We start from the raw sequence: 72,089 nt of genomic DNA, 5'->3' as shown, positions 1-72,089 counted from the left end.
AAAATAAACCTAGTATCAGCATGTATTCTTACTTTCCCTAAAGGTTCCTTTGGCAGTGGCATGTATTTTAGCATGTTGTAAGGTATGAGGAAGCTAGAGTGGTCTCTTTTTGGTAGGGAGATCACATGGAGGAGGATCCAAGGGGTTAATAGGTTCCATGGGATCATCAACAACATATACCTTGGGTTCAAGCACAGAAGGACCTTCTAGTAGGTCCATGTCATCATCCTTCTTTTAAACATGAGGAGGAGGAGGAATGTCCATTTCTTTCCCAAGGGAAACAAATTCATCGAAAGTTACATCCCTACCAAACTCACTAGTCCTTTGATGAGGCACATATATTCTAAAAGCTTTAGATTTTTCACGATAACCAACAAATGTACCTTTCATTCTTGTGGCTTCCAGCTTTTTCCTATTGTCCTTTGATAGATGAAAGTGATGGGGCTCATCAACAAGTATATCCTAAGGGTCAAAATGCCATCCTCTCGCTTATTAAATTATCCTTTTTCTCAAATTTAACTACAAATTTCGTTATATTATGCTTAGTGTAAGGGTAAAATATGCATTGTTATGTCATGTGATCTAATGTGTGTTAAATGCAGGAATTGGAGCAATTTTGAGATAATTTGAGTGCAGGAACTCAGAGTAGACAACAAAGAGATATTATAGGAGGTTGTCCACCTCCTTAACTTCTCAAATCAGCAAAATATCACCACTCTATCTCTCATCATCTCGTGGTCATTGGTAGCCAAGCAGGCTGAGATCATTGGCAACTAAGCCAATGCAATTCAAGGAAGATCTAGATCCACCTATTCTTGAGTTAGGGAGATAAACATCCCTATTTTCTAGGGATTTGTTGGTAGCTACCATTTTGTATAAATAAAAATGCTAACAAACTCATTAGGATTCGAAGTTTTATTATAGCTAAGAGGCCATTGAGTTGAAGCATTTGTGACTGTTATTTGATGATGTATTTGAAATTTCTGTAATGATAATGAGAAGTTCTATTTTGATACAACACTAAGCTAGTTCATAGGGTTGAATCTCTTGGGTTTCAGCCCAACCCCAATAGCCTAAGTCCCTCTCATGTATTTATATTTCTCTTAGCCTAGAATTTTGATTAGTTGTTGTAGTTCAGTAGAGTTTAATTCCATAAAAATTATGTGACTATGATCCCTATCTCATCTCTCTCATGGGAGCATGATTAGAGGACTCCACCATCACAACCCAAAAATAGTATGTGATTTCTTGTCTATGATTTATTGAAAAGTTTACATTTGGTATCTTGCTTCACATGTGATTATTGTAGTTTAGAAGGTAATTCATTACATACATCAAGTTCTTAGCATTAGTTAGAGAATTTGTTTATGATTTCTTGGAAAGGCTTACATTTGGTATCTTGCTTCACATATGATTGTTGTAGCTTAGGAGGTATTTCATTGCATAGATCAAGTTCTTAGCATTATTTATATAGTTTCCAAATTCAATTCATTGTTTCCACCATCAATTGTAATATTTTGCAAATGAAAAGCAAAATAGGTGCATGTGATGTTGTAGGGTTATTAGATCTATAGGAAAGGAATCATTTCACCAATTCCATCTAGAACTTCTCCACCCTCTTTTAATGCATGCCAACCCATGTTCTTGATCTCCGTTTTTGGTCACTGTGACCAACCTTCTTAGCCTAAATCTAGCCTTCCTGAAGTTTTGGGCTTGGCTAGGGGTGTTGATCACCTTCCCTACATTCCCCACTACTTTCATCCATCTTGCCATCACTTCATCCAATCATTCTTACCCTCCAAACCCCCTAGGCCAACTTCTTGTAGAATTTCAAGACTTCTTGTAGCATTACAAGAATCCTGTAGCAACATCTTCTAGCACACCTGTAACATCCTTTTTTGACCCTGTTTTGACCTGCAATGATATCATATCTTATTTTAGGAGTAGGTTGACCCCTCAGCTTGGAATCTATGACTAGAGGTACCACCTAAGCCATTCTCTTCATTCCTTTCTCTTTCTTGCAAGAGTGAATAACATTGTTCTTTCACTCTGAATTTGGAAATTAGGACCTTACTTAATATGAAAGTGTGAATTAGTTAAATAATGCATGCACTCTTGACTTGTGAATTGGTAGGATGATCTTATGTTTTCAAGAAAACTTGATAGCTAGATGATTGATTGCGAATTAGAGTAGTTTCCTTTTTGTAGTTAGCATAATTCTTGTGTTCTTTCATGAATGGAATAATTAGCATTTACAAGTTGACAACATTTACAAGTTTGAGTTGAAAATAATTTGCTTTCTCTACGCTATGATTAGCTTTAACATTCTACCTTTAATAGTTAATCTCCTTTCAGTTCAATAGAGGAATGGTCTTGGACCCTTAATGATCAAGTGACCTAGATGAGTGTGGAATGAGTAGAATTCATCTACTGTGTATATAGCACTGTCACCTCGAAGTTTGTATGAAACCTTGAGTTGATTAGTAGAGTTGAAGAGCCTCTGGAAGTTGCAACACTCTTGTTGCAATACCAAGGCTCACCACTTTTTGTCATCGTTGCTGGGGAGGTTTCTAGGTAGATGTTATTTCTGCTTTTCTTTCTATTTTGCATTCAGTAGGTTGATGCTATTTCTGCTTTTCTTTCTGTTTTTCATTCAGTTTTGAAAAAATGATATAAAAGGAAAAAAAAATCTTTCATTCTTCATAGGAGTAGTGATACTCTAGGAATATTCTTTCCAAATACCCTCGCAGCATCAAATTATCAACCTTCACTCTTCTTCGATGACTGTCAACTTCCCTCTCTAACTATAGGGGGTTAGAAGACCCCTTAGGTAAACAACCTAAGATATTTGAAGAACCTATTAGGGAAGAAGAAGAATTCATTCCACATACCCACACCATGGTTGAAACAAGAATAAGGAAGTTTTTCCCATCATAGAAACCAATGGAGATGCTAAGATGAAGAATATAAGCACTTCTGCCCTTCCTCGGTTCCATGGTGTGACCTTTGAGGACCTTGATACTTTAACATTTAAGTTTTCTATTGTATGTAGGACTTATGAATATACCCCTGATGACCAGAAGTTGAAGTTGTTCCCATCCACTCGTAAGGATGCAGCCTTGCGCTGGTTCATGGGTCTACCTGGCGATAACATCACTACCTAGGCTCAAATTTAGAAATCCTTTAACAACAAGTACAGGGACTATTGTAGGTCCAAATACACCAAAAATGAAATCCTTAGAATGAATCTTGGACCTGGTGAATCCCTGAAAGACTATGAGGAAAGGTTCTGGCTCAGTTATAGGAGGGCCAGATGCACCCTTGATCCTGAATCACTCAAGTTAGTCCTGCTCAGAGGAATCAGGGAGGACATACTAGAAACCCTTAACATGTTGTCTGGGGGAGACATATATCAACTACCCTCTAAAGACATCAAAACAATATTCAAAAACCATTCTAGGGCTCCTAGGAAGAAGGGTAAGTCTAGTAGAGCTTTGGTTAGTTCTTCTCCCTCCACAACATCCATCAAGAATGAAATTGGAAACATGTTAGAGGAATTTAAAAGTGAAATGTTTCATACCTTTCTCTACAAATTGACACCATGCAAATCAAGAGGATATAAAAGGAAGTAGAGAGAGTCTTAGCTATCTTTTGCCCTAAATGCACTAGAAGGCACCCTATAAATGAATGTCCATTAAATGCTATAGAGGTCTGCTCAGTCTGTGAGGAAAACCATGCCACAAATAAGTTTCCTTATTTGCCTGGATTGAAAGTTCTATACCAAGGGGCAGAAGGTGGGGTTGAACAACTCTATTTCAGCAATCAAAGTAGGCCTTAAGGACCTTTGCCAAACCAATAGGGCATGCAACGTGCATGCTACTCTTATTACCTTCCCAACTAGAATGCAACCCTACCACCTTGGTACTCTTCCACTCATCCATCATGGTCCACAAATTATCCTTGGCCTTATGCATCCCAGTATCCTCCCCAACATGTCAATCAAACATTTTATCCATATGCTTCTACACATCCTTAGCAGAATAACCCATCGCAAGAGTGGAGGACTCAACTCAACCAACCTCCTTATTCACTACCTCCGCCTCCATCTCAACCATATCTCATTCATCCTACTCCACCAAATCCGAACCTAAATAACAAACAGGCAGAACAGGTCTATAGTGGAGAGACATCTTACCTTGCCTATGTTGTGGATTCAAGAAATCAACCTCAGGTCTGGAAGAGTTCTCCTAGATAACCAATGTCCATGTCCACCTGAGGAGCTTGAAGAGGAAAAGGAAGAGAGTAACCCTCAAGTAAATCCATCTCTTTTTCCTGAAAGATTGATCCATCCTAACTAGCACACCCCAGAAGAGACTGAACTTCTAGGAGAATTGAAGAACACGTGTGTTAAAATTCCCCACCTCCAAGCTATCAAGGGTGTTCCCATCTACAATAAGCTTATAAAAGGGAAATGTATCAAATGTCTTGGGAGGAGAAAGAAAGACACCCCCACCATCAATGTTATTGGTCACTTATCCGATCTAATGTTGGGGAGGGTGATTTTCCCAAAGTATCTAGATCCTAGAAGTCCTGTGGTAGATGTTCACATTGATGGCATCATTGTCCTTCACACCTTGATTAATCTTGAGGTTGCCATCAATGTGATAACTAAAGAAACCATGCTAAAGATAAACCTCCAAGGATCCTTGAGAAAGATCACCACAGTGTTGTAACTTGTAGATAGGTCCATAGTGGCCCCTGAGGAAGTTGTTGAGGATGTAATGGTATCTATTGACTCCCGGGAGTATCCTACTAACTTCCTAATTCTCCAGCCCAAGACCAAATTCAATGGTTATCATCTCATCCTCGGAATAACATGAATAGACATTGTTTAGGATTGCCATAGGTTACAGAGCTCGGAACATGACCATTAAGAATGGGCATTTTCCCAAATAGTTGGTATTGTACCCTCCTACTCAACCATCCATTAATCATGACTTACCCCTATGGTTGGAAGAGGATGAGGAAGATGAAGCGTATCATACAACATCCTAGTCAATTTGTACCCCAGATGTTGTTATAGGTGGGGGGGAACCTAATTAAGATGACCTCATTGACCAAATCCTCCAGAACCATCCCCTAAACACCATGCCTCTTGATGAGCTTGTGAAGGAATCCGAGGGTAATCCTTGGACTGTGTTATGCCTAGTGGACCCAAGTCTTGCACATGTCAAAATGCTAGAATTTGGTCCATTTATAACCTTGAAGATCAACCCCTCTCTCTCAGCGAACCAAGAAGAGAAGTTGTGCAAAATGTTGAGAGAACACTTACATGCCTTTGCTTAGAGTTATAAAGAAATGAAAGGGGTGCATCCTTCAATGTGTACTCATCACATATACATCAAAGAGGGAGGTAAACCTGTTCACCAACCTCAGAGGAGAATGAAACCAGACCTCAAAGACATAGTAAAGGAAGAGTTGCAAAAGTTTTTGGATGCAGGGTTCATATACCCCATCTCAGACAATGAGTGGGATTCCCCTCTAGTTTTGGTCCCAAAGAATAATGGAAAGTGGAGGATCTATGTGGATTACAGAGATATGAACAAATCCACTAAGAAATACCATTTCCCTTTACCTTTCACTAATCAAGTTTTATATGGTCTTGCAGGGAAGAAGTTCTTATGTTTCCTGGATGGATTCAGTGGTTACAGTTAGATCCAGATCAGACTAGAGGACCAAGATAAAACTACATTCACTTGTTCTTGTGGTACCTTTTCTTATAGGATCTGTTAGCCTTGGAGGCAAATGGCCCAAAAATGGATCCAAATATGCCACAAAGTCTCCACTTATGCTTGAAAATCATGCCAATGGATCCATTAATGCTCTTGAAATATTCAGCATCTGCTCAAAAACCATCCATGGGTCAAAATCGGCGCAAGAGGAGAACCCTTGGATGGGCAGAAACACACTATCGGGATGATAAAATAGTCAAAAACCAACTATTACATGCCTGAGCATGGAAATGCACAGCAACCGTTAGATCTGGCCAATCAATGGCCCAGATCTAACTAGCTAATTGCAATTGGTGAAGCAGAAGGGACAGTTTAAAGGTGGGCACATGACCCACCGATCAGCGATTGCCAATCATCAGATCGATGGGTCGCATTGGTAGTCGCAGTGGGGAGCTATGTTATATATATATATATATATATATATATAGGGGCCCAGACATTTAGCAAGCAGCGATTGTGATCGGATCGCATCGTTGTATCCCATCGGCATAATACCATGTGGCGATGCCTCTGCACATACATAGGGGCGACCCGAAGAGCTGGACCCGATGACATTATAGCTGGGAATCTATATATTTTGAGATCCGCACTTAAGCCATTTCAAATGAATTTTGGTATAGTTTCGTTATATAATGAAAATTACAAAGGGAGCCTAGTACCATTGATTGCAATGAATCCCAGACCCGAAAGGGTCCGAGAAGCAAAGTATATAATATTTCAAGTCTGCCTAAGGCCAATTTCACATATTTTTTAGTGTTTTCACAGATTTCCAAATAAAGGGAAAACACACACAGAGCAGGCTTATGCAACTTGCGATGGTGACCAGGGCGGACCTGAGAGACTAATAAGCCGCATCTAATGATTTTTAAAGTCCGAAAGGGATAGGAATGGGTGGGATTTTCACAAGGTTGTTGTGTTTTTCTGTGTGTAACAGAAAGAACAGTCATTCTAAATATCTAAAAGGAAAATAGAGGCCCAATAGCTTTTCCTTCACAGCATAGCCCACCCTAATAGCAACAGTCATGGAGCACACGCAGCTAGCCCTAAACAGAATCGATCAAGGAACAGACAGCGCGACACAGCCAAATCAGAACAGAAAGGGTCACAAAGCAGACAATGCAGCTCATCAAACAACATCATGGAGCATCTCAGGCATGAGAGAAATCCCAGACAGCACAAAAAATAGCCAAAATATCTTAAAGTTGTTATTCCTCTGCCAGAAGGAGGAAAAACTGCAAGCCATGCTTGCCTAGAGGGCATCAAATCAGTTGAACAATACAGATCATGTAGATTAAGACTCCGAGCCTTCTAGAGAGCTTAGGAGCATTGTAAACATGCTATAAATAGCTGTTAGTAAGATGTAATAAGGGTTCAACTTTTGGAGATTATTCCTCCTCTGTTCCTTCAAGCTTCTCATCTTCATTCTAGAAATACAAGCCTCTTTTGCCATTATATGTTCAACATCCATTCTCTTTGTTGTTCTATGCTTGCACTTGAATAGTTTGTTCATGTTTCCTTTGTGTCTAAGGCCAGATAACTGTCATCTTATCTCTGCTTTGATAACTTAGATTTGCAAGCTTCTTTGTTGCCTGTAGCTAACCATTCATATGTGGTCATATATGCATCTGCCAGTACAGTCAGTATTCTCTTTTGCTGCCTGTAGCTAGTCATTCATTTATGTTTATATATGCAATCTGCTGATACAGTTAGTATTCTCCATCTATCCATTAAATCTATAAACTATTGAGCATTAGTGGTTTAAAGCCTTGTGTTGTTGAGAGTGTTCATGCATGCCTTGAGTGGAAATAGAGCTGAAATGGTCATCTAACTTGATCCAAACCATCATTAATTCCAATAGTTCTGAGAACAATATTGAAGATTATATGTTACCAGGCATCTCTGAGCTGCAACCTAGGAGAGTTTCCTGGAGTGTTAACAGGTTCATTCCAAACTTTGCAAAGCTAGTAAAGAATATCACTTCCATGCTGAAGAAATGATCATAAATAAAATGGACAGCTGCTTCAAGAAGCTCTTTTGAAGCCATCAAGCAAGATATCATGGAAGCTCCCACTCTAATTAGCCTAGATTAAATTAATGGGTTTTGCATCTTCTCTTTTGCCTCTTATGATACAATTGTAGCAGTTCTGTTGCAGGAAAATGATGAAAGCGTAGAGCACCCCATGGCCTTTTTCAGCAAAACTCTACGGGATGATGAATTAAGGTATGACCTCATTGAAAAACAAGCTTATGCTCTCATTAAATCTTTGAAAGCATTCAAAATTTATATTCTGCATTCCAAAGTAATTTCTTATGTACCTTCAGCCTCAGTAAAATATATCTTAACTCAGGCAGATATTGATGGAAAGAGGGCAAAATGGATTGCAAAATTCATAGAATTTGACATAGAGGTGAAGCCCATTAATCTTTTCAAAGGCCAAGGCTTGGATAAGCTTATGGCTAAAGAAAATTGCAGCTTGTTAGATATAAGTTGCATAGGTCTAAATTCAGATAATGAACAAACAGAGGGAACAGCAGAAGAGCAAAAGAAAAATCAGTCTTTGGCTAAAAATCTAGGCACATGTGAATGGTATTACATCATAGTTCATTTTTTGCAAAAGCTAGAAGTCCCTCCAGGGCTTAGCTCAAATCAAGCTCGTGCCATTAAACTTAGATCAACAAAATTCTGCATTGATAAGAATATGCTTTATTGGAAAGACCCATCAGGAATCCTCTTGAGGTGTCTTTATGAAGAACAATCCATGGAGGTCATACACCAGTTCCATTCTGGCATTTGTGGGGGGCATCATTATTGGAAAAACACAACTCACAAAATCTTGAGGGCTGGATATTATTGGCCTACTCTATTCTCTAATGTGTTTTATTTTGTAAAAACTTGTGACAAGTGTCAGAGGTTTGCAGAAAGACAGCAGCTAAAATCTCTGCCCCTGAAGCCAGTACATGTCAATGGTCCCTTCCAGCAGTGGGGCTTAGACTTTATAGGTGAAATCAACCCACATTATAGTGGCCAATACAAATGGATTTTAGTATCCACTAATTATTTCACCAAGTGGATTGAGGCTATACTCACTAAGAATGCCAATCATCAGGTTGTCATAAAATTCTTGAGTGAGAATATTTTCACTAGATTTGGTTTCCCAACCATACTAGTCACTGATAATGCAACGGATTTCAAGGCAAAAGAATCGATGGATGTGACTGAATCGATGGGCATTCAAGTGGTGCATTCTACCTCATATTATCCTCAAGGCAATGGCCTAGCAGAGTCATCTAACAAAAGTCTGGTAAGGGTAATCAAAAAGCTGTTAGAGGACAACAAAAAGAGCTAGGATTCCAAGTTGAAATTTGCACTATGGGCTGACAGAGTTACCATCAAAAATTCCATAGGGAATTCTCCATTCAAACTGGTTTATGGCGTTGATGTTGTTTTCCCCATCCAACTCATTCTCCCTGTGGCTAATCTCTTGCAAGAAGAACAAGATGAAGAGAATGATATGGTAAGAAGAATGAATAACCTGGTTGAACTACATCGGATAAGAGAGTAGCTGGTTGAGAGATCAAAGGCTCATTAGAAGGCAATCAAAGAAACTTTTGATACGAAGGCAAAAGAGGACAATTTCCAAGTTGGTGATTGGGTGCTTAAATGGGTTGCATTTAAGGAAAAGAGAGGTAATCATGGCAAGTTTGACTCCTTGTGGATAGGTCCTTTTGTCATCGCTCAAGTTTAGCACAACAATACATTCATCCTGCACAATTTGGAAGGAGGAAATACTTTTGGTAGCCCAGTAAATGGGCAGTTCTTGAAACTCTATTTCATTTAAGGCCTTAAAGCCTTGGTATTGTAAATATGTTTTTCTTTCAGTTTTTATGTTTATGCTAAAAAGACTCCATGCCCAATGGAACACTAGAAGGACGATTTAATTTTTGTTTTACAAGAAAGGCATTGATCTGAGATCCTTGAAACCTCATAGGGAGGATTTCATCCCCAGAAGGAGCCAATGTTAGTCTTGGAGGCAAATGGCCCAAAAATGGATCCACGTATGCCCCAAAGTCTCCACTTATGCTTGAAAATCATGCCAATGGATCCATTAACACTCTTGAAATTTTCAGCATCTGCTCAAAAACCATTCATGGATCAAAATCGGCGCAAGAGGAGAACCCTTGGATGGGCGGAAATACACTATCGAGATGATAAAACACCTTAAAACAGTCAAAAACCAACTATTGCAAGACTGAGCATGGAAATGCACAATAGCCGTTAGATCTGGCCGATCAATGGCCTAGATCTAACTGGCTAATCGCAATCGGCCTAGCAAAAGGGACAGTTTAAAGGCGGGCACATGACCCCGTCGATCAGCGATCGCCGATGATCGGATCGGTGGGTCGCATCGACAGTCGCAGCGGGGATCTATGTTATATATATAAAGGGACCCGAACATTGAGTGATCAGCGGTTGCGATCAGATCGCATCGATGTATTTCATTGGCATAATACCATGTGGTGAGGCCTCCGCACATGCATAGGGGCAACCCAAAGAGCCGAACCTGATGGCATTATAGTTGGGAATCTATATATTTTGAGATCCACACTTAAGCCATTTCAAATGCATTTTGGTATAGTTTCGTTATATAACGAAAATTACAAAGGGAGCCTGGTACTGTCGATTGCGATGAAGCTCGGACCCGAAAGGGTCCGGGAAGCAAAGTATATAATATTTCAAGTCCGCCTAAGGCCAATTTCACATATTTTTTAGTGTTTTCGCAGATTTCCAAATAAAGGGAAAACACACATGGAGCAAGTTTATGCGACTTGCGATGGCGACCAGGGCAGACCTCAGAGACTGATAAGCTGCATCTGATGATTTTTAAGTTTGAAAGGGACAGGAATGGACGGGATTTTCACAAGCTACAGAAAGAACAGTCATTCTAAATATCTAAAAGGAAAACAGAGGCCCAATAGCTTTTCCTTCACAACATAGCCCGCCCTAATAGCAACAGTCATGGAGCACGTGCAACTAGCCCTAAACAAAATCGATCAGGGAACAGACAACGCGACACAGCCAAATCAAAACAGAAAGGGTCGTGAAGTAGACAGCGCAGCTCATCAAACAACATCATGGAGCATCTCGGGCATGAGAGAACTCCCAGACAGCACAACAAACAACCAAAATATCTTAAAGTTGTTATTCCTCTGTCAGAAGGAGGAAAAACCGCCAAGCCATGCTTTCCTAAATGTCATCAAATCAATTGAGCCATACAAATCATGTAGATTAAGTCTCCGAGCCTTCTAGAGAGCTCAGGAGCATTGTAAACATGTTATATATAGCTGTTAGTAAGATGTAATAAGGGTTCAACTTTTGGAGATTATTCCTCCTCTGTTCCTTCAAGCTTCTCATCTCCATTCTAGAAATACGAGCCTCTTTTGCAATTATATGTTCAACATCCATTCTCTTTGCTATTCTATGCTTGCACTTGAACAGTTTGTTCATGTTTCCTTTGTGTCTAAGGCCAAATAATTGTCATCTCATCTCTACTTTGATAACTTAAATTTGCAAGCTTCTTTGCTACCTATAGCTAACCATTCATATGTGGTCATATATGCATCTTCCAGTACAGTCAGTATTCTCTTTTTCTGCCTATATCTAGTCATTCATTTATGTTTATATATGTAATCTGTTGATACAGTTAGTATTCTCCATCTATCCATTAAAACTATAAACTATTGAGCATTAGTGGTTTAAAGCCTTGTGTTGTTGAGAGTGTTCATGCATGCCTTGAGTGGAAATAGATCTGAAATGGTCATCTAACTTGATCCAAACCATCATTCATTCCAATAGTTCTGAGAACAATATTGAAGATTATATGTTACCAGGCATCTCTGAGCTGCAACCTAGGAGAGTTTCCTGGAGTGTTAACAGGGTCCTTCCTTTCTGATTTTGCAATGCCCCAGCCACTTTTAAAAGGGAAATTCTGAGCATCTTTGCTAAGCTAGTCCATGACTCTGTGAAGATCTACATGGATGATTTCACTCCCTATGGGCATGACTTCCTGGAGACTCTCTCTAACCTAGGGAAATTCTAGAAGAAGTGCATTGAAATGAACCTCTTGCCTAGTCCTAAGAAGTGTGAATTCTTGATGAATGTAGGCCATTCAATATCATGGGAGGGAATACAAGTGGACATAAACAAAATTTCCATCATTAAAAGGGTCCCTACTCCTCAAAAGCATAGGGATGTTAGGATCTTATTGGGCTTAGCTAGATATTATAGGAGGTTTATCAAAGAATTCAGAAAATTATCCTCACCATTGTTTGGATCATTGGGCAAGTACTCAAAATTCTGTTGATCACATAGCTACCAAGAGGCCCTAGAGATATTGAAAGAAAAATTAACCATTGCACCCATACTTAAAGGCCCAAATTGATATATTCCCTTTCATATCCATGATTATGCGTGGCATAAAGTTGTAGGAGTAGCTTTATTCCATATAGATGATAAATAACATTATTTCATTTACGTCATTAGTAAATATTTGTCTAAGGCTTAATTGAAGTACATTGTAACTGAGAAAGAATTTATAGCTATTGTACACTCTTTGAGAAAGTTCAAACACTACATCAACATATACCAAACTTTTGTGCATACTGACCATGTCTCTATAAAGTACTTAATGAACAAGCCTGGTGTGAATTCTAGAAGTATTAGATGGTTGCTACTATTACACTAGTTTGATTTAACTATCATTGATAAGTCAGGAAAAGAAAATGTAGCTGTAGATTTTTTGTATAGACTTGCCTTGCTTGCAAGTGATGAAGGGATGGTTGATGATCAACTTCCAGATGAGCACTTATTTTCTATCTCAGTTATCTCTCCATGATTTGTTGACATTGTCAACTACCTAGTTGCTGTAAAATTCCCTCCAAATCTGTCATCGCAAGAGAACAACAAAATTGTAAGGAAGAGTGCCCCTTTCACCTGGATTGGGGGGAATCTCTTCAAGCTGGGACCAAATCAAATGTTGAGGAGATGTGTCAGGGAAGAGTAAGTATTTGAATTCCTCTCAGCTTGTCATGATGGGCCCTATGGAGTTCACTTTGCTTCCAAGAGGACAACTTTCAAGGCTTTACAAGATGGCTACTATTGGCCCACTCTCCACCAAGATGCAATAAGATACACCAATTGATGTGATCAATGCCAGAGGATGGGGAAACCTACCCCAAAGGATGAAATTCCCTTACAACCTCAAGTGGATTTCGAGTCATTTGACAAGTGGTGAATGGATTTCATTGGGCTAATTGATCCACCATCAGGGCAGAAAAAGTACATCATTGTGTGCACTGATTATTTGACAAAGTGGGCTGAGACAAAAGATGTCAAGGCAACAAAAGAGGAGAAGGTGGTTGAGTTCTTAATGGAGAATGTGTTAAGGCAACATCATATCAAGCACATAAAATCTATTTCCTATCACCCTAAGGAAAATGGACAAGTAGAGGTCACAGATAAGGCATTAGAAGGAATCCTCTCTAAGGTTGTGAGCAGTAGTAGAAAGGATTGGGTAGATAGATTAGTGGAGGTCACTTGGGCCTATAATACAACTTGGAATACAACTACTGGATTTACCCCTTATGATTTGGTCTATTGAAAGAAAGATCTGCTCTCTATTGAGTTTTGTACAATACTTTGAGAATGACAACCCAATTGGATATAGATGTCACCAAAGCACAACAAGAGAGGTTTCTCTAGTTAAATGGCTTGGATGAATTCAGGATGCAGGCCCTCCCACACACCGAAGTTATCCAATTGTAGAGGAAGGTCTAGCATGATAGGAATACCAAGGAAAAAAAAATTCAAGAAGGGGATTGGGCCTTGCTATATGAATCTTGGTTCAAGGACTTCAAAGGAAAATTAATGACAATATGGTTAGGCCCATACGTGATAGAGGAATGCCATGAAAATCAATTTTCTCAAATTAAGACCATTAATGAGGAATGGATTCCCTTTCTTGTCAATGGCTATAGATTGAAGGTATACAAAAATCCTATGTCCAAGGAAGAATTCATCAACACCATCAGTAGAGAGGTGATAGTGATTGGAAATGTCATAGCTTCCAAGTCACAACATTCCTAGATACTATTTTTTTATTGTCAGAAAAAAAGAAAAGAAAAGAAACAAACAATAAGAGGCCTGGATTAAAACCTTCATGAGGCATCTGAAGCTAACTGGGTTGAAAAGCTCCCCGAGGTAGCTCAGGGGTTAAGAAAAAAGAAAAAATAAAGGATCCCTGGGTGAAAACCTCCCTTGATGTGCTCAAGGTAGGCATATAGGCTGAAAACCTCTCATGAGGCAGCCTGTGTGTCCCTAAAAAAAAAAAACAAAGGAGAATTTCATGACATGGATCCACAACCTGTCTATTAATAATTTTTGTCATTTTGCCAGTTTTAAGGACACTGGTGAATTTCAGAGCTACAGGGCCAACATCCTCAAGTTTCCATCCACTTCTCCCTCCATCCACTCCATATCCTCCATGAAAACCCATTTCCTCACCACTCTCCACCATCCTAGTGGCTCAAAAATCTAATTTCAAGCCCTCTCTAGATTGCTACAGGAAGACTGTAGTTGCTACAAGAAGATCCTATAGCACTACAGGAAGGTCACGAAAATCTACAATAAAGAGATTTGAATGAGAAAATCACCAAGCATGACCTTTTCAAAGCTAAATGAGGTTCTCCCACCTTGATCCACCATTCACCATCCTTCATACATCCTTGTTCAAAACAAAGTCAACATCTTTCAAAACTAACCATAAACTCTGTCTCATCCTGAAAATTTCTTGAAAAAGACACGGAGAACATTCCCTCCATTTCCACAACCCTACACTACTCAATTAGGGCCCTAACATAATCCTCCAAGACATATACACTCTTTCTCATCACTCTCCTAAAGTTAAAAGACCTTGGAAGAGAAGAAAATGGCTACTATAAGATTATCCTATAGCAGTATGTGCAACTATTATAGAAAATCCAGAAGTCTAGTTTTTTTTCCTTCCCATTAAGTTGAGGGGATGATACCATCTCATGAGGCACTCTGTCATTCCAATTAGGACTCTCCAATAGTAGCAACAACACCTAATATATCAACAAAGGACTTGCACACATAACAACAACAACAATCAAATACACAGAAGCAAAGAAAATATATAGAGGAGAAGAAAATACAACAATACAAATACCTAGGTAGCAGTACAAAGGTCCAACACTCTAGCATGAACACCCCTGCATCGATCGAACACAAGGTAAGCACAGGTATGGCAACCTCTCAGCTCCTCCCTATGTGTAAAATAATGAAAAATGTATGAATGTCAAGGTAAGGTATTTTTATAAGCTGGAGGTGGCCAGTTCACTTGGACACCCTTGGTTAGTTAAAAAAATGATTTATGAGTCATCATGCAATGTGGGAGTATCCAATCCATCAATATTAGATAACAGAGAGTGGTTGTTGATTATGAGGGACGAGGGAATGATTACTCTAGGAGGGACAACTATCCAAATGAGGAAACCGCGCGCCTCTACCAAGTAATCACAATGCTCCAAGCCCTGGCCAAAAATAACATATAAGATATTGTGGCTCAAATTATCTTGCATCTATTCTCATTCCGAAAATAGTTAAGGTAAGGATAAGCTTGGAAATCCATCGAGGAGAGTCAAACCTTACTCTGTCATTTCTACAGGAGGAAGCTATAGGAAGCTACAGGAAGTTACAAGAAGCTATAGGAAGTCCGAGAACTTGCTACAGGAAGCCTCTAAGGGTGAAAGAACGTTGCCAAGGGTCAATTTGGTGTCCAATTATCCTTATCCCAGGAGATGTGGTGAAAATTAAGTGGCCGCTCTAATTCATCTTTGCATAATTTACATGTTGGTGGACCATAACTTCTACAAGTATAGTAGTCATTTTGTGAATTCAAAGAATTTTTCTGGCTATAGATTAGAGGGAATATACCTAATTGTCATCAACTAGAGAACACCAACACTCTTCCCCCATTCAATTACACATCAGAGCTATTACAGGAAGCAACCCTCCTACACTTAGTTGAAAACAAAGGAGAAGATGGGAGGGGGATTCAATAGGAGAGAGCCCACAGACACTCAAAGAATTCACCTTCACCCTCCCATATTAGGCATTTTCAAAAGGTATCAGTGGTTAGGTTTCTTTGAGCTACTAAAGGGATATGATGATGAAATCACATATGAATTTTCCATGGCCCTAAACTCTCAGAAAAAAGTCAGTGCCACCACTATGGTGAGGGGATTATCCCGTTTTATCAATCTTGAGCTAATTAGCAGGGTGAAAACCTTGCCCCTAAGGATCCAATGGAGAAGAGAAGACAAGTCCAGCGGTGCCATTGCAAAGAATAACTTATTCACTACTAATGAGAAACGTATTGAAGATAAAAATGGACTCAGGAGGAGATGAGGTGGCCTACCATATCCTAAAGTTCATCTCCTGTGAAGGAAGATTGAGTGTAGTATATGACTTCCATTTCATACTGTTGCATGAACTAAGGTTTCAAGCAGAATTGTCCCTAGCCCAAAGACTCATTGCGCCTTATTTCCCCCTACAGTCCATCAAGGACATGAGACAAAATGTGAGAGAGGGAAAGCACCAACACCTAGGCCACCATGGCCTCATCAAACTAATAGTGGAAGATGCTTTGAATAAACTAAGGATTATTTTCCTTTGGTCGAACTTTAGGTATATGGACAGAGAAGCCTTAATTGACACTCAAACCCTCACACCAAGTAGGACCCCAACCTCTAGTGCTAGAGGAAGAGAAGGGAAAGAAGAAGAAGAGGCAGAGGCCGAGGAAATAGAGAAATACCCAAAGCAAGAGGAAGAATTAGAGAAAGAGAAAAATCAAGAAGAAGAGGAGGAGCAATAGGAAGACCAAGCCTTGAGAAAACCATTGCATCTAGAGAAGAATAGGTATCCTGAGAGAAAACAATTTTGTATCTAGGGCCCACTGAAAATAGGGTAGATGCCATCTTAGTTGCCTTTAGTTGCCTTGAGCACACTAATCAAACATAAAAGAAAAAGGAAAAGGAAAAATCCCCTCTACCTCAAAACCAGGAAAAGCACCAGGATTAAACAGGGGAGGCCACAAACTCCCACAAAGGGCCCTATTACAATTGAAGAATCCCTAAGTAAAAAAAAGGAACTAGGACCCATTGAAAGGAAATTTGAGGAGATCACCTCTCCTGAAACCAAATACATGACCCCCATAGCATATGTAAGGAGGCTTAACACTATATCAACCTCCTCTAAACAACCAAAGGCTACAAGAAAAACAAACCATGTTATAAGAAAAACAGACCATGTTATAAGAAAGACAAAGCATGCTACAGGAAGAACAAAAAATGCTCCAGGAAGAGCAGAAGGAGAAACAGTAAAGGAAAAAGGAAACACACTAGTTATAGGAGGGGGAAAGTTCCCAAAGAAAATTTGAGAAATACTTCCCAGAGCTACAGGAGCCTAGTCCACAACCTAGTTTGAGCTCCTATTATAAGTTCATTGAAGGAGGGAGAGTGATCCCACAAAATTTTGCAGTCCCACTTTTCTTTGAACTTGAAGTAGAAAGAGGAAGAACCCCTAGATGGATGAAGATTTCCAAATCCAAGAAGGTGGAAGATGTGGGCCTCATGGAAGAGAAGGTCCTTGAAATGGCCAAGGAGTTAACTGAGTTGAGGGAAAAAGAGTTCATAATGAGAGAACAACTATAGGAAGAAAATAGATGGTTGAGGAAGAAATTGCAAGAGAAGGAAACTCAATTGGCCATAATGGCAAGCTTGTCCATGGAGGCACTATAGTGTAGACTTCCATCCAAGTGTTATGCACTCTTCCTAAAAGACAAATGGATACAGTTCCAAATAAAGACATTAGCACAACAAGGATCCATTCCATTTCAGGACTATAAGCAATTCATTGAGTTGTGCGACCAAAGTATCATTGAATATAGAGCCAAATTAGCTAAGTTCTACCTACACAACCTCATCTTCACTGATATGAATGTTTTGGATCCCAATGGAAAGTTTGGATACTTGCAGCTGATGGCCCTTGCATCTTGGATGACTCATGAGGAGACCAAAGATGAGCAGGTGAAGAAAGTGATGGCAAAGGAATAAAAAGAACCCCTCTATATCAAGGCAGAGTAGATAAGTCCCATGGTTTTAATCAACAATCACAACATCATATCCAATGATGCTAAGATAGCACCTAGATACCTTTCTACCCAAGAGTAGGCCATCTCACATTTTGAAGACACTCTCGAGTTGTTAGGGATAGAGAGCCAACAAGCATGTCAAAGAAGATGGAATGCTTGCCACACAGTCGCTAGATCAGGGAGTATCACTCTCATGAAAGGTTGAGGAATGCATTGGAAATAACACCTATATACAAAAGGGTCATGCAAAGATTCAAGGTCAACTGGATTAGACTCAAGCTCAGACTACCTTTGTTGTTGGGTTTACAAGAAGGAAGGAATGAAGAATATGAAATTAAGCAGTGGGAAGACATAGAGAGGAATGCATGCTTCTATCCTCAAGAATGCACACCATCTACAGAACCTTGGGATGTTAGAGAGGCCACCGGGGCCATGAAAGACATGGACATAGATGACTGAGTTGCTCAAAGGATGAGAAATATTTTCAGTAGGGGGTGATGATGAGACTCATCAATAGGTATATCATAAGGGTCATAATTCCATCCTCTTGCTTATTAAATTATCTTTTTCTCACATGTATCTACAAATTTTGTTATATTATGCTTAGTGTGAGGGTAAAAGATGTGTTGCTATGTCATGTGGCCTAATGTGTGTTAAATGCAGGAATTGGAGAAATTTTGAGATAATTTGAGTGTAGGAACTCATAGTAGACAACAAAGAGAGATTCTAGGAGGTTTTCCACCTCCTTAACTCCTCAAATCAACAAAATATCACCACTCTATCTCTCATCAACTTGAGGTTATTGGTAGCCAAGTAGGCTGAGATCATTGGCAGCCAAGCTAGTGAAGTTCAAGGAAGATCTAGATTCACCTATTCTTGAATTAGGGAGATAAGCATCCTTATTTTCTAGGGATTTGTTGGTAGCTACCATTTTGTATACATTAACATGCTAAGGAACTCATTAGGATTTGAAGTTTTATTGTAGATAAGAGGCTATTGAGTTGAAGCATTTGTGATTATCATTTTGATGATGTATTTGATATTTCTAGAATGATAATGAGAAGTTCTATTTTGATCCAACACTGAGCTAGTTCATAGGGTTGAAGCTCTTGGGTTTGGGCCAAATCCTAGTAGCCTAAGTCCCTCTCATGTTTTTATATTTCTCTTAGCCTAGAATGTTGATTAGTTGTTGTAGTTCGGTAGAGTTTAATTCCTTCAAACATATGTGATTGTTGTCCCTATCTCATCTCTCTCATGGGATCATGATTAGAGGACTCCGCCATCACAACCCAAAAATGGTCTGTGATTTCTTGTATATGATTCCTTGGAAAAGTTTACATTTGGTATCTTGATTCACATGTGATTGTTGTAGCTTAGAAGGTAATTCATTGCATAGATCAAGTTCTTAGCATTAGTTAGATAGTTTGTTTATGATTTCTTGGAAATGTCTACATTTGGTATCTTGCTTCACATATGATTGGTGTAGATTAGAAGGTAGTTCATTGCATAGATAAAGTTCTTAGCATTAGTTATATAGTTTCCAAATTCAATTAATCTTTTCCACCATTAATTGTAATAATTTGAAAATGAAAAGAGGAACAAGGGAATTTTATTTTGCAGGGTTGTTCGATATATAGGCAAGGAATTATTTCACCAACTCCATCTAGGACTTCTCCACCCTCTTTTGATTAATGCCAACCCATGTTCTTGATCTTTGTTTTTGTTCACTGTGAGCATCCCTCTTAGCCAAAATCTGGCCTTCCTGAATTGTTGGACTTGGCTAGGGGTGTTGATCACCTTCCCTACACTCCCCACAACCTTCATCCATATTTCCATCACTTCATGCCATCATTCTTAGCCTCCAAACCCTCTCGGCCAACTTCTTGTAGCAATTCTGGACTTCCTGTAGCATTACAAGAATCTTGTACCAACATCATGTAGCACACCTGTAGCAGCCTGTTTTGACTTGCAATTGTAGCATAGCTCAGTTTAGTGGTAGGTTGACACCTCAAGGTGGAATCCATGACCACAGGTACCACCTATTCCATTCTCTTCATTTTTTTCTTTCCTGCAAGAGTGAATAGAATTAGTTCTTTCATTCTGAATATGGAAATTAGGACCTTACTTAATATGCAAGTATGAATTAGTTAAATAATGCATGCATTCTTGAGTTGTGAATTGGTAGGATGATATTTTGTTTTCAAGCAAACCTAATAGCTAGATGATCGATTACAAATTAGAGTAGTTTCCTTTATGCAGTTAGCATAATTCTTATGTTCTTTCGTGAATGGAATCATTAACATTTATAAGTTGACAACATTTACAATTTTGAGTTGAAAATAATTTACTTTCTCTGCACTAGGACTAGCTTTTACATTCTGATTTCAGTAGTTAATCTCCTTTCACTTCAGTACAGGAATGGTCTTGGAGCCCTAATGATCAAGTGACCTAGTTGAGGGTGGCATGAGTAGAATTCATCTACTGTGTATATAGCATTGTCACCTCAAAGTTTGTACGAAACTTCGGGTTGATAAGTAAAGTTGAAGAGCCGATGGAAGTTGCAGCACTCTTGCTGCAATACCAGGGCTCACCAGAAAATACACAAGGCAACCAAATATCGTCAAATGTCCAACATCAGGCAGCTTCACACATGTGAAAAATTCTTCGGGGGTCTTATCACCCAACCCTTGATGAGGGGTTCTCTTTAGAACATAGACCACAGTGTTTGCAACTTCACCCCACAAAAACTTAGACAAATTTTTATCATGTAACATGGCTCATGTAACTTCCATGATGGTCACGTTATTCCTTCAGAAAATCCGTTTTTTTAGGGTTGTAAGGTACAATAGTCTCCATCTTGATCCAAACCTTCTTGCAAAAGTAGATGAACTCATTCGAAGTGAATTCTCCACCATTAGTAGACTTGAAGACCTTGATTTTCATCCGTGTTCAATTCTCTATTAGAGACTTGAAGTCCTTGAACATCTCAAATTAATTGTCCTTATGTTTCAAAAATAATATCCATGTCTTTCTTTATAAAACATCGACACGGGCTATATAGCATAGATAGCCACCAAGAGATTTCATCGACATGGGTCCATAAAAATTAAAATCTATGAGTTGTAGAATGTCATTGGTCCTACATTTTCTATAAGGGAATGGACCCTTCAATTTCTTTACACTTTCACATCCTGGGCATACCTTATCATGATCATCTTGAACTTCAGTCATTCCAAAAACCATCCTCCATACTTTTGGTAGGGCTTCATAGTGAAGATGAAAAAACCTTTGCTGCTAGAGCTCACTCTGATGATTTCTATCATGTACCAGTTCTCATATTAGTCTTCCATTGATTTTATAGAGTACTTCAATTCTTGATCCCAAGGTGAATGCATCATTCATGCGATATTCCATAGGTCAAGTGAGGAAATTTTGTCTTATGAAGGAAACTTTCATCCCTTTGTCTTCCAAGGAAAATATGGATGCAAAGTTATTATTCAATCCTGACATGTTCATAACATCATGTAGATGTACGATTTCACCATAATCCAAATGAAATGTAATAGAACTAAAACCCTTCATAGGATAAGTAGATTTTTCCCCAAGAATGATCTTCAAATACACTACCTCACCCCACTATCTACCAATCAACTGTCAAATGCATATGGAAGAGAGGAACTAGAAAGAGAAGAAATAAGAAAATATTCATATTGAGTAGCAACTACATTATTTCCATACCTTGAGTTCCTTGATCACTTTTGAAGATGGTGGTCTTCCTCACAATCATCAGGAGCATGTCTCCTTCTTCTATCATTGAAATCTTCTCTTATTCTTCTATCATTGAACATGTTATTGTTGAACCCATGATTTATGTTTAAGGATATAGGAGCATTTCCACTTTCCAGATCATCTTTGGCAAAGTGATAATACTTGTGGAATTTCAAAAATTCATCCTTGTGCTTTCTAAATCTTCTTTGAGAATCCCCCGATGCTAGAGTAGGCTTTCTAGAATTTCATGGCCTTCCTCTTCCTTTCCTCTTCTTGACATGTGCACCAAATGCATAGGGCTCTCCTCCTTCATTATTTTGAATCCTTCCCCTAGATATCATGAAAATATCTTGTTGAGTTCACTTACCAACGAGCTTATCAAACGTTGGGTATTTTTTATTGTTACTAATATTTATAATGAATGTATCCCAAATTGGAGGAGGACCTAGAATTTTAATGAGTACCATCTCTCTATCAGACATATATTCTCCAACAATTAAGAATTGATCCCTGAATTGTGATAACCTCATAAAAAATGATTGCATAGACTCTCCCTTATTCACCTTGATGTCCTTGATCTGACTTTTCAATGATAGAATATGATTCATTTATTGACCTCATACATCCCAACCATCTTATCATATATATCCTTGACTTCTTCAAATTAGAAATACAAGTAAGAAAATGATCTCTCAAAGAATCAACAATCATTTTCTTGGATTTGATCTCACCTTTCTTGTACTTGGCCTCGACACAATAGGATAATTTTATCAAGGCTCAGGTACCTTTCCTTCCACATATTCTAAGACATCATTATCATTCAAGGTCACTTCGAACATAATTTTCCAAGCCACAAAATTTGATGAGTCATTCAACTTCTCTCTGTCCTTGAAGTATGAGATATAAATCTTGCCCATGTAAAATAGGCTTCTTCAAATTTGTTCAAAGGTGATTGCTTGTCTCTTGTCTCCTTGGGCTTGTCTTCACCTTAGATCCCATACCATGTTAATCTTCAAGTGTTCTTTGCTTATCAAAATCACTTACAACAATTATTATTCAATTAGCAATCAATACATACAATAATAGTAAATAAATAAAATAGTATAAAATAAACTATATTTCTTAATAAATATATATTTAAAATTAGACTATAAAAATTATAAGAATAAGTAAAGTTAACAAAAAGTAAAAAGGAATAAGATAAGAAAGAGTTAAATTAAAATATTGAATTAACTAAAAATTAAAAAAAAGAAATAGAAGTTGGCATGTTGACACATGGATTGTGTGCATATGGATCTCTTTCCAATCTAGGGGGGTGAGATTATTCATTATTCAGGAGAAGAGTGTTGAGATGCAAAAGAGCCATTGGTAGTAGTATGCTCATTCAGGGCTCAGGGAGAGACCAATTGAAGAAATCTTATGTGCATTTGAGCCTATGTTTGGGTAGAGAGTCATCCCAAAAATTTTGTTACAGTGATCGGGGTTCAAATAACGTTCAACATTGAAATCATAAGTAAGTAATATCATTGATACATGTAAGTCATCTTTGCTCGGGTTTTGGAAATTCTATGCTAATTAGTTCAATAGTTGTATGTTGAATATTAATCACATAAATTGCTGTAGTTAGTTGTATGTTTTAATTTAGGTTGTCACATATGGTTACAATCATGAGGCATGTTACTCTTGAAATATAGTTTTAGTTAAGATCTATATTCAAAGAAAATTATTAACCTTGTTAAATATCTCTATAATTTTTATTTTATTGATTAGATAAATTATAACCAACATTCTTCCCTTATTAAATGAAAAAAAGGAAAAGAAAAAATATATTTTTTGAAGTTATATTTTTATTTTATAAAATAATAATAAAAAGAATATATAGAAAATGTGTGACCTCTAGGTATATGTTTGAGAAAAATACTTAATTAGATTTATCAATGATTTTTGCTTCCAATGACAAAGAGAAATTTAGTCAAAATAGATTTAAAAAATAAATACAAAACACTTTTTTTTAATATATATATGTGTTTTATAAAATCAAATGCTTTTAAATTAAATATTATTATATAAATTATTAAATAAATACAATACTATCTCCTTTGAGAAAATAAACAAACTATCTTTATTTGAATTATTAAATATGAAATTGGGAGGCTTCTTATTTGTACCTATACATACTCAACAATATACTAACATGCATACTCTAAATACATCATTATAATTTTTTTTATTTAAAAATAAATAAATGAGGCACAATCCCATCCCATCCCATCCATGATGGAAGAGAATTGAACGGTACCATAAAATAACATTTATCTCCACTCAAATTCGGCCAATCCTGTTTGTTGGCAGTGCCATGCTAAGTTGTTCTTCTGCTTCCAATTTTGGGATACCCAAAAAAAAAAATTGGCTCATACGATTATTCTACTTTCATATTCTGACTCTTCAATCACATCTAAACTAGAAAGAAACATAGGGTCCCCCCTCCCCTCTTCAATCACATCTAAACTAGAAATAAACATAGGGTCCTCCCTCCACTCCCCTCCCCTGCTAAAAAAATCCCAAACTTCCTCATCTAACTCATGATCATCGATGATGCATTCATCACCAAGCCCCCTCCTACCTTCTTTTAGGTGATGATCTCTATCATCATGGTATCAATACGATTCTACATCATTGTCTTGCTCATGCTAAAGTTGAAATAATGTTTAATACTTACCATAGTGGTGCTTGTGGCAATCAACTCTCCAAAATGGTGAATGCCCAAAAAAACATGCAAACCAAATACTTTAGTCCCTGTATCTTTAGTGACTACATTGAGGTAGTTAGACATTGCCCCAACTACCAAATTTTTACCCCTAAGGAAATGACTCCACTTGCCCAATTGCACTCATGATTGCAGCTGGTACATTATGAAAATGGGCATATTTATGGAGTGTAAACCCACCTCATCCCATTTTCATAAGTACATTACTGTGGCCATTGACTAATTCACCAAATGTGTTAAGGCCATGCCCACCTTCAATAACATTGTGAAAACTATGGCTTGTTTCTTCTTTAATCATGTCATTGCTCAATTTGTGGCTTTGAAACAATTGGTCTCCCATCGTGGATGACACTTTGAAGATGAATTTTGGCACGAGCTAGCTTCAGTTTTAGGTATTGAACACCAATATTCATCATCTTATTACCCACAAGGGAAGGGATAATTTGAAGACGTTAACAAGATCTTCAAGAAAATGCTTCAATGGATGGTAAATAAGCACAAAACTAATTGGAATTTAATGCTCTTCCATGCATTATGGGCCTATAGAACTTATGTTAAGTCTACAATGATGTTCACTCCTTTCCATCTCAGCCATGGAGAGGAGGTAGTATTACCAATCGAACGCCAAATTTCTTCCCTTCACCTTGCCATCAAACTTCTCCTAGACACTTTTCCCTTAGAAAAGAGGCTCATTACGTAGGGACATGCCAACAAAGAACATAGAGTTTCTTTGAAAACCACTAAAGTAGCTAAGAAGTGCACCATAGCCCTGTATGTCTGCAAGGTCCACCTTCGTGTCTATCATGGAGGTGATTTAATCCTTGTCTATGATTAAGCCCCTGATATATTGGGACATGGAAAGTTTGAACATTTATGACGAAGCCCTTACATTTTCAAAAAATGTTTAGGTAAGGGGCATACATCCTTGAGGGCCCCTAAGGAGAGATCATCCCCAAACCTTGTAATGCATTCTACCTCAAGAAATTTTACACTTAGGAGTTTCCCTAAAATGCATTTTTTTTTGTTTCTTTTTGCATTGTAATGCCCCATAATAATAATAATAATAATATAAGTAAATAAATAATAAATAATAAAGAAAATATAATAATAGTAAATAAATAAAATAGTATATAATAAACTAGATTTCTTAATAAATATATATTTAAAATTAAACTATAAAAATAGTAAGAATAAGTAAAGTTAACAAAAAGTAAAAAGGAATAAGATAAGAAAGAGTTAAATTAAGATATTGAATTAATTAAAAATTAAAACAAAGAAATAAAAGTTGGAATGTTGACACATGGATTGTGTGCATATGGATCTCTTACCAATCCATTTCCATTTTTGGCATTGTTTGTTCTATTTAATGGAAGAAGAGGGGAATGAGATGATTCATTCTTCAGGAGAAGAGTGTTGAGAGGCAAAAGAACCATTGGAGTGGGCAATTGTATAAAGCTTATGTGCACTTGAGCCTATGTTTGGGTAGAGTCATCCCAAAAATTTTGTTACAGTGAGCGGGGTTCAAATAACATTCAACATTTAAATCATAAGTAATATCATCGCTACATGTAAGTCATGTTTGCTCGAGTTTTGGAAATTCCATGCTAATTAGTTCAATAGTTGTATGTTGACTATTAATCGCATAAATTGATGTAGTTAGTTGTATATTTTAACTTAGGTTGTGAGATATGATTACAATCTTGAGGCCTATTAATCTTGACATACAGTGTTAGTTAAGATCTATATGCAAAGCAAATTGCAAATTATTAACTTTGTTAAAGATCTCTATAATTTTTATTTGATTGATTAGATAAATTATAATCAACTTTCTTCCCTTATTAAATGAAAAAAGAAAAAAATATATATATATATATTTTTGAAGTTATATTTTTATTTTATAAAAATAATAATAATAATAAATCTTAATACATTATTATAATTTTTTTTATTTAAAAATAAATAAATGAGGCACAATCCCATCCCATCCATGATGGAAGAGCGTTGAGCGGTACCATAAAATAACATTTATCTCCACTCAAATTCGGCCAATCCTGTTTGTCGTCAGTGCCATGCTAAGTTGTTCTTCCGCTTCCAATTTTGTGATACCCACAAAAAAAAAGAGTTGTGGCTCGTACGATTATTCTACTGTCATATTCTGACTCTTCAATCGCATCTAAACTAGAAACATAGGGTCCCCCACCCCTGCTAAAAAAATCCCAAACTGCACAGCCATCGACTTGAAGAAAAGAAAGGGTGTCAGGTAGGTGAATGATGGTGGGTGATAGAACGTTGGGAGGGTTCTGCTAGATCTCAACTGTTTTCGCGTCAGGGTTCCAAGATGTATTTCAAAGCTGAAGACCCTATTCCTATACTAAATCCACTGATATTTATTACTTCTAAAAATCTAAATTGGTGTGCACAAACTCGTTATTGATAATGGAAGCTTAAAACTAGAACTATCAATAAATTGATTATTATAATATTATACCACTACATTTAATAAGGCATATGAATGATATATTTATACCACTACATTTAATAAGGCATATGAATGATATATTTTAATTTGGATAAGTGTATACTATATATATGGGGTATTAGAATATATATATATATATATATGATACTATTCATATTTATTTTGAGTATTATATATTATTGGGTATAATATATGAAGTAATTAAGATAATTTAACCCATATCAATTAACATGAGGTTATGAAAACTCGGGTTTAAACATAGATATCTTAAATATATTTCTAATAAATATAGAAAATGAAATAAAAATTTATAAATATAGGGTTAATCGAGTTTTATATATATATATATATATGAATTATGATAGAAAATAAAAATGGTTGAGTTTGAGTATATTTTTATAAAAGGTGGTTTGTAATGTTTAGTTTTGGGAAAATAAATAGTAAATATAGTTTTTAGGATAAACAATAAACATAGTGCTAAGTGAACTATTCAAAAATCATGAGAAATTAGTCACTTTACGACTACCTCTCATGGAAATGGTCATACTTTGAATGACTTACTTAACGCAGTTGAATCCCAAAAATGATATCTAATAAACATAGTGTAAAGATGGTTTAGATAAACAAAAATAATTTTTCATAGTAACAATATAACTTGAAAAGATATTGATAAGAAAGAATTAGAAGTAACTTATGATTAGTGGATGTGGGATGATGACATTCTTTAATACATTCTTTTTTATAGCAAGTTAGTGTTAGTCAAACATGGTGATATTGTGAATGACAACAATATGAAATGTTAGGATTGAAGTAGATAATTAAAGTTCATATAATTCTTTGAGGTGGATAACATTAAAGTGGGAAGGGAACTATGGAAATGTAATAACGTCAAGGATAATTTATGTGATAATACTAAAGGGGCTCTCTCTCATGTGGAAAGCTCTCTTAAGGATATTGATGAGAGGATTGAACAACATGATTGTAATGATTATAGTGATGGCTTATATAATTTTAAAAGGGAAGAATGGGAAGTGATCAACCAAAACACTCATATAGGAGTAAGTTTACAAGTGATAGACTAAGAAAATGTTAAAAGGTAAATATTAATATAATTGTCGACAATTGACAAAGAAGACATGACATTTTTGTGGTAAGTTAAGCCTTCAAAACTAATGAGAAAACAATTAATGTGAAGAGTAAGAAGCTTTCATGTTATTGATGAGTCATGTAATTGGACATAATTCTAATGAGAGGATAATTATGCACACGTGGTTCTTATTTATTTATTTCGTTATGATAATGATGCTGTATGACCATGCTGGATATGATATGCATAATGTCGCAAAGGGATTATAATATTATGATATGAGGTTATATTGATATGTGGATAGTTTATTATGTGATGCCATGATATATCTTTGACGCAAATATGTTGATGTTATAACTTATGATGGTGTTTCATAAGGAAAAGCATGCGGCAATTTCATGCATATTTTATGACATGCATGAGCATGAAGTTATTTACTATCCAAAATGTGGTGATTAAAAATGATATTATGTTATCGTGACATGCAAGAGTTGGCATGTGGATTATTTTCTATGATACTATGATTATAAGTAATGCATTGGTTGCATGTCGAGATGTGGTGATTGGAAGGAAATCCACGAGTGGGCTGAGAGGGCCTGTTTATTTGATGATATCGTGGGAGCCCATACCTATGCAGGAGAATATGTAACACCATATGGGTTGGAGATAGACTCAATCAACACTAAATATGCCAGTGGATCCTTTGTCTTGTATAACTCTTGATGGATAGCTCTTGAAGGGCTATGGAACCCTCTTAAGGAGGTAGAGTGTCTAATATTCGATTGGGATGCCAAATTCTAGTGGAGGTGTAAGGACTTTGATGCCTAGGGTTGTGCACCTTAGTGAGTGTGGAGGAAGTGAGTCAACCTTTCCATATGCCTAGAATCATTGAGTACTAGGACCAAATACATGCCTTGGGGCGGATGAGTCCTAAGCCTTGACACGAGCCTTGGGGCTAACCTTAGGCTATGGTATAGACTGATGACGCTTTATGCCTAGTTCCGAAAGTTTGGGAAAAGGACAGAGATTCCTTAGGATTTTCCCATTGATGTATAAACATTTGATTCCTATTGGTATACTAGTTCAGCAAAGAGTGTAGGGAAACTGTGAAGTAATAAATAAATAATAAAATAAAATAAAAGTTAAATGATTCAACTTAACTTTCGAACGAAGTTGCTTAAAGAGGGGGAGTATGTAATGCCCTGTAATAATAATAATAGTAGTATATAAGTAAATAATAAATCATAAATAAACGATAATAATAGTAAATAAATAATAAAGAAAAGACAACAATAGTAAATAAATAATAAATAATGAGGAAAATATAATAATATTAAATAATAAAATAGAGTTGTGTGTGTGTGTGTGTGTCTGTGTGTCTGTGTGTCTGTGTGTCTGTGTGTGTGTGTGGCATGTTGACACATGGATTGTGTCGATGTAGATGTCTTTCCAATCCTTTTCCATTCTTGGAACCATTTGTTCTATTTAATGGAATAAGAGGGGAGTGAGATGATTCATTCTTCAGTAGAAGAGCGTTGAAAGGCAAAGAAAACATTGGTAGTAATATATTGAATATTGAGGGTTTGAGGGGTGGCCAGGTATAGAAATCTTATGTGCAGCTGAGCCTACAACTGGGTGGAGAGTTGTCCCCAATTTTGTTTTTTTAGTTAGCGGGGTTCAAATAGTGTTCAACTCCAAAATCACAAGTAACTAGAGGCATGTCGTATTTGTTCATGTTTTGGAAATTCTATGTTAATTGGTTGAATAGTTGTGTGTTAACTATTAATCAAATGAATAGATGTAATTAGTTTTATGTTTTAATGTAGGTACACTTTCATTCTTCATCATCATATTGGTTGTCTTGTTGTGCATTTCAGATGGATCCATCATCCACACCATAAATTAGTTATGCCAATGGTGCAAGTTATTATTCATAGAATCTAGCCGCAGTAGCCTGGGCCATATTTACCCTTTTGCATTTCACAGTCCACTCAAGTGGCGTATGCATTGGATGTTCCACCAATAATCAAGTCAAATATGATGTTTTGATAGGTTTGTTAGTCGATGACCTTGATCATCTCATCCTTCACATTCATTTTTTTCTCAATTTCCAAGTCCTATTCATGCAAATGAACAACATTTATCATGTGCATAACCCGATCGTTTTTAGAAAATATATGAGAGTTAATATTTTGAATGATCATTTAAATCCAATTAATTCAATCATGTTTCTAGAAAACAAAATAATTATGTAGATACCATTCCTAATAACAATCTAGATTAGCATTTATCACATGCATCCATAAGAACATCTAGAATAATCCTTACAAGAGTTCAGATTCCACTATAAATACATCTGGCATGCCCATAGCATGTTATAATCATAAGTACAAAACTTGGGGACACCCTTTCCCCCTATCCCTAATTGTCCTCTATTGGATGGTTTCATGCCAGAGGCATCACACCATCAACACATAGATCCCTAATAGCATGACCAACCATGGCTGCTCACCTCATAATGGCTCACCACTCAGAAGGTAGAATCACACATGTATCTGTCTATTAGTTCTCCAACTCGTGCCACCCACGCTCTATGACATTGGTAGGAACTATACCAAATCTCCTAAGGAGATCCTACAAAAATTCATTAGTCTCTCATCTCCCCTGAGAAGAAGATGCTCCATGGTCCTACCCCATGTGCCATTGCATGTGTTACATGTCGCATTAGCCTCATTGGTGCAATATTTTCATATCACAGGTTTGAATGTTAGTACCACATAAAAAATCATTCTAACCTATGATATTCACAACATAGCCATCTCATCACTTACCATATGGACCCCATGTTTAACGTGGTGGAAGTAGTAACTCTGGATCATCCTAAAATTTCACCCATGAGTAAGGGCATTCTTCTATGTGTAAGGGGAGATGGTCCCATTGTGTAAAAACAATATAGTTGGAACACTATCTTAACCCCTCCTCCTCCTCCTCATAACAATTGAACACAACACCACATCCTTGGCTCTTATTGTCCCCCGTCTTGGATAAAGATACGAGGAAGAGTGTAGGAAACTTCTCAAGAAGTATGAGAAAAGAACTATACCAAAGGCACTGTTACCCATTGTCACTATTCAACATGAAGGCGATTGGTGCTTGAGCATCATCAACAACATTTGGACCCACCCATAGTAGGTTCCCTTGAGTACAATCTCCACTAGGACCATCTTCCCTCCACATAATTTGTGAAGAGCATGGTTATTCAAAATGTGGATCACCATTCCCACTGTAGCTCGTGTCTCAAGTCTCTCTATGTCAGATATCTAGATGACTAATCCCCTCACTTGGGCACCATGTACATAGTGTCGATCAATAAACTCATTCACATACCTCCCATGAGTCGATATTGGATGTAACCCCCCTACCACCCATATGGTTGGTAAATTGGTCAAGACATATATGTCTTGGATGGTAATAAGAATCTAATAGTCCTGAATTACAAAAAATTTAATGTTTGGATCCCAATAGCCTACAATGTTGGTCAAAAGTGGCTTGACAGATTTCGTCAGTGAGTTTTCAAAGAACTTAAGTAACCCATATCTAGCAATATCCCCTCTCACAACTTGGTTCCCATGAACTTGAGTATGAAGTTCCTCAAACTCCCATTCTCAATAGAAAAAATGAACTCTGCCATGCCTGCACAAAACCATGAATTTTTTAGCATAAAAAACTTATCTAACAACCAAAAAATCACCTAGACATAAGACTTTACAAAGGTTAACAACCACACTCAAATCGTGTACCTGTTGTCCCAGGTCAACAACACAATATTCCCCTTGAATATTATGTTGAACAATGCACTCTAGGCCTCATTTAATGCAAGCCCATTGTAGGTACAAACCCTAGAAATTGAGAAAAGGTCCCCCGGGGACCAAAAAAGCCAATCTACAAAAATAATAAGTATAAAATGACAAATAAGTATAGGGAACCTCCTTGAAAGTCACAAATCCAAATTCCACTAGTCAGTTTGGCCATAATGAGCTCACTAATATTTTGGGCCTTCTCCTCCTCTCCAAGATCTCCACAAGCCAACACACCAATGACTTGGAATTGGAAGGAAAAGGCCTTATACAAAAAAATTCACCACTTTTCACTAAGCCATTATGGGCTCGTCCTCACTCCATTTGATGAACCATCAACACTATTGGAAATATCTTTCCAATATCTAAAATGTGTCTCTAGGCTTTTTATGATTTATACTTAATATGGAAGCCATTTTTCCATGAGGTGTCAAGTCCCCCTTTGTTTAAATTGACTTTTTCCATATTTGTCACTCATTCTTTGCCACCACATTGTCTTTGCACTTGTTGGCTCATGTGTGGAATTTTGTGGTGAGTAACCACTTTTCACTTATGTTCATAAGGTTTCATTTGGACCCATTTCTTGTGGAATTTTTAATATAAACAACATCACTGCATTCATTACATTTTCCTATCCTTTAGTGGATATCCCCCCAGGGACCCCCACACTTTGATAGGTGGACCAACCCATCTATCTCCTGCTTTTTCCATCTATCAAGTGTTATATCCTTCCTCAGATGGGAACTCCAACATTGTTACCTCCCATTACCTCACCATTATGTTCCTTGAAGTCTTTTCATAACCACAGTCAATCCTGTTACAATATTTTATCAACTTTGTATTTCACATCTATCATGTATTGCCAAGATTTGACCTCCTGATGTCTTAATCTATCTTTGAAAAATTTATGTTTGAGTAATTGACCATCCCTTGTGGATAATTTTCAATTTCTTTTAGGTCAACCTTACATGTTATGCTCTAACAAGGGAAATTGTAATCCCACCCATCAAACCACTCTATTCCCCCCCTTTGGTGTCAATCTCTATAAGTCACATTATTCTATGCACCTCATGCCTTTGTTGAGGACTCACTATTGCCTCAGCCTTGGTGGGTGCTCCACTACCAACTTTAGCACATGAATTCCAGGAGAGTGGCCTAGAGGATGGTGTACATTGGATCTAGTTTCTTCATTGATTATTTCCTTAGATCAAGCAAAGAGAGACATAAATGGCCTTTGACTTGGTTGTTTCTTGTGTGCTTAACTGAATCTCATTCTCAGATGATCAATAATCATACACTTGATGTTTTTTTGCTTAAAGAGATTATAGAAACATTCAATAAACATGTTTGATATGTTTCCAAACCTCAGGACATGATTTCACTTTAGGTAGTCCCCCTCATGCTTAGACCTTAGCATTTCATGCTCCAGCCTCAGATGTAATTCAATATATTTGACTAGACTGGTTTGTTTTCTTTGCATATCCTACCACATGTGTCCCCCTTCAGTTGGATATTCTATATATTCATATTTCCTTCGTGTTTAGAAGGACTTATCCAATTGGGATCTCCCCCTCTCATCAACATGGGGGCAGTTAGTCCTATGTACCAATCTCAACAACAATCATTATATCAATCCTTACCCTTTTGTTCCAGGCACATGTATATGGGACTATGTATTTCATTGTATCATTTCCCCAGTCATTGATGCACACACATTAATGTACTATATATTGCCTTTCATAAAACCACTTTGCAGGCCACATGATTATTCATTGTACTCAGTTATCTCGATGGGCATGAGTATGTCTCCACCACCTCATTGAGATAATGTACACCCACTTGGAGAATCTTGATTTATGAGTGGCAACACCTCGTTCTCCTATGGTTTGGGTCCTTAAAACAATGAATCTCTCTCACTCTCTCTCCCTCTTGTTAATTTTTCTGAATGTTCAATGTTGTATTAGTTACTTTAGCGCAATTTATCTTTTCATTAACAATGTATCCAATTATTAGTAGTATAATCAATCATAAATGTAATTGAAGAAATAAAAATATATGCAGGAATAGGAAAGACAACAACATCACCATAAGAGGCAGTAGATTGGTCTAAGACCAGGGAAAAACCCCACAAGGGGGAAACCCTTTCAAATCTTCTTCTTTAGTAGATCGTCAAAAAAAAAATTCTGTAGTGAGTACAATCGACCCAATACATATGATTTTGTAGCGAATAATAGTAAATCAGATCTACAGATCTATAGATCTGTATAGAATAAGAGAGAAACCTAGATCTACCAGATCATTGAAGCCAAGATGTCAAACCCTAGCTCAAAACCTATTCGCTCTCATCGAACTATCTTTGTGCGACTGAAAACTCCTTGGTTGCTCTCTCTATCACTATATGTGAGCGACTGTGACTGTAGGGTAACTCTCATGAGGTCTTGATGTGAGCGACTGTGGCACTGTACTGCTAAAACCCAAAGTTGCACCCTTGTCGAGCTATGTGAGAGACCAACAAACCAAAGTCACACCCTTACCGAGCTATGCGAGCGTCCGACAAACCAAAGTTGCACCCTTGCCAAGCTATGCGAGAGACCAATATGATAGGGTCACTCCTAGGACTACCTTGTGTGACCGACAGGGGATCGGAACCTTCCAATTTGCCTTTGAACCCAGAGTCACTCTCACTAAACTGTCTCAAAGTGACCAAAGAGCCAGAGTCACTCTCTTTCCCACTTTATGCCTATGACTGAGGACAAGAAACTTATATTCTATGCCAACGACCGAGATCCAGAAAACCCTAACCCAGAGTGAACCTTTCACCTATAATTTCAGACCATGTGCGAACTTCTACCGACAAACTTATGTGAGCCAAAACAACATAGAAGAATAGAAACATTTCTTGATCAAGTCTGTTAAAATGAGCTTGATATCGCTTCCTTTTATAGGCTTTCTTGAGGATTTACTTGGGGTTAGGGTTGACCCATTCCATAATGAATAAACAAATACAATAATTCAAAACTTAACTTCCACTTAACCAAATCGAGTAACCTTTAGGTCAATTTTGGTCCTCTTGAAAAGAGGAATTTAATGCAATCATCATCTTGGTCATTTGAGCTATCCACTATGGAATTTGACCCTATTTGCAAAATTAACAATCCCTCTCAACTAGGAAGAATTCCACTTGTCAATATATTTCAGTTGATCTTTACATTGTCTTATCAAGTTATTGTAATGCTTTGACTATCTCTGCTCAACTCTAACTACTGAAACTTTATCGAAGCTAGAAGAATAAGAATCAGGGAGAAATAGATTCCACCCATACAGAGAAATATGATTATATACCATGCAAGGGAGCACATCTCCAACCCAATCCTATTGCCTACTGATATTCCCAACAATGACCCTCTGTAGTCATGTGGTATAACACCTCCATCATAACTGACTTGGATTTTACACCCCAAGTACACTCTCAACTCGTTGGCCAAAATGAGGAATGGTATTACCATCGAGTTGGCCTACTTGAGGGCATGATTCCAACTTGGGTATACTCTGCAAAGACTAAGACGGGAGAAACATTCTCCAAACCTATAAAGATATGAGAGCAACATTCTTCTACCCTGGGTAACATATAGGTGTAGGAATCTACAGGGTAAGTTCCTCAGATAGAACACCAAAGGACACCACTCACAAACAAATCACAGATCAATACACCAGTATTGTTGACGTGGTTAAAACCCTCAAAGAGGGAAATAGTCCATGGCCTGAGCCAACGCGGCCACTTCAGGAAATTTATTAATAAAAGAATGAAAATTTACATAAGCTTCTCTCATGAACGGTTACCCTACAAATGACCCTCCATGCTCTTTAAATAGATATCATGGACCAATCAGGTGTTAAGCCATGGATCAAGTGTCAGTAATACCGAGGAGAGAATGAACCATCGGATCACTACATATCATGACCGTCGGATTGTAAGTTACAAAAAGTACATAGTAAAGAAACACACTTTACCTAAATCTACACTAGACCAAGTTATACTTAACTATTTCCTATGTGTCGAAATATCCTAACATCCCCCTTAAGAACAACTTGGGATAGGATTGAAGGATTTACAAATATGACACAATAGGAGAAGGAAGGAGGCACTAGAGCCTATCCCCCCTTAGTGACAACTTCCTAAACTCCAACCATAAATCGAAGTTTAGTAAACTTCGCCTCTGTGAGATCCTTTGTAAAGATGTCTGCAACTTGATCATCTGTTGAACAATATTGCACTTCAAGAACATGGTCATGAATGAGCTTTCTGATGAAGTGCATGTGCAGTTCAATGTGTTTGCTACGCTGATTTTGGACTGGATCTTTGCATAGTTGAATGGCACTTTGATTATCACACCAAAGTGTAGTCGGATGCTGTTGCTAAAAGCCAAACTCTGATAGGATCTGATGAAGCCACAAGGCTTCCTTACTAGCTTCTACGGCACCACGATACTCTGCTTCTGCTAAAGAAAGAGAAATGGCACCTTGTTTCTTGCAAGCCCATGTAATAGGTCCTGAACCAAGAGTGAACACATAACCTGCAGTAGACTTCCGATCATCAGGGTCACCAGCCCAATTGGAATCAGTGAAACCAACCAATAGAGGAGATGCTTCGGCACTGTAATGAATCCCAAACTAAATTGTACCTCGAACATAATGAAGTATTCTTTTAGCTGCTTTCCAATGACTTTCATGTGGGTTTTGCATAAACCGAGCAACAAGGCCAATAGCAAAGGAAAGGTTAGGACGAGTATGGGTTAGATACAAAAGTTTTCCTACAAGTTGACGGTATAAGGTAGCATCAACTTCAGGGGAAGTACAAGTGACTGAAATTTTGGCTCCAGACTGAAAGGGAGAAGGGGCTGGCTTACAGTCTTCCATGTGAAAATGGCGTAGAAGATCACAGGCATACTTGGACTGGGAAAGGGAAATAACTTCCTTGGATTGCAAGACTTGAAGACCAAGAAAATAATGCAAGTGTCCTAAGTCCGTCATTTCAAACTTCTTTTTAAGGCTGGACTTCACATGGTTTTTAAGGTTGGGATCACTACCAGTGAGGATAAGATCATCAACATAAAGAACAAGAATGATAAGAGACTTGCCCACTTTCTTGGTGTAGACAGTATTGTCAGAATGACACCTAGAAAAGCCAGATTCTAAAAGAAAGCTATCCATTTTGGCATACCAAGCCCAAGGAGCTTGCTTGAGACCATAAAGGGATTTCTTAAGCTGACATACAAGGCTGGAGTCTATTTGTATAAAGCCAATAGGTTGTTCCATATAGACTTCTTCATGCAAGTCCCCATGCAAGAAGGTAGATTTAACATCCATCTGATGGACTTCCCATTTGAAAGAGGCAGCAAGGGAAAGAACAAGGCAGATAGAGTTCATTTTGGCAACATGGGAGAAGGTTTCAGTATAGTCAATGCCTTCAACTTGTGAAAAACCCTTAGCAACAAGACGAGCTTTATGTTTATCAACTTTCCCATCTGGTCCATACTTGGTTCTGTAAACCCATTTGCATCTAACAAGTTTTCGTCCCTTTGGTAGAGGAACAAGATCCCATGTATCATTTGCCAATAATGAACGACATTCTTCATTCATAGTTGCATTCCAATCTAGATGGCCTGAAGCTTTAGCAAAGGTGTCAGGATCATAATTCGCTGAAGCTTGAGCCAATAAAGAAGAGGCTCTATCGAACTGAGAACGTGTACATCGTTGATCTGTAGGATCACCGACAAGATCACCTGCTGCATCCCGAGTAGCACGGACCCATTTTGGAAGATGAGGAGTTGAAGGAGGATCCTGAGAAGGTGGGGGAGGATTGTCATCCTCGCTTTCATCATCTGAAGAAGAAATATTTTCAACAGTAGAAGAGATAGAGAGAGGTGGCACATCCGCCGAACTAGGCTCGTAGGCCGATATATTTTCAGCAAACTTTACATCTCTTCTAATGATAACATTTTTGGACTTAAGTGGAATAAGTCTATATCCTTTGACATCTTCAGAATATCCAACAAAAATACATTTTTCACTCTTAGGTTCTAAAGATTTATGTTTCTCATCTGAAATATGGGCCCATGCTTCACTTCCAAAAACACGAAAGTGACTTACATCTAGTTTAATTGAGCTCCATGCTTCTTTTGGAGTGGTATTCTTTAAAACCTTAGTAGGAGTGCGATTTATTATGTAATTTGCACAGTTAATTGCTTTTGCCCAAAAATTAAGACTAAGTCCTTTAGATTGAAGCATACAATTAGCCATTTCCTTTAAGGTGTGATTCTCCCTTTCAGCTACACCATTTTGTTGTGGATTATATGAAACAATATGTTGCATTTGAATTCCATTCTCAGTGCAAAAGTTGATGAATTTGTTGTTAACATATTCTCCGCCATTATCAGATCTTAGCTTAAGAAGTTGATGTCCATATTGTTTTTCAACAAAGGCCTTAAAGGCCAAGAACATGTTAAATACTTCACTCTTGAGTTTTAAGAAGTATACCTAAGTGCATCTGGAAAAATCATCAATGAAAGTTAAGAAATACTTGTAGCTAGAGAATGAAACAACTGGAAGTGGACCACATAAATCACTATGCACAAGCTGTAAAGGGGCTAAGGCATGCCAAGAGACACTTTTTTCAAAACTATCCCGATGATGTTTTTCGAGTACATATCCGGAACAAACACCATCTCTACAAGATACCATTGGAAGACCTGTCACCATATTTTCTTTACATAGACTCTAAAGGGAGCGATAGTTTAAGTGACCAAATCGCTCATGCCAAAGTTTGCTCACTTCATCGTTATGAGCAAAAAATATCGAGGGAAGATTTGATGACCCAAAGTTGTGAAACTTATACAACCTTGTAGAATCATCAGCAATTCCAGTAGCTAAAATCTGTCGAGGATCTCTTAGGTCCTTAATTACAACATCGTGAGGTGGAAATTCAACGATTTTACCTTCACCTGAATGAGTTATCTGATATACGGATAGAAGGTTGCAGGATAAGGTTGGAACACATAATACATCATTAAATTGACCATTGTCTATATGAACAGTTCCAGTCCATACAACACTAAGAGATGTATCATCACCAACATATATATTTTTGGTGTTACAATCATTTAAAGAAGAAAACATGGCTTTGTTTTTGGCCATGTGATAAGAAGCTCCAGAATCAATGAGCCACTCATGAGAATGAGAAGAAGAAGATACATTAAGTGCATAGCCAGACCAAGATGCTTGAAAACCACATGGAGAAAGTGTTATTCCTGAAGATGAAGTTGAAGTTGAAGAGTGCTCCAAATGGATGTTATGCTTCTTCATTGCTACTTCCAAGGCTTCCATCTTCTTAAAGCATTTGGATTCTAAGTGGCCATCTCGATTACAAAAGTGGCAATGTCTATTAGTCTTCTTCCCTTTGCTTTTATTTTCCTTATCATTTTGTTGAAATGATTTTTCATTTTGAGGCTGAAATTGCTTAGGACCCTTGTTTGGTTCAGGACCATTCCTTGTAGGATACAACTTCTTAGGATTCTTTGAATTTGGTTGTTGCTGGGCAACTAACGCTTTCTTAGAAGAGTTTCCAAGATTAAGAAGACCAAGGTGTAAGAGTTTTTCTTGTTCTCTTATTAAAGAATCACAAAAAGAATCAAAGGAAGGGGACTTGTAGGCTTGTCCTTGAGAAATGAAGGCTTCTCTTGTAGAATGGAAGGTGGAAACAAACACAGAGTAGGCTGGTCCCAACTTAGTAAGAATGGAATAGATAAGGTTACTATCTTCTTTCTTAACCTTAACACCTTCCAAGAGAAGTCTAAGGGTCTTGAACTTGGACAAAAAATCTTCAATGCAAGAAAAATTATTGGGGTCCAATGTAAGCAACTCATTTTCGAGTTGATGGGCTTTAAGTTCATTTTTAATTCCAAAAACTTTAGTGATCTGCTTCATTGCTTCATCAAGAGTATCAAGTTCTGCAATATGGAATCTAAGATCTGGAGAAATAGACATCCCTATCAACCCACGTGCTTGATCTTGCCTATTTTCCCATTTAGCTGCCTTATCTTCATCTTTCGGTTTGGTTTCTTGGCCTGAGGCTATTCTGTAGAGACCTTTACTTCTAAGTAAATCCACAATGTAGGACCACCATTGGAAGTAGTTGGTGCTGTCAAGAATAACTTGGCATGGACTTTCCATTTTACCAAGAACTGAAGCTATAGATGCTGAAACTAAGTGTTCCAATGGAAAGATCTCGAAAAATTAGGCTGGTTCAAAAAAAAGGGCTCTGAAAATGGCTTCCGGATGAAGAAGCTATGACTTTTTGAAGAAAAGTTGATGAAGATGCAGACGAAGTGCGGGAATGTGCGGAAATGAATGATAATGTTATATTAAAAAAAAATCCACCCCCTTTCCAAACTTAATCTAATTAGCTCAACAAAAAGAAGACTTGAACTCAAGACCTCTACTCTCATAAAGTAGCTTTGGACCAAGTGAGCTAAACTAAAAGTTTAGTAATTTTTGGAAAAGAGGAAGGGTTTTTTTTTTGTTTTTTAGTCACTGAAGCTTTGGGTTGCGTGCTTACTTGAGGAAGCTCTTTTTCCCTACAAAACAAAAAACACAAAACCCAACACGGACATACAAAAAAAACAAACCTTGCGGCTTGAAGTTAGCTTTACCCGGAAACTAAATATTTTCCTCAATGTTTCTGATTTTCCGAGATCACACTAAGGCACGGAAGAAAAAGAGCATACACATGAGAAAAATCCTTCCTTTCTGTTTCTGATTTTCCCAGATCGCACAGAGTCATGGGGCAAAGAGCATACGCAGAAATGAAAGGTATAGATCCGGTAATAAAAAAACAAAGAGCTAAATAAACTGAAATAAACAGAGAGAAAATAACTGTAAACTGCAAATAAACACTGTATACCTCCAGATCTTAAAAATGACGTAGCTAGGGCTACCAGAAACCTTTTCGCGTGAAACGAAATGGGTTCCTCACTGGAACAGATGCTCCTAACATAATAGAGCAGTCCTCTCGGCCCGAAAGCAGTTAGAAATAGTAGATCTAGGAAACGACAGTCGGATGCAGTTCTACCGGCTTCAGATTTGGATCACCAATGGATGCGGCCCTCAAATAGCTCTGATACCATGTAGGAATTTATAGGGTAAGTTCCTCAGACAGAACACCAAAGGACACCACTCACAAACAGATCACAGATCAATACACCAGTATTGTTGACGTGGTTAAAACCCTCAAAGAGGGAAACAGTCCACGGCCTGAGCCAACGCGGCCACTTCAGGCAATTTATTAATAAAAGAATGAAAATTTACATAAGCTTCTCTCATGAACGGTTACCCTACAAATGACCCTCCATGCTCTTTAAATAGAGATCATCGACCAATCGGGTGTTAAGCCACATATCAAGTGTCAGTAATACCGAGGAGAGAATGAACCGTCGAATCACTACATATCGTGACCGTTGGATTGTAAGTTACAAAAAGTACATAGTAAAGAAACATTCTTTACCTAACTCTACACTAGACCAAGTTATACTTAACTATTTCCTATGTGTTGGAATATCCTAACAATAGGGTAGCGCCATATTTTCAAGAGTTCCCTCAACCCCAGGAGCCCTCTATATCAATTCTTCACCCTAGGAGCTCAAGAAAGGTGGGAAGAGTATGCTTAGTGTCCTCGATGAGTGTTACCCCTTATCTAGAGGGGCTACATCCATCAGTCCAAGTTTTTCTATGAAAATAGAGAACTTTGTCTTTGGTAATGCCTTGGTGAGAATATTTGCAATCTGTTCATCTGTCGATATGTGATCTCGAATGAAGTGATATCAAATCTCAATATGCTTGGACTTGTCATGAAACACATGATTTTCTGCCAAATGGATTCCACTCTTGTTGTCACAGTATATCGTTGTTGTATTTAGGACCTCCTAATATAGCTCTCCAAAGATATTTCTTAGCCATATTGCCTCGCAACTAGCCATATTAGTGATAATATATTCTACTTAGACTGTGATCAATGATACTGAATTTTGTTTCCTTCTCATCCAGGATATCATGGCAGATCCAAGGCGAAAACAACATCCAGATGCACTTTTCCCATTGATAACATTTCCAACCCAATTAGAATTAGTGTATTCATGAAGTTTAACATTTCCTGTAGAATATCTCAGGCCAAGTGTGATCGACCCATGAAAATATCTCAATATGTGTTTAGCAGTTATCCAATGTGTGTGGTGGGGCTCGATCATGAATTGACTCAATGTGTTTATTGCATAGCATATGTTTGTACGGGTGTTCACAACGAACATCAGAGCCCCAATCAGTTGTCTATACTGGGATGGATTTTCTAATTCTGGTCTTGCAACATCTCCACATAATTTCTTGAAGTTCATTTCCATTGGTGTGACCATGGATTTACATTCAGTCATTCCATATCTTTCCAGCGACTTTACAATGTATTTTCCTTGTGAAAGGAAGATCTCACCAGACTTTTTCCATACTTGAAGGCCCAAAAGGTAGTGCATAAGACCAAGGTATTTCATTTCAAACTCAAAGGCTAGCTTCCTCTTACATTCGATCATCAAAGTCTCACTAGCTGTTAGAAATAGATCGTTAACAAATAAAGCAAAAATCATTGGCACACCTTGGAATACCTTGAAGTAGAGGTTGGGATCGGCATTGCTTCATGTGAATCCCATCTTCACTAACTGTCAATATGTGCATACCAAGCTCGAGGAGATTGCTTCAATCCATACAATGCCTTCTTCAACCTTCAAACATGTGTTCTTCGATCTTCCACTTCGAATCCTTGTGGTTGTTCAACATATACATGTTCCTATAACATGGCATGAAGGAATGTGGTCTTTACATCCATCTAATGAAGAGTCCATCCCTAAATTGCAACAAGGGAAGCTATAGAAAAAATGGTTGTATATCGAGCTACTCGAGAAAATATTTCATCATAATATTCTCCCTCTTTCTAAGAGAAGCCTCAAGCCACGAACCTTGATTTATATTTCTCAATGCTGCCATCAATTCCATGTTTGATTTTAAATAGCCATTTTGAAGTCACAACAGACTTCCCTTTCGGTCTAGGTACAACATCCCATACATCATTTTTCATAACTGATTCATATTCTTCAGCCATATCATCCTTCCAAACTTATTCTTTTACTGATTCTTTGAATGTGGACTATTCAACATGAATCATAATACTCATAGCAACAACATATCCCAGATACCTGCATGGTTGTTTCCTTTATGTGAATGTTCTGTGAATTGGGACATTTGTTTTAGTATCCTGTAAAGTATCGTGGAGCCAAAGTGATTCTTCTTAGAGGGAGGATCACTTGGAGGAGGATTGAATGGATCCATAGGCTCTATGGGATCATCAACCATATCGGACTCAGGTGCAGATGGACCATCCAAAATATGCCAGTCATCATTCTCCTCCTTAGGAGGAGGAGGTGGAGGAAGATCTCTTGCTTTTCCAAGAGTTGCATATTCATCAAATGTTATGTCCCTACTAATTTCGACCTTCATCTGACCAGGAATATAAATTCTATATGCTTTAAAATTTTCATAGTAACCCACAAACGTACCTTTTCTACCAGTAGCTTCTAGTTTGTTCCTTTTGTCTTTCGTCACATGAAAATATGCTAAGCATCCAAATACACAAAGATGGTTGATATCAGGCTTAATGCCTGTGAATATTTCTTTAGGAGTCTTATATTCTAGTGCTTGATGATGCACCCTATTCTAAACATATACAACAATAGATGTAGCTTCATCCCAAAGGAACTTTGACGCCTTTTGATCATGGAGCACAGCATGGGAAACTTCTAATATAGACATGTTCTTTCTTTTTGCTAGACCATTCTGTTCAGGAGTATATGGCACAATCGTTTCCTTATTTCTTACAAAATGATATGAGTTATTTTTACATGTATTCTCCTCCATTTTCAGGCCTGAAGATTTTGATCCTTTTTTCTGATTGCTTTTTGATCAAGGCTTTCAATTCCTTGAATGTTTCAAAGGCTTCATCCTTGTGCTTAAGATAGTATATCCATGTCTTTCTTGAGAAGCCGTCAATAAAGGTAATGTAGTAGAGATGACCACCCACATAATAATAATATATGCGTAAATAAATAATAAATAATAAGTAAAATATAATAATAGTGAAGAAATAATAAATAAAAGACAACAATAGTAAATAAATAATAAATAATGACGAAAATATAATAATAGTAAATAATAAAATATATATAAGTAAAGAATAAGTAAGAATATATAAAAAAATAGTAAGAATAAGTAAAGTTAAAAAAAAATTAAAAAGGAATAAAATAAGAAAGAGTTAAATTAAGACAAATATTTAATTAAGTAAAACTTAAAATAAAGAAATAAAAGTTAGCATGTTGACACATGGATTGTGTCCATGTAGATGCCTTTCCAATCCTTTTCCATTCTTGGAACCATTTGTTTTATTTAATGGATTAAGAGGGGGGTGAGATGATTGATTCTTTGGGAGAAGAGTGTTGAGAGGCAAAGGAAACATTGGTAGTAATATGTTGAATATTGAGGGTTCAGGGGGTGGCCAGGTAGAGAAAGATTATGTGCAGCTTAGTCTACAGTTCGGTGGAGATTCGTCCCCAAAAATTTGTTATAGTTAGCGGGGTTCAAATAATGTTCAACTCTAAAATCACAAGTCACTAGAGGCATGTCGTCTTTGTTCATGTTTTAGAAATTCTATGCTAATTAGTTAAATAGTTGTGTGTTAACTATTAATCACATGAATTGATGTAATTAGTTTTATGTTTTAATGTAGGTTGTTACATGCATCATGTAGGTACACTTTCATTTTTCATCATCACATTAGTTGTCTTGTTGTGCATTTCAGATGGATCCATCATCCACACCATATATCAGTTATGCCAATGGTGCAAGTTATTATTCACAGAATCTAGTCTCAGTAGCTTGGGTCATATTTACCCTTTTGCATTCCATAGTCCACTCAAGTGGTGTATGCATTGGATGTTCCACCAATAATCAAGTCAAATATGATGTTGTGATAGATTTTTTAGTCAATGACCTTGATCATCTCATCCTTCACTTTCATTTTTTTCTTGATTTCCAAGTCCTATTCATGCAAATGAACAACATTTATCATGTGCATAACCCTATCCTTTTTAGAAATTATCCAAGATTTAATATTGTAGAACGATTATTTAAATCCATTTCAATCAATCATGTTTCTAGCAAACAAAATAACTATGTAGATACAATTTCTAATAACAATATAGATTGGCATTTATCACATGCATCCATAAGAACATCTAGAATAATCCTTACAAGAGTTCAGATTCCACTATAAATACATCTGGCATGTCCATAGCATGTTATAATCATAAGTACAAAAATTGGGGGCACATTTTCCCCCTATCCCTAATTTTTCTCTATTGGATGGTTTCATGCCAAAGGCATCACATCATCAACACATAGATCCATAATAGCATGACCAACCATGGTTGCTCACCTCATAATGACCCACCACTCAGAAGGTAGAATCACACATGCATACATCTACTATTCCTCCAACTCGTGCCACCCACGCTCTATGACATTGGTCAAAACTATACCAAATCTCCTAAGGAGTTCCTCCAAAAATTCATCAGTCTCTCATCTCCCCTAAGAAGAAGATGCTCCATGGTCCTTGGCCCCATGTGTCATTGCATGTGCTACATGTCCCATTAGCCTCATTGGTGCAATATTTTCATATCACAGGTTTGAATGTCAGTACCACATAAAAATCCATTCTAACCTATGATAATCAAAACATAACCATCTCATCACATACCATATGGACCCCATGTTTAACATGGTGGATCAGTAACTCTGGATCATCCTAAAATTTCACCTGTAAGTAAGGATATTCTTCTATGTGTAAGGGAATATGGTCCCATTGTGCAAAAAAAATATACTTGGAACACTACCCTAACCCCTCCTCCTCCTCCTCCTCCTCATAACATCTGACCCCAACACCACATCCTTGGCTCTTATGGGCCCCCATATTGGATAAATACATGAGGATGAGTGTAGGAAATTTCTCAAGAAGAATGAACAAAGAAATATACCAAAGGCACAGTTCCCCATTGTCACCCATCAACATGAAGTTAGTTGGTGCTTGAGCATCGTCAACAACATTTGGAACCACCCATAGTAGGTTCCCTTGAGTACACTCTCCACTAGGACCATATTCCCTCCAAAATTTTGGTCATCGTTTCCACTGTAGCTCATGTCTCAAGTCTCTCTATGTTAGATAGCTAGATGACTAAGTCCCTCACTTGGGCACCAGGTACATAGTGTCGATCAATAAACTCATTCACATACCTCCCACGAGTCGATATTTGATGTAACTCCCATACCACCCATATGGTTTGTAAATTGGTCAAAACATATAAGTCTTGGATGGTGATAAGAATCTAATAGTCTTGAATTACAAAAACTTTAATGTTTGGATCCCAATAACCTACAATCTTGGTCAAAAGTGGCTTGCCAGATCTCATCAATGGGTTTTCAATGAACTTAAGTGACCCATATCTAGCAATATACCCTCTCACAACTTGGTTCCAATGACCCTGAGTATGAAGTTCCTCAAACTCCCATTCTCACCAAAAATAATTGACCTCTTCCATGCATGCACAAAACCATGAATTTTTTAGCATAAAAAACTTATCTAACAACCAAAAAATCATCTAGACATAAGACTTTACAAAGGGTAACAACCACACTCAAATCATGTACTTATTGTCCCAGGTCAACAACACAATATTCCCCTTGAATATTATGTTGAACAATGCACTCTAGGCCTCATTTAATGCAGCCCATTGTAGGTACAAACCTTAGAAATTTGAGAAAAGGTCCCCTAGGGACCAAAAAAGCCAATCTAAAAAAACAATCAGTCTAAAATGACAAATAAGTATAGGGAACCTACCTGAAAGTCACAAATCCAAATTCCACTAGTTAGTTTGGCCATAATGAGCTCACTAATATTTTGGGCCTCCTCCTCCTCTCCAAGATCTACACAAGCCAACACACAAATGACTTGGAATTGGAAGGAAAAGGCCTTATACAGAAAAATTCACCACTTTTCACTAACCATTGTGGGCTCATCTACGCTCCATTTGATGAACCATCAACACTATTGGAAATATCTTTCCAATATCTAAAATGAGTCTCTATTTTTTTATGATTTATGCTTCATATGGAAGCCATTTTTCCATGAGGTGTCAAGTCCCCCTTTGTTTAAATTTATTTTTTTCATATTTGTCAATCATACTTTGACACCACATTGTCTTTGCACTTGTTGACTCATGTGTGGAATTTTGTGGTGAGTAACCACTTTTCGCTTATGTTTATAAGGTCTCATTTGGAGCCATTTATTGTGGCATTTTTCATATAAACAACATCACTACATTCATTGCATTTTCCTATCCTTTAGTGGATATCCCTTTAGGGACCCCCACACCTTTATAGGTGGACCAACCCATCTATCTCCTACATTTTCCATCTATCAAGTGTTATATCCTTCCTCAAATGGGAACTCCAACATTGTTACCTCCCATTACCTCACCATTATGTTCCATGGAGTCTTTTCATAACCACAATGAGTCTTGTTACAATATTTTATCCCTTTCGTATTTCACATCTCCTGTATTTCCAAGATTTGACCTCCTGATGTCTTAATCTATCTTTGAAAAACTTACGTTTGAGTAACTGACCATCCCTTGTGGAAAATTTTCAATTTCTTTTAGGTCAACCTTACATGTTATTCTCTAACAAGGGAAGGTGTAATCCCACCCATAAAATCACTCTATTCCCCACCTTTGGTGTCAATATCTATAAGCCACACTATTCTATGCACCTCATGCCTTTGTTGAGGAATCATTATTGCCTCAGCCTCGGCGTGTGCTCCACTGTCAACTTTAGCACATGTATTCCAAGAGAGTGGCCTAGAGGATGGTGTATGTTGGATCTAGTTTCTTCATTGATTATTTCCTTAAATCAAGCAAAGAGAGACATCAGTGGCCTTTGACTTGGTTGTTTCTTGTGTGCTTAACTGAATCTCATTCTCAGATGATCGAGAATCACACACTTGATGGTTTTTTGCTTAAAGAGATTATACCAACATTCAATAAACATGTGTGATATGTTTCCAAACCTTAGGACATTATTTCACTTTAGTTAGTCCCCCTCATGCTTAAGCCTTATCATTTCACCCTCCAGCCTCAGATGTAGTTCAATATATTTGACTAGCTTGGTTTTTTTTGTTTGCATATCCTACCAAATGTGCCCCCTTTCAGTTGGATATTTTATATATTAAGATCCCATTCATGTTTAGAAGGAATTATCCAATTGGGATCTCCCCCTCTCATCAACATGGGGGTGGTTAATCCTATGTACCAACCTCAACAACAATCATTATATCAATCCTTACCCTTTTGTTACATGCACATGTATATGGGACTATGTATCATTGTATCATATCCTCAGCCATTGATGCACACACATTCATGTACTATATATTTCCTTTCTTAGACCCACTTTGCAAGGCACATGATTATTCATTGTACTTAGTTATCTTGGTGGGCATGGGTATGTCTCCCCCACCTCATTCAGATAATGTACACCCACTTGGAGACTCTTGATTGATGAGTGGCAACACCTCCTTCTCCTATGGTTTGGGTCCTTACAACAATGAATCTCTGTCACTCTCTCTCCCTCTTGATAAATTTTCTGAATGTTCAATGTTGTATAAGTTACTTTAGCGCAATTTATCTTTTCATTAACAATGTATCCAATTATTAGTAAAATAATCAATCACAAATTTAATTGAAGAAATAAAAATATATGCAGGAACAGAGAAGACAAAAACACAACCATAAGAGACAGTAGATTGGTCTAAGACTGGGGAAAAACCCCATAAGGGGGAAACCCTTTCAAATCTTCTTCTTTAGTAGATCGTCATAAAAAGATTTCAACAGTGAGTACAATCAGCCCAATACATATGATTTTGTAGTGAATAATAGTAAATCAGATCTATAGATCTATAGATCTGTATCACATAAGAGAGCAACCCAGATCTACCAAATCACTGAAGCCAAGATGTCAAACCCTAGCTCATAACATGTTCACTCTCATCGAATTGTCTCTATGCGACGTAAAACTCCTTGGTCACTCTCTCTATCACTGTATGCGAGTGACTGTGACTGTAGGGTCGCTCTAATGAGGTCTTGATGTGAGCGACTGTGGCACAGTAGTGCTAAAACCCAAAGTTGCACCCTTGCTGAGCTTTGTGAGCAATCGAAAAAACAAAGTCACACCCTTACCAAGCTATGCAAGTGTCCGACAAACCAAAGTTGCACCCTTGTCGAGCTGTGCGAGTGACCAAGACGATAGGGTTGCTCGTAGGGCTACCTTATGTGACCGACCGGGGACCAGAACCTTCCGATTTGCCTCTGAACCCAGAGTCACTCTCACTGAACTGTCTCAAAGCGACCAAAGGGCCAGAGTCGCTCTCTTTCCCACTCTATGCCTATGGCTGAGGACAAAAATCTTATGTTCTATGCCAGTGAACGAGATCTAGAAAACCCTAACCCAGAGCGAACCTTTCACCTGTAATTTCGGACCCTATGCGAACTTCTACCAATGAACTTGTGTGAGACAAAATAAAATAGAAGAATAGAAACATTTCTTGATCAAGTGTGTTAAAAATGAGCTTGAGATCACTTCCTTTTATAGGCTTTCTTGAGGGTTTACTTGGGGTTGAGGTTGACCCAAGCAGTTACCCAAGTGGTTAGGGTTGACCCATTCCATAATGAATAAATGAATACAATAATTCAAAACTTAACTTCCACTTAACCAAATCGATTAACCTTTAGGTCAATTTTTGTCCTCTCGAAAAGAGGAATTTAATCCAATCATCATCTTGGTCATCTAAGCTATCCACTATGGAATTTGACCCTAGTTGCAAAATTAACACTCCTCTCAACTAGGAAGAATTCCACTTGTCAATATCTGTCAGCTTATCTTTACATTATCTTATCAAGTTATTGTAATTCTTTGACTATCTCTGCTCAACTCTAACTATTGAAACTTTCTCGGAGCTAGAAGAAGAAGAATTGGGGAGAAATAACTTCCACCCATACCGAGAAATAAGATTATATATCATACATGGGAGCACATCTCCAACCCAATCCTATTGCCTACTGATCTTCCCAACAATGATCCTTTGTAGTCATGTGGTATAACACCTGCATCATAACCAACTTCGGTTTTACACCCCAAGTACACTCTCAATGCATTGGCCAAAACAAGGACCTATATTCCCATTAAGTTGGCCTACTTGAGGGTATGATGCCAAATTGGGTATACTCTGCAAAGGCCAAGAGGGGAGAAACATTCTCCGACCCTATAAAGAGAGAAGCGCAACATTCTTCTACCTTGGGTAACATATAGGGTAGCGCCATATTGTCAAGAGTTCCCTCAACCCCAGGAGCCCTTTATCTCAATTCTTCACCCTACGAGCTCAAGAAAGGTGGGAAGAGTATGCTCAGTGTCCTTGATCAGCGCTACCCCTTATCCGGAGGGGCTACATCCATCAGTTCAAGTTGTTCTATGAAAATAGAGAACTTTCTCTTTGGTAGTGCCTTGGTGAGAATATTTGCAATCTGTTCATCTGTCGATATGTAATCTTGAATGAAGTGATATCGAATCTCAGTATGCTTGGACTTGTCATGAAACACATGATATTCTTCCAAATGGATTCCACACTTGTTGTCAAGTATATCGCTGTTATATTTAGGACCTGCTGAAATAGCTCTCCAAAGATATTTCTTAGCCATATTGCCTCGCAACTAGCCATACTAGCGACAATATATTCTGCTTCGATTGTGCTCAATGCTACTAACTTTTGTTTCCTTATAATCCAAGATATCATGGAAGATCCAAGGCTAAAACAACATCTAGATGTACTTTTCCCGTCGATAACATTTCCCACCCAATCAACATTAGTGTATCCATGAAGTTGAACATTTCCTGTAGAATATCTCAGGCCAAGTGTGATCGACCCGTGAAAATATCTCAATATGTGTCTCAAAGCTATCCAATGTGTGTGGTGGGGCTCAATCATGAATTGACTCAATGTTTTCACCGCATAGCATATGTTTGGATGGGTGTTCACAAGGAACATCAGAGCCCCAATCGATTGTCTATATTTGGATGGATTTTGTAATTTTGGTCCTGCAACATCTCCACATAATTTCTTAAAGCTCATTTCCATTGGTGCGACCATGGATTTACATTCAGTCATTCCAAATCTTTCTAGCGACTTTACAATGTATTTTCCTTGTGAAAGGAAGATCTCACCAGGATTTTTCCATACTTGAAGGCCCAAAAGGTAGTGCATAAGACCAAGGTATTTCATTTCAAAATTAGAGGCTAGCTTCATCTTACATTCAATCATCAAAGTCTCACTACCTGTTAGAAATAGATCATCAACAAATAAAGCCAAAATCATTGGCACACCTTGGAATACCTTGAAATAGAGGTTGGGATCGACATTTCTTCTTATGAATCCCATCTTCACTAACTGTCAATATGTGCATACCAAGCTCAAGGAGCTTGCTTCAATCCATAAAATTCCTTATTCAACCTTCAAACATGTGTTCTTCGATCTTCCACTTCGAATCCTTGTGGTTGTTCAACATTACATATTCCTGTAACATGACATGAAGGAATGCGGTCTTTACATCCATCTAATGAAGAGTCCATCCCTGAATTGCAACAAGGGAAACTATAGAACAGATGGTTGTATATCGAGCTACTTGAGAAAATATTTATTCATAATATTCTCCCTCTTTCTAAGAGAAGCCTCAAGCCATGAACCTTGATTTATATTTCTCAATGTTGTCATCAATTCCATGTTTGATTTTAAATAGCCATTTTTATCCAGATTTAAACAGGAACGCAACAAATTACAGACATAACCATAAATACAAAGATGTAGTAGAAATAACACTTCATTTCATTAATATCGAATACTGAAATATGCTTACAAACAAAATGGAAATAAGACTAGGTCAGGTGATGGTAACATATCTCTGAGAAGAGATGTGGCAGCTACATGCCTCTCAATTGTGTTACAATGAGGCTCAAAGGCCTATTTATTATTGAGAAACAATGGAAAACCCTAAACATCCAAAAACCTAACCCTAGGAGATGAAGCACCAAAATTGTGGGCCACGTTTGGGTAAATTGGTACATCAACTTCTCAGGGTCGTAACTTTGGCATACGATCTCCGTTTGGCTATCATAATACCTCGTTTCGAAGATCCCGAAGAGAAGGTCAAAAAAATCTTAGAAAGCTTGCATGGGACATTTTCAGTTCCTTCGTTTTCCCTAAAAACATTGTTTAGGGCCTCAAAATGGCTCCGGAAGTTCAGGACCCGAAAAACTACCAAAAATAGTAAACTATGCTACAATTAAGGAAACCGAAAAACTGAAAGAGACAGTGTTGGAGGTCCAAGTGGCCACCAATATCCACCTGGATCATTCCTCCTCCCTTAGGAAGCAATGGTCCCCATTGCGTTGAGTGCCTGCATGAGATGGGGAAACTTCTACTGAACTTGGTCCCTGGTGAGCCACTTGCCTTGGTGAAGCATTTGGCCAACTTTGACAACTCGATATAGTTGGATCTTCTGCTGGCGAGTGTTCTTGATATATGTGTCCATGATTCGATCAGTGGTGGCCTGTTCCATGCAGTCTGGGTTTAGCTCTATTGGTGTGAGTTCCAACAATGGTGGAAAGTATGGATGAAGGCGCTCTACATTGAAAACTGGGTGCAGACCAAGGAACGGTGGAATGCTAAGCTCGAAGGCATTGTCCCCTATAGCCTTGGTGATTGTGTATGGCCCATATCGAAGCGGGCGAAGCTTGCAGTGGGGTCCAACAAGACGCTCCTTCTGCAAATGTAGCCAAACTTTGTTGCCCACATGGAACTTGTGCGACACCCGGTGTTGATCATGGCGCTGCTTGTACTTAGCATTGGCTCTATCCAATATATCATGGACCTATTGGCGAATGTATTGGATGCGCTCAATGAAGCTATTAGCCCTGTCGGCTTCAGACTGGACATGAGCCGAATCTGCTTGAGTAGCTTCAAATGGCATGGCCACATCAATGGGACATAATGGTTGAAATCCCAGTCCTACCTGAAAGGGGCTATGGCCCGATGAGCTATGGAGAGCTCTGCTATAGATGTGCTGGACATAGGGGAGGCTTTCATCCCATGTGCGGGGATGCTTCAAGTTGTACATACGTAGAATGTGTACGATCATCCTGTTGACAAGCTCTGTTTAGCCATAAATTTGGGGATGGAAAGCCATGGACTTAGTAAGTTTTGTATCCAACATCGACCAGAGACTTGACCAAAATGCGCTCAAGAATATGTTGTCCCGATCTAAGACAATGGACTGTGGGATCCCAAAGTGTACCCACACTTTCTCAAAGAAGAGCTTAGCAGTGGCCTCTGTTTTGATACTCTTCTTGTAGGCCTCCATGATGGCTATCTTAGAGAATCTATCGACGACCACGAAAATGTAATCGTTGTCGAGCTTAGTAGAAGGAAGGACCGACATGTAATCCACGGAGACAGATTCCCAAGGATGACTAGGAGTAGGTAAAGGAGTATACATGCCTTGATTCTTGATGGTTGGTTTGGCAATGGCACAGGCGGTGCAGGATCTAATGTACTTCCCAACATCCTGACGAAGTTTTGGCCAATAAAAATACTTCTACAATACTGCCATTGTTTTCTCTACTCCGAAATGTCCAGCGACCCGACTGTAGTGCGCCTCCCAAATCATCTTGGCACGCTCACTTGAAGGAACACAAATGTGTCCCAGGTGGCATAACAATGCATCCTGAAGGTGAAAACTTGGAACTTTCTTCCCTTCCAGGAGTGTCTGGTATGTGCTACTGAATTCTAGATCGCTCTTGTAAAGATGCAGCCACCCCGATGTCTCGTGCCCACAGGAGTCGAGCACAGTGATCAACGCCATGACCGGTGGTCGGCTGAGGCAATCAGTGACATTATTGGTGTTGCCCTTCTTATACTTAATGTTCAAATGGAACTGTTGCAGGTAGGTGGACCATTTCTGATGGCGATCATTCTGCAACTTCCCTTGTGTCTGTATGAACTATAGAGGTCGATGGTCTATGTGGATGACCGTTTCCTTCCCCAGAATGTAATTCTTCCATTGACAACAGGCCTGCACAATAGAATACATTTCCTTTTCATAAATGGGTTACTTTCATACTATGTCTTAAAGTGTCTCACTGTGGTAAGCCACCGGATGCCCATGCTGAGTAAGAACCGCACCAATAGCATAGTCAGAGGCATCTGTCTCAATCTCAAACGGTTGTTGCAGGTCTGGTAATGTGAGCACTGGTGCTTAATAGAGGCGATTCTTCAACTCAGAGAATGCTTGTTGTTGGGTTTTAGATGAAAAAAACTTTGCCTTTTCTCCACCTTTAGTGACTTGAATTAAAGTCCAAGCGATATGAGAGAACCCCAACACGAACCTACGGTAGAAGCTGGCAAGACCCAAAAAGCTGCGGGGCTTTGTTAGAGTGGTTGGGGCTAGCCAATCCCGAATGACTTGTATATTGGATGGGTCCACATGTATACCCTACTCATCAATTATGTACCCTAGATATTGAACTTGGGTCACGCCAAAGCTGCATTTCTCCAAGTTAGCACATAGCTTGTGTTGTCGCAAGGTTTGAAGTACCTGTCGAATATGGTGGAGGTGCCCGTCCCAACTCTGGCTGAAGATCAAGATGTCATCCAAATACACTACGACGAATGCAATGTTGAAGGGTCACAAGATCTCATCCATCAGTCTCATGAAGGTTGCAGGGGCGTTCATCAATCCGAACGGCATGACCAACCATTCGAAAAGGCCCTCCTTGGATTTGAAGGCAGTCTTCCACACATCAGAGGGTTCGATAGGCACCTAGTGATAACCTGACTTCAAGTCAATCTTGCTGAAATATTTGGCCCCCTTGAGCTAGTCAAGAAGGTCATCAATCTACAGGATTGGGTACCTATTCTAGACAGTGATCTTGTTCAATGCTCAGTAGTCAATACAGAGCCTCCAGGTCCCATCCTTCTTTTGTACCAATATAATCGGGCTCCCACGGGGTGATCAACTTGGCGTGATGTGCCCTTTCTGCAATAGTTCCAGAATCTACCTCCTGATCTCATCATTCTCCAAAATAGAGTGCCAATAGATCGGCCCATTGGGCAGTAGCACACCTGGGGCCAGATCGATGGAGTACTTGATCTGACAGTGCAGAGGTACCCCTGTAAGTGAGGCGAAAATATCCTTGTACTCCTCCACAACCTCATCCATCTGTTACTACTATGCAGAGGAGCCTTGCCTTGAGGCTGTGGCCACGACCTTCTTCTTGCGCTGAGGGCAAACCATAAGGAAAACAAATTTCCTAGTCTAGGAAATGATCTTACTGCATTGCTTTGCAGTGATCAAAGAGATGGCGCTAGGCGGGGCTACCTCCAGTATCCTGTACGCGATAAGCGGGGCTACCTCCGGTATCCTGTACAACTGGTTGGCCAAGGTAATAATCACAAAGCAAGGTCTAGAATCATATACATCACGTCACTTCCACAATTATGGTTGTCCTAACAATACATCACAAACTTCAAGAGGACCAACATCACACAGTACCTCATCCATGAAGGGCTTGATGCTGTAGGGAAGGAAGCACTGCTGGATGACACGAAGATCGCATCCTTGGCAAAGCCACCTAATGGTGTACGATTGTGGATGTGTTGTAGTCTTTAGGCCCAACTTCTTCATGACCTCTGCTGAAATGAGGTTCTTTTTGCTCCCGTTGTCGATAATGAACTACAGCGGAGAACCCTTCACCCACATCTGTGAGTGGAAGAGGCGTTCCCCCTCCTCTGGATCTTCAGGCTCAATCTTCTAGATATTGGTGGTGGCCACGGTGGCACTGGGCTCCGCATTAATGATCTGCCTACCTTTTTCAGTTCCCTTATTGGGTTTTGATTCAGAGTTGGAACATGCATCTGATTCAGAAGCCTTCATCTCGGCCACCAGTGACTGCTTGGCCCGACACTCACTTGTATTGTGAGTGGAGCTCTTATGGAACTCACACCATTTTCCTGTGTCCTTCTTTGTCTTCATGGTGTTGTTCTTTGCTTGCGGCTTCGGCGGGCTATCCTAGGTAGCCCCGCCTTGGCTTGGTCCTTTGTTCTGTGGTTTGGGGGTGCCTTTTCCTTGCTTTGGATTTGTGAATCCAAAGTCCCGCTTCTTCTATTTAAACTTCTTCTCAATCTTGATAGTGTATCGGTACATCATGTCGAGCGAGGAAATGTCCAGGAACTCCATCTCATCCTAGATGTACTTGTAGACAGTTGCAGTACCTAAGCACCAAATGCTGCTCATTATCCTTGATACCCAGCTTCATGCGAAGGGTATGGAAAATATTTGTGAACTCTGGCACATCTTGGTCCCTTCCCTATCGTAGCGTGGTCCACTTTATGTATTTATCTTCATAGCTCCCAACATGATAATATTGTTCCTTGATGGCATCTCGAAAAGAATCCCAAGTGGGTGCAGCTGAAAACAATGAGGGTTCACTCTCATCCTTTTGTTCACAGTAGGTTTCCCACCAATCCTTGACGTGTGGGGCAGCTTTGAGAAGTGCAAAAGTAATCTTTTCCCAATTGGAAAAGTCATGAACTGAAAAATATCCTTCCAACATATTCAACCATTTATCTACGGTGTCTACATCTATCAGGCCTTCAAATATGGGAATATCTATGTTAACTTGTACCTTAAAAGGAGTGGCACCTCCAGAGTGGCTATTGGACGAAGATGCATCGCCTGTGGGTAGCCGACAATGGATCTAGGAAAAGTTATCCATCATCGCATCCCTTTGTCACTCGAGGGCTTCCTCAAGCAACATTTTGAAAGGATCTCCTGCCCCCTCATCTTTATTTTCTTCTACCATGGGAGGTCATCAGATTTGCAAGGCTGATCTTGCAAAGGTTAAACCAAATCGAGCCCTAACTCCTTATATCCTGACCTTGTTGGGGACATGCGAAAAACAGAGAAAGAGCAAACCGCTTTGATACTACTGATCCGGATTTAAAAAGGAACACAACAAGTTACAGACATAACCATAAATACAAAGATGCAGTAGAAATAACACTTCATTTCATTAATATCAAATACTGAAATATGCTTACAAACATAATGGAAATAAGACTAGCTCGGGCAATGGTAACATATCTCTGAGAAGAGATGTGGTGGATACAAGCCACTCAATTGTGTTACAATGAGGCTCAAAGTCCTATTTATTATTGAGAAACAATGGAAAACCCTAAACATCCAAAAAGCTAACCCTAGGAGATGAAGTGCCAAAACTGTGGGCCCTGTTAGAGTCGGTCTGGTCAGCCCTCCATCAGAGATCAAAGCTCTTTGTGCATTTCAAATTTAGGTGTCCCGCTCCATCCACGAAGCTGCATTTCGCTAGGGACATGCCATGATCTGACGGAGAAAGTCATGCTACTCATTTCCCCTCATGTCTGGCCTCTTCTGGTTCGTGAATTGGTCCGTAATCAATGAAATTCATGATAGTCAAGGACTGGTCATATTGTAGGACAGAGTCATTTTTTATTGTTAGGGTCTAGAAATTCATCAGTTTGGTCCTTGAAAAACATGTCCAGAACAAGCCATGCAGGCCAGAAGGAGATCTTATACACCTACAGTGCAGAAAGCTTCATCATCACCTGAAAAGACAACGACTCTTCTTCAAAACTCTGTTTTGAAGAAAAGTCAAACAAGGTCAACTATGACAAAATTTTCCAAAAAATCGACAGTTGACATTTTCAGACGCAGTCATGGATTTCAAAGCCAAAGGCCCAGTCACACAGTCCCCGCAAAGAAACGCCGAAAATTTCATCATGAGAGCCAAAATTTCAAAGAAAAAGGAAAAACAGAGTGTTTTAAAAGTCAATGAAAAGTGCAAAACAAAAACATTAGAAAGGGGGTTTTCAAGGAAGAAAAAATCAAACCAGCTTCCCTCAAGCCTATATATACATGTTTTGACCCAAAACAAAGGTATTGTGCTGCTAAATGACTTGAAGAAGACATTTTCAAAGGTGTGAAGTTGATATGGTGAGCGTTTGAGTGAGTTGGGAGGCGATTTGGGAAATGTGGCGCACACAGGCAGGAGCGCGGCGCACTCACTGGGCGCGACGCACACGCAGCCAGCCCACCGTTGAAAGATTATACGGGCGCGGCGCACTGGGAATTGCGCACGGCGCACATAGTCCAGCAGCCCAAAATGGTGCCAAACCACTTCAAAACTTGGAAAAAGCGATCAAATTGAAAGGTAAGCCTTGTAACATTACCTACTCATCAAGTTTTGTCAAGAATATGGTATTTGTGAAGAGGTTGAATGGTATCCAAAGCACAATGGCCAACCATGAAAAATTCACCATGAAAAACAATGGATGGGGTTGCAAGTTTGCGATGATGCCACCAAGATTTTGCTCCTTTCCCCTTGTCCCCTCACTCCTCATCATTTCCATCTCCATTCCTCCCGATTCCCCAAGCAAACCCCCTAAAATCCCCCCAAAACTCCCTCCCCTGTTTTTCAAACAAAAAATTGTGTCGTTTGACTGCGCGCGATGCACACACAATGTGGCGCGGCACACTCAGGGCGCACGACGCACTGGGAGCCCGGCCACAGTGTTAACATTACACTGGCACGGCGCATACCCGGCGCGCGGCGCACTGGGCAAAGTGCGCAGCGCACAAGCCTGTGAGCCTAAAAAAGCATCAAATCTCCCAAATTTTTGTAAATTGGCTCTCAACATTGCAAAAGTGCCCATAAATCTTTTAACCATTAATCCTTAACTCAAGGAAAAATATGTTTTGGTGACCATGAAATCAAAAGCAATTTTTTTTTAAGCAAACACAAAAAATGACACAAAGAGGGACAAAGAGCTAGGGTTTTGCTAAAGTAACATGATAGCTTGATATGCTCCTATCCTATCTCTATCTGCTAAATTCACCTGGAGCAAGTCTTCCTAATGGTTACCCTAGCTACATTGTAAACATATACCTTTGTCCTCTTTACTCCTATAGCTCAAAATATCCCAAACCCTACCCCATCAAAACCATACCCTAAACACTCCCAAATCCCTGATAAACTTCCCCTTTAAACCCCTATTCCCCTTTTCATCATTCCCCTCCTAACACTCCCCTGTTTTATTGTCCCCTTGGTAACAGATTTTCAGAGCATTCATCAGTGTCCTTGGATTTAGAGGGCAGCATTAAACTCAGGGTACAAGCAGCAGAAATGGCATCAGAAAATTCATCAGAATATGAGGAGGAGACCCACAGTGACACAGCTTCAGGAGAACAGGCTCCCCGAAGATCTAGGAGTGGCAGACATGTCAGGGATGAACCAAACACCCTCACAGAGCTACAGGCATGCCCACTTGCCATATCTTGTTTCCAGCACTTGGCATGTTATGAATTTTTCCAAAGGGTGGCAAATGTCAAAGTACATCATGAGTTGGCCCGCCTTTTTGCACTTCATCTACAGGGAGGCCAATCTGTACTGGCTGGGGTCACTTTCACCTTGACACCAGAGGCTATATCAGTGGCAACAGGGATACCTAACGTTGGAAAGCAGTGGCATAAGAAAAAGAAGGTGGAGAGGCATCACTATGAACCTTACATCAAGAACAACTGCTTGAGCCAACTCACTAGAGTCTTTCCATTCAGGTTTTTGAGGGATGAGTATGCCCCACTCATGAGATTGATCATGAAATATTTCAGTTGTGAGGGAAGGTTTTCCCGCCTCTATGCCTATCACATCAGGTTACTCATGCATTTCACCAGGGTGCGGATGATGAACATCCCATTTTTTATGTGCAACAACATAGAGAAGATGAAGAATTTTATGCAGCACAAGACCCCGAGACAGTAGCTAAATAGCGTATATCATTTTTCTCTCATCCAGATTTTAGTGGACCATCAGTTGGGATTGCAGGGTATTGCTTGGGAAGACTTCATCCCCCGTGATTTCTTCAGCGCTCCACCGGTGATATCAGAGGCAAAACATGAGGTGGGAGGTCCTTCACATCAGTTTGAGCATGACACAGGAGGTCCCTCACATTAGTTTGAGCATGAGGTGGAGAGTCCTTCTCATCAGCATGAGCACCATGAGACCACTGTGGTGCCATTTTCCATCACATATCAGGGAGGCTATCCGAAAGGCACCAGGCCTTTGTTTGCAGCAGCAAAGCGAGTGTTATCTCCACCCAGGGTGGAAGGGGCCTCACTTCCTACATCGACGACACTGGTACAGGACAAGGGCAAGAAGCCCAAGCACGAGGAGGGGCCTTCAGGTGTGCCATCAAGTGAGCAGGATACCGAGTTTTTTCTTCTCCGGGATGATGAGCCAGATGCAGAGCCAACAAATGCAAAGCTTATAGAAACCATCCGGGAGCAGCAATCTGAGATTGAAAGCTTGTCCATGGATTTAGAAAGGGCCAGGTTGAACATGGACTACCTGGAGCGGAGAAACAAACAGCTTGAGGACCAACAGACGATCATGGAGCTGCAGAACATCCGTGAGCATCGCCAAGCAGCTCAAGGGAGAAGGGAGGCGTTCACATCTTTGGAGCAGGCAATCAATGAGGACCAGGAGGCCAACCTTGAGATGGTCAACATGCATTTGGAGAGGCTGCTAGGCAAGGCTGACTGGAACCTTACTCTATCTAGACACATGACTTACCGTTACAGGGTGCAAAACATGATTGCACAGGCCCGAATAAGGAGTTTGAAAGCAAAATTGAGGAAGGCCACAAGAAGGGCAAAATGGGAAAAAGAAAAAGAAAGGCTTAGAATCTTGGCTACGGCTTCCTTGGCTTAGCATGGCACTCCATAGAGAGCCCCCAGCCCAAATTTCAAAAAATTTGGGGCAATTTTGTGTTTTTGGAAATTTTTGGTCAAAAAACAGGGTTTTTCTCCCTGTGCGTCGCGCACCCCACGCGGCGCTAAAATTCTAGAGCTCAAAATGAGGAATGGCTTGCATATTTGGATTCAGCATCGAAAAATACGCCTACTGGTGTCCGGGAAAGAAATTTTGACAAGTTTTGGGTCTCCTAAAGGTCAAAAAACACCCAAAAATGGCCTCTCTGCCACTTTTTGGACACACAGAAAGCAGTCTTGGGAGAATGAAGTTTTGGAGGGGCAAATGAGCTTCAAATTCAGAAATTCTAGTTGGGTTGGAGAGTAGATAGGATAGGCTTTCCAACAAGTCCACTTGGGCACATTTTGGACACCTGCAAGTGCCCCAAAACAAGCCCCAAAGTAGTGCGATGCACAGAGAAAAGCGCGCGGCGCACAGAGGAAATTTTTCCCAGTTTGCTCCCGTTTCGCGAAATTTCGGGTCGCGACTTCTTTAAGTGGGCCCGGTCATCTACTCTTCGGTTTTTTGGCAACAAAGGTGGATTTTAAAGAGTTTCCTCTCCAGGTGGGCATCTATCCAAGTGGCAAAAGAATGCAAAGGGTCACCACTGCCAAATGTCATGCTTGAGAGTGCTGCACCTGTAGCTGATGGTTGGCTCTCCATCTCCTTTTCGAATTGATTTGAGTAACTTCCCAACCCCTCGGCATTCCATCTCTTCTCTACACTTTCTATATATTGTAAACAAGTTATTCTCAAAGGGTTGGCTGGCTTGTAACTTCTGGGAGACTGTGGGAAAGAAACTCTATTTCTGCACTGTGTATATTTTGACAGAGAGTTAATGAAAGGCAGTGGCTCTGTTTCATGAGATTCTTGTGGTTGTGAGTGTAGAAAATGTGTTCTTATGTTCCATATGTATCTTGTTATGTTTCATATTTCATTTCAGTGAAATTTTCTAAGTGAGATTAGGTAGAATTCAATTTATATTGCTCTGCCTGTGGGAAAATTTCATGTGCAATGTCATTCTTCTGTTGAAAAGGATTCATGCGACCATGCCCTTTTCACTATCTTCAGCAATCTTTCCATTCCACGTCACCTTAAGTTGAAATTGCTGCGCTTCCCGCCTACCTTGCCTCACGAAATAATCTGTGCCTTCATTCTCAATTCTCTGTTCTTTGCTAAGCGCCAGTCCCATATACATCCCAGAAGCTCGGTCACTTTCAAAAATCTTTTCCAAAGTCCCTATTCACTTACTAGCCTAAGGTAAATATTTCATTGTAAGTCATCTCAGACCGTTTTCGATTATCTATTCACTGAGCGTGACTCGGAAAGAGCCCTCTCCTGTTCTGGTAGGGCTAGCTACCAGACTGAGCGTGGTTTGTGGTTACCCTAATTTTTGCCTTCTTTCAGCCTGAGGCAGATTTAGGTGCTAACAAGGCCCATTTGGGTAAATTGGTACATCAACTTCCTGGGGTCGTAACTTTGCCATACGATCTTCGTTTGGCTATCATAATACCTCATTTCGAAGATCTCGAAGAGAAGGCTGGAAACAAACTAGCAAGCCAATCTAGAATTATTTTGGACTCTCTGTTTTCCCTAAAAACATCATTTAGGGGCTCAAAATGGCTCCAAAAGTTTAGGACCTGAAAAACTTCCAAAAATAGTAAATTGTGCTACAATTAAGGAAACCGAAAAATTGAAAGAGACAGTGTTGGGGGTCCAAGTGGCATAGGCGAGTGGCCACCAATATCCACCTGGATCAATTTTGAAGTCACAACAGACTTCCCTTTCGGTCTAGGTACAACATCCCATACATCATTTTTCATAATTGATTCATATTCTTCGAATGTGGATGGTTCAACATGAATCATAGTACTCATAGCAACAACATATCCCTGATACCTGCATGGTTGTTTCCTTTCTCTGAATGATCTGCGAATGGGGACATTTCTTTCAGTATCTTGTAAAGTATCATGGAGCCAAAGTGATCTCTTCTTAGAGGGAGGATCACTTGGAGGAGGATCTAATGGATCCATAGGCTCTATGGGATCATCAACCATATCGGACTCAGGTGCAGATGGACCATCCAAAATATCCCAATCATCATTCTCTTCCTTGGGAGGAGGAGGTGGAGGAAGATCTCTTGCTTTTCAAAGAGTTGCATCTTCATCAAATGTTATGTCCCTACTAATTTCGACCTTCATCTGACCAGGAATATAAATTATATATGCTTTAAAATTTTCACAGTAACCCACGAATGTACCTTTTCTGCCAGTAGCTTCTAGTTTGTTCCTTTTGTCTTTTGTCACATGAAAATATACTAAGCATCCAAATACACGAACATGGTTGATATCAGGCTTAATTCCTGTGAATATTTCTTTAGGAGTCTTATTTTCTAATGCTTGATGATGCACCCTATTTTGAACATATACAATAGTAGATGTAGCTTCAGCCCAAAGTAACTTTGGAACCTTTTGATCATGGAGCACAACACGGGCAACTTGTAATATAGACCTATTCTTTCTTTCTTCTAGACCATTCTGTTCAGGAGTATATGGCACAATCGTTTCCTTATTGATTTCGTCTTTCTTACAAAATGATATGAATTATTTTGACATGTATTCTCCTCCATTGTCGGACCTGAATATTTTGATCCTTTATCCTAATTGATTTTCGATCAAGGCTTTGAATTCCTTGAATGTTTCAAAGGCTTCATCCTTGTGCTTAAGATAGCATATCCATGAATTTCTTTGGAAGTCGTCAATAAAGGTAATGTAGTAGAGATGACCACCCACATAATGTATAGACATAAAACCACATATATCAGAATGAATGAGATGGAGGATGGCATTTGTCTTGTTCTTAGTCAAGGGAAATGGCCCCCTTGTTTTCTTTCCACTTGCACAACCTAGAAAAATTCCATCATGATGATCCTGAACATCGGGAATACCAAAGACTAATTTCTTCAATTTCAAAAGTGCATCATGGTGAACATGAGGCAGTCAGCAGTGCCATAATTTGCTTAAATGATTGGTATTATGAACCAATGCAAGGAGAGGTCTTCTAGTGACCCTATAGATTCCTTTAAATGTCGATCCTAGTGTGAAGGCATCCCTCATAGGTGAATCAGCAGGCCAAGTTAGAACTTTACCTTTGATGAAGGCAACCCTCATCCATTTGTCTTCCAATGCAGATACATATACCAAATTCTTCATTAATCCGGGTGCATACATGACATTATGCAACAGAATTGATTCCCCAGAGTTTAGTTGAAATTTGAGGGACCCAAAACCTTTCGCGGGATGATTAGAGTTGTCTCCAAGAATGATCATTAGCTTAGTCTCCATCTCTACCAGATTTGAGAGGAGTTATTTATAACTAGAGAAAAGATTAGTGGTCCCGCTATCAACCAACCAACTATCCCACGAATCCGATAGAGAATAACTAGTAAGAGAAGAAATGAGAATGTATTCAGATTTATTTACAACATTACTTTCATACCTGGGAGCCCTTGGCTTCTTTTGAGGAGGATGATCTTCTTCACGGTCGCTTGAGGAGTCTCTTATTCTTCTATCATCTCTTCTGTCATGGTTATTTCTTTGATTGTCTTTTCTTCTTTTGTTATTGTAGTTGCCTCTAGTGTTGTAGCGTGGCCTCTTTCCTTTCTTAGGATAGTCTCATGCATAATGACCCTTCTTATGACAATTGAAGCATTCAACATGAGATGTCGATCTGTCATTCCTTCTTTTTGTATTTTGATAAGGAGGATTCCTTGATGAAAATCCTCTTTTTTTCTTTCTTTTACCATGAGTGATATATGAAGCAGGCTCTTCCACTTTATGCTTTTGAATCCTTCCTCTTGCTATCATTCTAGATTCTTCTTGAGTGAGTTTTCCAACGATCTCATCATATGATGGAAGGACATTGCTATTGTTGATAGTAGTAATGAAGGTTTCCCAAATAGAGGGGAGACCTCTAAGAGTCACAACCACTAGCTCCCTGTCAAGTACATTTTCTCCAACCCTCTACAATTGATCTCTAAGATGAGAGATCCTCATAATGTAAGATTGGACAACCTCCCCTTTATTCATATTGACTTCCTTGAGTTGATCTTTCATGGTGATGATCTCATTTAGGTTGTTGACTTCATATATGTTGGTTATCTTGTCATACATATCTCTAGACTTTCTTAAATTCCCAACATAAGAAAGTAAATGATCTTGTAAACCATCTACTATAATTTGCTTTTCTTTCAACTCACCTTTCTTGTACCGTTTCTTGAGAGAAGAAGAAGCATTTTCTCGAGGCTCGGGTATCCTTCCTTGAATTCATTCCATCACATCATTATTGTCATCTATGATCTCCAATCTAACTTTCCATGTAGTAAAGTTTGATGCATCACCCAAATTTTCATGCTCCTTGAAGGTAGAGGAAATATGCAATCTGCTTTCCGAAGGAGAGGGCTTCAAATATTGTCTTCCCTTGGGCTTTTCTTTCACTTTAGATTTGATTCCATGTTAACTTTTTTGATTGTTCAATGTTGTATGAGTTACATTAGCTAAAGTTATCTTTTCATTAACAATGTATCCAATTATTAGCAGTATAATCAACCATAAACGTAACTGAAGAAAGAAAAATATATGTAGGAATAGAGAAGACAACATCGCAACCATAAGAGACAGCGGATTGATCCAAGACCAGGGAAAAAGCCCACAAGGGGGAAACCCTTTCAAATATTCTTCTTTAGTAGATCGTCATAAAAATATTTCATTAGTGAGTATAATGAGCCCAGTACATATGATTTTGTAGCAGATAATAGTAAATCATATCTACAGATCTACAAATCTGTATAACATAAGGGAGAAACCCATATCTACCAGATCACTGAAGCCAACTAAAGCCAAGATGTCAAAACCGTAGCTCAAAACCCTAGTCGGTCTCATCAAATTTTCTTTGTGTGACTAAAAATTCCTTAGTCGCTCTCTATGTCACTGTATGCAATTGACTGTAACTATAGGGTCGCTCTCATGAGGTTTTGATGTGAGCAATTGTGGCATTGTACTGCTAAAACCCAAAGTTGTACCCTTCCTAAGTTGTGTGAATGACCAAAAAACCAAAGTCGTACCAATGTTGAGTTGTGCAAGAAACCGACAAACCAAAGTCACACCCTTTCCAAGCTGTGCGAGTGACTGAGATGATATGGTCGCTCCTAGGGCTACCTTGTGTGAGCAACCAAGGATCGAAACCTTCTGATCTGCCTCTAAACCCAGAGTCACTCTCACTAAATTGTCTCAGAGAAACCAGAGATCTAGAGTCACTCTCTTGCCCACTTTGTGCCTATGACCGAAGATGAAAAAAATTTGTTCTGTGCCAGCAACCAAGATCCAGAAAAACCTAACCCAAAGAAAACCTTTCGCCTGTAATTTTAACCCTGTGTGAACTTCTGCCGACGAACCTGTGCGAGCCAAAACAAAATATAAGAATAGAAACATGTCTTCATCAAGTGTGTTAAAATGAGCTTGAGATCACTTCCTTTTATAGGATTTCTTGAGGTTTTACTTCGGGTTGAGGTTGACCCAAGTAGTTGCCCAAGTGGTTAGGGCCGACTCATTCCATAATGAATGAATGAATAAATAAAATAATTCAAAACTTAACTTCCGATTAACCAAATCGAGTAATATTTAGGTTGATTTTGGTCCTCTCGAAAAGATGAATTTAATGCAATCATTATCTTAGTCATCTAAGATATCCACTATGGAATCTGACCCTAGTTGCAAAATTAACACCTCTCCATGACCACCTCTTGTGTTTAGTGAAATAAAAACTACAATGTATTTTGGTCATATGATGTGATCCTAACACTCATACATTGGGGAACAATCTGTTATCACATCAAAAGTGGTCACCTACCCAAAATTAATTAGGTGGATCAAAATATGCCATGTAGTATGGATTTTTACACATTAAAATCCACTTGAACCTTAGGAAATAGCATAAGGAACCAATTTTCTTAAGTTATTTCCATTAAGTAATTTACCGACACGAGAGTAATCCATAAAGTCATTAATTTTATGTTATTCTCATATTTTTATCCATTAAAGTGAAAATAATCCAAAATATTTTTGCTCACATTTTTCGTTCCTATAGGAATAATTCAATAAATCATTTATATATTAATGATTACATTATCCTTTAAACATTGTCATAGAAATAATTTATTAAATCATTATTTATAAATTATTTCTAACTTATTTTACCATTTCACCTAGAAGTAATTTAATAAACACATTTGTTGATTAATTATTTCTTATCAATTTACCAATTTTTATTTATTAATTCAATAATAATAATTTTTTCTATGACCTTTTCCTCTCATAAATAGTAATAAAATACCAAAATTGGTTAGATCTTTATTTGGTCCAATAAATATTTTATTATTTTATGACATCAAAGCTAACCTAGCATTCTATTATAAATAGAATGGTTTTCTCTCCTCACTTCACATGACCATTATCATCGTCAAAGTTTGATTTAGTGACATTTTAGTGTTCCCCATTGGAACCTCACTATCCCTTTTTATTTTCTTTTGTGTTATTTTATTTTCAAATGAACTTATGGAGAGGAATAAATCACGGTTGTAGATCAAGGCTTATATAGAATACTCCCAAGGAGGAGGCCCCTTTAGCCACTCTACAAGGAGCTTCTTCACAGGTGATATTATTTAATAATTTTTTTTATGTAATTGGATAATGAAGTCTTGTAGCCATTATATATTGTAGATCTATTGTTTACTAGTTGGTTTCTATTATTTTTATCTTTTTATGCAAATCTGATTATATCATATGAATCATTACTACTTCTAGGGTTTCATGCCTTCATAGTTGTTGTTAGCCAATTACCCACTATTGAATTTTTTTTTTGCTAACCCTTGTGTAGAAAAACCTCTAACGGAATAAGGATATTCCAGTTTGCATTCATACAAGTCTAATGGGATGGAAAACATATCACAACCATCCTCTATCTAAGATATTCAAATGGCTCTCTAGGAAGGGGCTTGGTTAAGATATGTGCAACCTACTCCTTGGTAGACACATATTCTAACTTCACAATCTAATCCATTACTAGTTCTCTAAGAAAATTATACTTTATAGGAATATGCTTTGTTCTGGGGAGCATAATTGGGTTTTTACAAATATACATAGACTTCTTATTTGATCTTTCTATTAAGAAAATTTGACTTGTCATCTTTTTGATATACTTTAAAGTTTCTATCACATGAAATATCCAAGAACATTCTAATTGCCTCAAGTCTAGAAACTAGAGCAAAATTCTCCTCAAAATCCACACCTTCCACTAAAGCACATCCTTTGCAGACAATTATCTATTTTTCCTTAATGACCTAACCATCTTCATTTAGTGTATTCTTGAAAATCCACTTAGTACTTATAACATTCATATCCTTAGGAATTCGTACCGATTTCCAAGTTTGGTTCTTTTCAATTTGATCTATTTCCTCATTCATGGCCTTAATTCAATGTTGGTCTTGACTAGCTTTATCAAAATCTTTAGATTCTATTGTTGATAGCAAATCAAAATTTTCATGGCTAGGGGAGCCTACAAACTTCCTTCTTGTCTGAACTCCTACTTCATTATTTCCTAAAATTTAACATTCAGGATGATATTTTTGTACATACCTTGATGGAGTTTTAATAAGTTGTGGAAAAGATTTTTCATCTTCTTCTTCAAGGTCTTATGGCTCTCCTTATTCATCATCAAACTAATAATTGATTGGAACATTTTGGGTTGATGTTGTTCTTTATATATTGAAGCCTCATCAATCATTACATCAACGCATTTAATGATCTTACACAGTCTTTTATTATAGCATTTGTATCCTTTCCTTATGGAATAATAGATAAATAGTAATTTTTTCATCTTCTATTGCATCCAACTTTCCAAGATTATATTCATTTTTATTAATATAACATTTTCCCCCAATTTTTGTGAAATGTGTTATAGAGGTAGGTCTTCCATACATAATTCATAGGGGGTTTTATCACTTTTTCCTCTTAAATGTGCCCTATTTATAATATTGACTATTTTTTGGATAACTTCTCCCCAAAAAGTATGTACCATTTTTTCTTCATCAAGCATAGCCTTGGCCATTACTTGGACTGTCTTGTTCATCCTTTCAACAACACCATTTTTTTTGGAGTCCTTGCAACTGAGAACTACTTCTTTATTCCATGATTCTCATGGAAATTTTTGAATACATCTTAGTTAATTTTTCCTCCTTGGTCTAATCTCAAACAATTGACTTTTACATCCATCTATTTCTCTACTTGAGCCTTAAATATTTTAAATTTCTTGAATTCTTTAGATTTTTCTTTAAGTAGACAAATCGAGGTCAACCTTGTAAAATCATCAATGAAGAGCATGAAGTATCTCTCACCTCATGGATACTATTTTCTAGTGGGACTACAAATATCTATATGAATGTGTTCTAGAGGCCTTATTTTGGAATACTCCTTTATTTTGAACTGTACTTGAGTTTGATTTTGGAATTAGCATGACCTACAAATATTGTTACGTGGCTTGGAGATTTGGAGAAAATTTCTTATTTCCTTCCTTTTGTCGATTTTAAGTAAATGATCAAATATGATGGGCTCCATCTTCTTATTCCATAACCAACTTTCATATTCCTTTGCCATATGACAAATTTCTTTGCTACCCTCCAATGTATAGAAATTACATGGAGCCTTGGCTGCTTTCACTACACTTTATCCTCAATCTGCCTCCTTTACTATGCAACAGTTTGACTTGAATATAATTTCATGTCCTTGGTCACATATCTGATTGGAACTTAGTAGATATGCTTAATACCATCTACATACAACACATTATGAGCCTTAATATTTCCCCTTTCCAAGACCAGTGTCCCACCTATTATTATTCTTGGTGTATTATTACAAAACGTGACATTACCACCTCTATCTTCATTGAGAGATATGAACTTGCTTTTGTCACCTATCATGTGCTTTAAACAACCATTGTCAATGTGCCACTGTTTTCCTTTATTTTAAGGACAAAGATAAAATATGCATTTTTTTACATACTTATGCTTCTTCCTTCATACTCTATAGACTTCTTCTTTTTCATGTTTATAAGAGATAACCATTTTTCTTCTGTATTAATTTTCCTTTTGTCCAAAATCATTGCATATGTAGCACTCAATTCGATTCATGAAATGATATAATGAATTGCTCTTACCAAAAATATTCACGCATTGAATTTTAGATCTAGACTTTAATAATTAACTGGATCTAACATTTACATTCTTGATATATGTATATGATCTACAGTTTACATCCTTAATACCAATGTTATGATACAAAAAACAATAGCCATAAAATATTTATGGCTACCTTGGTGTGAATAATCTCCTTTAAGAGACTGGTCTTCGAGGCTTGCTTTGTTTGTTGGCTTGATGAGGTCCAAGTTCATTTTGCTTACCTGGTTCAATATTATTTGAGGGACTGATATGAGTTTGTTTTAGTTGACTTCTGACATTCATCCTTGCTTTTCTTAATTGGATGCTTGGACCTTTTAACACATTGGCATAACTTGTGTTTTCCTCGATCTTTTATATACTGCAACTTCACTCTTATTTTTCATTTTCATTATATACTTTATAACAAAGACTTGAAATTTAATAATTGACCATATCTGACATTTACATCCTTGATATATTTATATTTTGTACAATTTACAACCTTATTACGAATATGATACCAAAAAAAATAGCCATAAAATAGATCTAGGTAATTTGGTGTGAGCAATCTCCTTGAAGAGACTGATCTTCGAGGCTTGCATTTTTTGTTGGATTAATGAGGTTCATGTTTCTTTTGCATACTTGGTTCAATATTATTTGAGGGACTGATATGAGTTTGTTTCAGTTGAATCCTAGCATTTTCACTTGATTTTCTTAACTAGATGTTTGTACCTTCTAACACATTGGCATAGCTTTTGACTTCCTCTATCTTTTATATATTACAACTTGACTCTCATTTGTCATTTTGATTATATACTTAATACCCAAGACTTGAAATTTAATAATTTACCAAATCTAACATTTACATTCTTGATATGATATACTTTAAAACCTTATGACCAAAGATATGAGATGAAAAACAAGAGATCTAGGTACCTTAGTGTGAAGAATATCCTTGAAGAGACTGATCTTCAAGGCTTACTTTGTTTATTGGTTTGATGAGGTTCATGTTTTATTTGCTTAAGTTTTCAATATTATTCAATATTATTTGAGGGACTCATATGAGTTTGTTTCATTTTATTTCTTACATTTTTCCTTTATTTTCTTAACTGGATGCTTGGACCTTTTAACACAACACATAGCTTCTGATTTCGTCTCTCTTTGATATACTATAACTTGAATCTCATTTTTCCTTTTCATGATTTACTTTATAACCAATAATTTTCTTGATTTTTGGTGACCTTTGATTGTTAAGGATGTTTTCAATGGTCTTAGATCCATTAACAAATCTTAGGTTTAAATCCATCTATGCTTTATATTTCTCTAAATCGTTTCTTAAAGAAACTACTTCTGCTTCAAGCCTTTCAAAATTCATTTCCTTTTATTTTATCTCTATTTCATGAGAGTTTCTTCTATCTTCTTTCCCACTTCTAACTCTATTTTAAAAGGAATGATTGTTTTATTAGAAAAATGGTCTCTCTCCTCATATACTTGTAATATATCTGTATGGTTTTATATTCTTACTCCTTAGACTATAAATTTCATCTAAGGAACTAAGGAGTTCTAATTCCATATCAACTACTTCTTCAACCGCTTAATCCTCTGAATCAGATCTTCCTTGAGCAGAATTATGATATTCAAATGCCATTGGAGGTTTCTCATTTAAACTGGTATCAAATTCATACATTTCTTCATC

This window comes from Pinus tabuliformis, chromosome 2_2, assembly GCF_031772625.1.
Source record: "Pinus tabuliformis cultivar Carrire ecotype Pingquan chromosome 2_2, CPIR1, whole genome shotgun sequence".
In the NCBI taxonomy this organism is placed as follows: Eukaryota; Viridiplantae; Streptophyta; class Pinopsida; order Pinales; family Pinaceae; genus Pinus; species Pinus tabuliformis.
This window is presented reverse-complemented; position numbering follows the sequence as displayed.